The sequence below is a fragment of the Gossypium hirsutum genome, chromosome A03, assembly GCF_007990345.1.
Source record: "Gossypium hirsutum isolate 1008001.06 chromosome A03, Gossypium_hirsutum_v2.1, whole genome shotgun sequence".
In the NCBI taxonomy this organism is placed as follows: domain Eukaryota; kingdom Viridiplantae; phylum Streptophyta; class Magnoliopsida; order Malvales; family Malvaceae; genus Gossypium; species Gossypium hirsutum.
In genome coordinates this window covers 12938767-13010855 of record NC_053426.1, presented here as the reverse complement: position 1 = coordinate 13010855, position 72089 = coordinate 12938767, and the positions used below count along the sequence as shown (strand labels likewise).

The window sequence follows — 72089 nt, the reverse complement described above, 5'->3', positions numbered from 1 at the left end:
CATAAAGAAAGAGTGTAGGCCAGTTCAACAGAAGCTCTGAAAGATGAAGCTCAACGTTTTGCTGAAAATAAAAGAGGAGGTCAAGAAGCAATTTGATGTTGGTTTCTTATAAGTGGTTAAATACTTAGAATGGGTAGCCAATATCGTCCCCGTCCCTAAAAAAGATAAAAAAGTACGCATATGCGTAGATTACAGGGATTTGAACAAAACCAGCCCAAAAGACAAGTTCCCATTGCCTCATATCAACATCTTAGTGGACAACACGACAGGCTACTCATTGTTCTCCTTCATGGATGGTTTCTCGGGAACAACTAGATAAAAATGCATCTTGAAGACATGGAGAAGATAATATTCGTAACCATGTGGGGAATATTTTGCTATAAGGTGATGCCATTTAGATTGAAAAATGCATGAACAACTTATCAAAGAGCCATGATAACCTTGTTTCATGACATGATGCATAAAGAAATTAAAGTTTATGTCGACGACATGATTGCAAAATCCAGAACAGAAAAAGAGCATGTACAAGTCTTAAAGAAATTTTTCTTAAGGTTGAGAAAATTCCAACTAAATCTCAATCCAGCAAAATGTACCTTCGGGGCTAGGTCGGGAAAATTACTAGGATTCGTGGTCAGTGAAAAGGGGATCGAGATTGACCTGGATAAAGTCAAGGCTATACAGGAGCTACCTCCGCCACGTACCCAAAAAAAAGTTCGAGGTTTCTTAAGTAAGTTAAATTATATCACTCATTTCATTTCACAACTAACGGAGAAATGTGACCCCATATTCCGTCTCCTTAAGAAGCACAATCTAGGTGTATGGGATGAGGAGTGCCAGAAAACTTTTGACAATGTCAAACATTACTTATCCATTGCCCTAGTGCTGATGCCACCTAGCCCAGATAAGCCGCTGAAATTATACTTGGCAGTATTTAGGAATTTCATGGGATGCGTGCTTGGTCAACATGATGAGTCAGGAAAGAAAAGAAAGAGTAATATACTATCTTAGTAAGAAATTCCTAAATGTGAGACAAGATATTTGCCAATTTAGAAGTTGTGTTGCGCCTTAATTTGGACAACCCGAAGACTGAGACAATATATGTTGTACTACACAACTTGGCTCATCTCAAAATTGAACCTCTAAAGTACATGATGGAAGGATGGCCCGATGGAAAATTCTACTTTCCGAATTTGATATAGTCTATGTGAACCAGAAGGCTATAAAAATGAGTATAATAGCAGATTTCTTAGCCAATAGAGCTTTAGAAGATTACGAGCCTTTGAACTTTGATTTCCTGAATGAAGATCTAATGTATGTTGCAACCACTGAACAAGACTCTCAAGAATGTCATCTTTGGAAGTTAAATTTTTATGGAGCTTCAAACGCTGTAGGTAACGGAATCAGGGTGGTCATGGTATTCCCAAACAGAGATCATTATCCCTTTACTAGTAAATTGGATTTTAATTGTACAAGTAATATGGAAGAATACGAGGCATGCATCATGGGTATCCGTGCAGTCATAGAACACAAGATCAAAGTACTAGAAGTATATGAGGATTCTATATTAGTGATCTATCAACTCAAAGGTGAATGGGAGACGAGAGACCCCAAATTGATCAATTATCGAAGACTGGTACTTGAGTTAATTGAAGAGCTTGATGACATCACCTTCTGCTACCTCCCGCGAGATGAAAGCCAGATTGTCGATACCTTGGCTACTTTAGCTTTCATGATCAGTGTGAATAAACAAGAGGATGTAAAGCCTATCCAGATGAGTATTTATGAGGCTCTGGCCTATTGTTACAATATCGAGGAGGAAGAAAAATGATGATCACCCTTGGTACCACGATATACTGCGATATGTGAAGAATTGTGAATACTCTGACCAAGCAACTGAGAATGGTAAAAGGACGTTGAGAAGACTGGCCAATGACTATGTCTTATATGGGGAGATCCTATACAAAAGAAGAAAGAATCAGGTGCTACTATGATGTATAGACGTTGTTGAGGCTAAAAAATCTTGGAAGAAGTCCATGAAGGTATTTGTAGAACACATGCTAATGGTTTTACAATGGCCAGGCAAATCATGAGATTCGGATATTATTGGTCCACCATGGAAGGGATTGTATCAGTTATGCCAAGAGATGTCATAAGTGCCAAATTTATAAAGATAAAATTCATGTGCCTCCCTCACTTCTTCATGTCATAACTTCTCCATGGCCTTTCTCTATGTGGGGCATGGATGTCATTGGACCGATATCGCTAAAAGCTTCCAATGGGCATCGATTCATCTTCGTGGTCATCGATTACTTCACCAAGTGGGTAGAAGGCACTTCATATACCAATCTCACAAAGTTGGAAGTCAGCAAATTCTTGAAGAAAGAGATCATATGTTGGTATGGAATGCTAGAAAGGATTATATCTGACAATGCATTGAACTTGAACAACAGTACGATAGCGGAGGTCTATAGTTAATTTAAGATCAAACACCACAACTCGTCACCATATCGCCCAAAAATGAATGGTATGGTGAAAGCAGCTAATAAGAATATTAAGAAGATTATGGGGAAAATGAATGAGACTTATAAAGATTGACATAAGAAGTTACCATTTGCCTTTTATGCCTATCGAACGTCTGTCAGAACCTCTACCGGGGCAACACCTTTCTTTTTGGTTTATGGAATGGAAGCGATTTTGCCTATTGAAGTCAAAATTCCTTCCCTCTGAGTTTTTTCAGAACTAAAGTTAGATGAAGTAGAATAGATCCAATATCGATATGATCAGTTGAACTTGATTGAAAAAAACAGGCTAAGGGCTATTCGTCATGGTCAGATGTACCAAAAACAAATGATGCAAGCTTATGATAAAAATGTTTGCCCTAGAGAACTCCATGAAGGGGACCTGGTATTGAAAAAGATCCTTCCCATACAAAAGGACTTTAGAGGAAAGTAGATGCCAAATTAGGAGGGACCTTATGTGGTAAAGAAGACCTTTTCTGGAGGAGCTCTGATTTTGACTGAGATGGATGGCCAAAACTTACCTAATCCTTTAAATTCAAATTTAGTTAAGAAATACTTCACCTCAATAAAAAAAAGAGAGAGGCTAAGGCGAAAACCCGCAAAGGGTGTTTTGAGACCAAAGTGGTTTTGAGTTGAAAACCTGGAAAAAGGCAGCTCAAATTTTGATTGAAGATTGAACATGTGATGGTAGGGTTTTCTTAAAAGGAAGAACGTTACGTCTTGGGGCATCAACGAAGTACTTGGATCTCTTAAACACATATCAGACTCAAGATGGTCCTCAAGAAGTTTGTGCAAAGAAGCTCATACTGTGATATTTGGGGCACCTAATTTCATCTTACTCATTTTGTATTTTAGCAACGTTTGCTCATTTCAAGCCTTAAATCTAATAAATTTCAATCTTGTCCGTTGTTACAATCTTTTTAAAGCATTTTTCATTGAAATAACGATTAATGGACTAATAATGTTCAAGCAAAAGGATTTCTTGCATATTGCTTTGAAAGGTTTTCTAAATAGTACAAGGATCTGAAATAGGACCACTAGTCAAAACTAACCAAATTTAAGAGCTGAAAATATTTGGTAAAGAATAATCTAAATTGTGATTATTTTTTCGGGTTTTCTGTCAAAGATACCAGCTAAACATGAAGACAGGGTAATTCGTCAGTGACAGAACCTTAATGAACAACGAGCAATGTCAACCTAAACATTAAAAGAGGATTATTCTAAAAAAAATGACATTCGACATTCATGCAAATATCATTCATATATAACTAGTTAGGAGCATTTGATTCATTCTGATTATAACGTCCTAATTACTCGGCATAAAAATAGACCAATGAAATGGATTCTACAGGCATGTTCCCCAAAGAACGATGTAACAAATCAGTGAAACCACAAATCCTATACCTCTGAAGTTATTGTGGGACGAATTTAAGTCATCGTGGCAGATCTTATCTCCCTGAAGTTGCAGTGGAATAGATTAAAGTCACAAACCTTATCTCCTTAAAGTTGTAGTGGAGTAGATTGAAGTTACAAATCTTATCTTCCTAAGGGTGCAATGGATCAGATTAAAGTAACCTTATCTCCTTGAAGTTGTAGTGGAGCAGGTTGAAGCTACAAATCTTATCTCCCTGAAGTTACAGTGGAGCAGATTGAAGCGACAAATCTTATATCTCTGAAGTTTTAGTGGGTCAGATTAAATCTACCATTATCTCTCTGAAGTTGCATGTAATGCCCCAATTTTTGAGAATTCTGTGAATGTTGGCATAGGTTTAATTATGTTAGTGGGCCTCTAGAAGGCCCAAGCTTAAGATAGAACCCGACAATTTTAGTTAATTTTTTTGTTCCATAAGAAAAAGGGGGTGAAATTATGAAATAGGACCTATGTGAAAATGTTTGAAAATGCTATAGGCTAAATTGAAGTGGCCAAATAAATAGGAGTGCAAAATAGGAGGATTTCCATGACAAACCTCCCATTTTACATGAAGTGGCCAGCCATCATGTTGTTGTAGACAAAATGTGCACTTGATATCCATAATTTATGGTACAAATTGATACAAATTGATAATGGGTTAGGTAAATGTTCCATGATAATGGGTTAGGTAAATGTTTCATGATAATGGGTTAGGTAAATATTCCATGATAATGGGTTAGGTAAATGTTCCATGATAGGAATTTCATGTCTTTTGTATTAAAGAATTAAATCGATGAAATATGAAATTTTATTAAAAAAAAGGGGTGAAAAGAACAAAGTTTTGTCCATCTTTGTTCATCATAGCCTAAAGTTAGAGAAGAGAAAGGAGAGGAGAAAGCTCTTGAACGTTCGGTCACTTGGGGAAGAAAATTGAAGGTAAGTTCATGGTAGTTTGCTTCTATCTTGATGTTCATGAGTTCTTCTTGATTCTACCTTAACTCTTGAAGCATATTTTGGTTTTTGGTTGTGTTGTGAGCATTTGGTCATGAATTAAAATGAAGGAAATGGTTGTTGTTTCATGTTCTTTTGATGAAAAATGGAAGATATGTGAAGTTGAGCCAAACAAATGAGCATGCATGTGCTTAGATGCTAAGGGGAAAAATCGGCTAATATGTTGTGCTTTAAAATGATGAAATGGAGATTATACTTGAGTAAAATCATAGATATGTGATGATTGATTGGTGATATACATGTTTAAAAAAAACATGCATGCAAGTTATGTGTGAAAGAGTGATTTGGTAATAAATCTGCTTGGGACAGCAGCAGTAACGTGACTTTGGAAAATCACCATAAATTGTGGGAGATGAGTTAGAAGCTGCATAAATTATGTAATTAAAGCTTAATGAGTCTAGTTTCAAATGGAATAAACGAGAACATATTTTGAATTCTATACAATGAGAAATTTGATTCGTAATGAAGAGTGGTCAGATTAGTCAAACAGTGAAACATGCAAAACTTTGAGAAAAATCTGGTATTGATTGGCCAAACCAAAAATTCTGAAAATTTTATGGATATAAGATATATGAGTCTATTTTTAGGGAAAATTAATGGCACTTGATTTGGAGTTTCGTAGCTCTAGTTATAAATGATTTAGTGACTGTTGTTCAGGAAGACAGCTTGCAGTGAGATTATGATTATGTGGTAAACATTGACAAAAATTTGTTAATGAGTTGCTTATTGATTTCTTATAAGCTTACTATGATCTGTAGGTATGGTTGGCCGAATATTGTAAGGGGTTAATACGTAGTTCGTATTTGAATAGTTAGATTAATGTGTTAGTAATCCAATTGTAGGCAGTTCGTGTGTGGATCTTGTCAGCATATCATCGCAAACAGGTGTGTAACTAACACCCTCTTTCTTAGTCTGGATCGGCAAAAGTCGAAAAGCCGAAATACCAAAAACCGGTATTTTGTAGATTTGTGAGTGTGCGAATGCTCGTGAGGTAAATCGATTAATTTTTTTTGGTAAGCTGCAAAATTTGGACTGCAAAGTGCATGATTTCTGTGCCCTCGATATTTTTGGGCTTAATGGGCCAAAATTGGAATGATGGGCCAACGGGCCCAATTCGGTAAGAACCCTCGGTACGTGATTCTGCTAGTACGTGAAAAGTAGGAATATGCATGAAAAACCCTAAAATAGATAAATTACTGAAATAGCTTTAAAAGTGAAAAATTTACAGTTTTACCCCTAGTAGATAAATTACCGAAATACCTCTAGGGTTAAATTGATCTAAATGCATGTTTGACTGTTGTTATTTACTGCATGCCATGTTGTTTTTATCTGATGCATGAGATTGGGATATTGACGGAGGAAGTACTGAAAGTGGCTTGTCCACGTACTGGAGGCTTTGCCTCAATTTACTGTTAACTGAGCAGCAAAGCTGCAACTGTGGAGTGTTGGGCTGGGTGGGTTGAGCTATTCCCCACATGGAGTGTAGGGCTGGTACGGGTGGAGTGTAGTGGTTGGTGGATTGAGTAGTCTCCCCAAATGGGCTTGCATATGTTATTGATGTTGCATGTATTTTGAAATGGGCCTATGGGCCATACTGTTATCTGAATAAGGGGCTAAGGCCCAGTTTATTGTAATCTGAAAAGGGCTCTGGTCCAGTACCACTGTTACCTGAATAGGCTTAGGCCCAATAGGCTTGAGCTGACTTGGGCTTTGAATGGGTTTTCCTTACACACTGAGTTTCCCCAAACTCACCCCTTTTATTTTCATCCACGCAGGAAATCCCCAACCATAGTGGGCTTGGAGCTGTGAGGGAATTCGGAGTGGCCCCCGTTCTGAAAGTTTGATTTTCTTCTGGTGAACTGGACATCTTTTTATTTACGTTTGAAGTTTTGGGTTTTTAAATGTAATAAGGTCGCTTAATTATTTTTTATGGTTTTAATATGTATTACTAAGATAGGTATTACTTATTTTAACTGTTGAAATTGGATAGCTTTAGGGCGCGTTTTCCAAAACAACAATTAATTTCAAAATAACACGACAACAAGCAAAGCTTCCGCAATGAAAGTATTTTCCAAAATTAATCACTTTCCTAAAAATGACTTAATCAAATCGGTTTCCTAGAAATATACATGACGTTAAGGTGTGGCAATGGCGGTGTGCATGTCTAGGATTGGATCCGAAGGGAGCTTGGTACTTAAGTAGTCCGATAGACTCACCTCCTCTTTTCCGGTTTCCTACCTGGTGCACAGCTTCCATTCACTTTAACCTATAATGAAATTATCTTTTAAAACACTAAGTAGGTTTTTCTGGATCAACAATATAAAATGTTTTGAACGCTTCGATGTGGCATGTCGGATCCGGCCATAACGTCTGGGCCGGGTTTGGGGTGCTACATTGCAGTGGAATAGGCTAAAGCTACAAGTTACAAATCTTATCTCTCTGAAGATACAGTGGAGCAGATTAAAGAGAACATTATCTCCCTGAAGTTGCAGTGGAGCGGATTAAAGCTACAAATCTCATCTCCCTGAAGCTGCAGTGGAGTAGATTAAAGATAACAAATTTTATTTCCCTGAAGTTACAGTGGAACAAATTAAAGCTACAAGCTATAAATCTTATCTTCCTGAAGTTGCAGTGAAGCAGATTGAAACGATAAGTCTTATACCTTTGAAGTTGCAGTAGGTTAGATTAAATCTACCATAGCAAGTCTTATCTCCCTAAAGTTACAGTGGAACAGATTAAAGCTACAAGTTACAAATCTTATCTCCCTGATGTTGCAGTGGAGCAGATTGCAGATAGTGAATCTTATCTCCATGATGTTGCAGTGGAGTAGATTGAAGATAGCGAATCTTACTCCCCTAAAGTTGCAGTGGAACAGATTAAAGCTACAAGTTATAAATCTTATCTCCCTGATGCTGCAGTGGAGCAAATTGAAGATAGCGAATCTTATTTTCCTGAAGTTGCAGTAGAATATATTAAAGCTACAAGTTATAAATCTTATCTCCCTAAAGTTGCAGTGGAGCAGATTGAAGATAGCAAATCTTATTTCTCTGAAGTTGCAGTGGAACAGATTGAAGTTACAAGTTACAAACCTTATCTTCCTAAAGTTGCAGCGGAGTAGATTGAAACTACAATTCCTATACCTCTAAAGTTGCAACGGGATAGGATGAGGCTACTTGGAAAAGAGAAACACTAAAAAAGTTGAGATTCAGCAAGACCAGGCAAAGTTGACCCTTTTTAAGGTAATTGCTTTATTCCCATTACATGTCAACGAGCAAAGAGGGGCAGCTGTAATAGACCATTTTTGTCTGGGCCCAAACCAAATCAAATAAAATAAAAATTACAAGTCCATTTACAAAAAAAAAACATGTTAGCCCGAATTTAAAAAAACCCTAAGCCCAAATTACAAGCCCACAACCTAAACTCATTTTCAGTAAAATAAAAAACCCTAGTCCTTCTTCGGGCCGTAGCCTCACCACGTCGGCAAGCGTACCGTTTAACACCCTTCTACCACCACTGTTGACCTCACCTTCTGCGACCGCCGCCTGCAAAGAAGAACAAGCTCGCAAGGCAGTATAAACAACAAAGAAAAAAATAAAAGAATAGCAACATACAATGTTGTAATTTGGCTATAAAAGCCACAACAACTACTTTGTATTTTTTTGGAAAAACACACACAGAGAAATATAAAAAAGCGTCAAATTTCAAACAAAAGGGAGTATTTTATTTTATTTATTTTATTTTCGAAGTAAAAAAAATGGGAAAAGGGTTAAAAAAAACATACTTGACTCTTCATCTTCTGCCACCGTAAGTGGCCAAGGTCATCACCACCGATGAAAGATGACTTATTTCTAACAATTTTTTTAAAACCTTAAAACCGAAAGGTCTTATCTTCTTCTTCTTTTTTTTTTGAATTTTTGGCTTTAGTTTCGGTAGTTTAAACTTCAAATCGGAGTTCTACACGAAGAGGTGAGAAAAATGGGGTATTTTGGTTTTTTCTGGCCACCGGAGACGGCAGTCACCGTCGCTGACTACCAGTGGCTGGGACAGTTCCCTTGGCTGGATTCTAGGAACCCTTTTCAGAGAAAAAAGAAAGCAAAGAAAGTTTTTTTTTAACAATTTAAAATGAGTTTTTTTGAAACTTTTTTAACTTAAATCGTTTTGGGCTTAGCTTCTGATGCCCAAAACGGCGTCATTTCAGGGCCAAACCGATCTGACCCGAACCACCCTACCTTAGGATTTGCGTGTTTTCGCGATGAAGGTCTAATTACTATTCTGGTCCTTCCACTTTTTACAATTTTTTCAATATAGTCCTATTTCTTCTTTTTTTTTGTCTTTTTAAATTTACCCTGTTTAATTTTAATTTTTTTTATTTTGGTCCCTTCAAACAGTGTGCATAAGGAAGTCTGGGATATTTCCCCTTTCAGTCCCTATTCTTTCTTAGCGCGTTGCACCTTAGTCCTTTGTTCAGGAATGTTTTTCTATTCAGTCCCTAACCTTTTTTAGTGCGTTACATTCTAGCTTTTGTTAGTTTATTTACTTATTTTTATAATTTATACCCTTAATTTCATTTTAATTTCAATTGACTCCTTTATTTATTTAATTTCAACTTTTCATTTTTATTATTTTATTATTTTATTTATTATTTGTTTGCCTTTATTTTATTTTCATAATGTTTGCACTTCCATCTTAATATACATTATTATTATTTATGTTAATATTATGATGATTACTAGTATAATTATTGTTATTATTATTAAATTTTTATTATTTATTTATTTATTCCATCATCATTATAGTCCATTATCATCATTTACTAGCATAATATTTTTGTTTTATTGATTTATCCACTTGTTATGTCATCTTTTTTATCCGTTATTTTATATTATGCTAATGCTTGTGCTAAGTGTTACATTTGAACATATTTGTCTATTTTTACACCATACCCGAATAAACTAAATACTAATTTAAGTGTTAAGTTAACTTTTGCGCGATGCATAAAAAGAAAATTTTAAATTAAGATAATGTTTCATATTTAGAGATTCAAAAGGTCGTGCCCTAACATATGGGGTTCGACTTTCTCTTTGAACCAAGATAACCGAACATTCCTCTTAAATTTAAACATATGAGAATTAAATAATAAAATAAAAAGCGAGTTTATTTTCGAGAATTTGAGACATCGTGTCCTAACTTACGGGACATGACTTTTTTTTGTTATCTCGAAATAAGAAGGCTTCTTACATAAGTTTTGATTTAACTAAATGATTTAAATAAAAAAGAACATGTAAAGTGAGGTCATGTTTTAAACTCTTTTCAAATTTTCAATTTCTTGACACTAAAGACATCAAGTAATTAATTAGGTATTAACTTTGGGCGTAACGAATATGCTAATCCTTCTTCGTGCGTAACCGACTCCCGAACTTATTTTTCTAGATTTTGTAGACCGAAAAATATTGTTTTAGCAAATTAAATCTCTTATTAAAATGATCAAATTTCGAGGTAACCCGATTACACCTCTTGAAATTGATTGGTGGTGACTTCCATTTTTGTTTTTCTTGTTGATTTCAAAAAAAAATTCACAGTAATAATTCAAAAGTCTAAGGGTGAGTTTGGATGGACGGTACGTTTACCTGCTTAGTGTAAAAATAGTGGTGGCGGCCGGTGATATTAAATACTATAATAATACTGTAGCGTAAGATAAAAAGTAGGCTAAACGCACCGCACCGCCGCCCCAAACCGACCCACCCACCCTAAGACTAGGAGTCAGGAACTCAAAATGAAAAGGAGCCCAGTGGGCAGCACCCACGTGTTTTATTCGAATAAACATGCCTGCCAGACAATGGGTATGGCATCTTCTCATTTCAAGCTTTACATCACGTCAGAACGTGATTCGAAGCCAAGCTACGCTCCTATCTGCAACTTGGATTCTCTCTTAAACTAACGCTAACCTGCCAATGCATTGATCAACATGTTTAAGTTCATCAAATATTGAGTGTGTTTTGTGTTTGTGATTCAGGTCATCCCCAGTTTCTACATCATGTTTAAGATTCCAAAGCATCAGGTTGCTGGTCATCAAGCCATTGATGGAAATCTCGGCCCGCTCGTAGACGATTCAGGACGTTTCTACAAGCCTCTCCAGGACGATGAACGCGGCACCACGGAGCTGGCCTTCTATCAATCATTCTCTTCCAAGCTTCCACATCACATCCGCGGGTTCTTTCCTGTTTTTTACGGCACCCAACTTGTGGAGGCCTCTGATGGGTCTGGTTTACATCCCCATCTTGTCTTACAAGATATAACCTCCAATCACCTTAATCCATCCATCTTGGACGTTAAAATCGGTTCCAGAACCTGGTACCCTGAAGCATCCGAAGATTACATCCAAAAGGTTCTCGAGGGAGACAGATTAACGACTACTGTCACCTTAGGGTTTAGAATATCTGGATTGCAGATATATGAAAGCAAGGAATCGGGATATTGGAAACCAGCAAGGAAGGAAGTCAAGAGTTTTAGTGCCGATGATGTTAGATTAGTTCTGAGGAAGTTTGTTTCATTAAATCTGGAACCGGAACCGGATTGTTGTTTTGCTTCTACCATATATGGTGGTTGTTCAGGGATTTTGGAACAATTATTGGAGCTGAAAGCATGGTTCGAGGATCAAACGGTTTATCATTTTCATTCATGTTCACTTCTCCTCTTGTTTGATAAAGAATCGGTTTTGAATGGAAGGACAGTACCGTTTAAAGTTAAACTCATCGATTTCGCTCATACTGTGGAAGCTAAAGGTGTTATCGATCATAATTTCCTGGGTGGACTATGCTCCTTTATCAAGTTCGTCTCTGAGGTTCTCACAGATTTCAAAGTACCCACAATCGAAGCTCGTTTTAATTAAAGAACCTGAGAAGAAATGGATATGTAGTAACAGAAAGTGATGAATTATCTGTTTCTTGACTTAAAGCTATGAGAGAATGTTGTCAAATAAGTGAATACCTTTGATGTGTTTTCATATATGAATCGGGTTGTGTTTATATCATAGTAAGTGTAAGTAAACATATTTTCTCCGTAGAGAAGGCCGAAGGGTTATATGTAAAAATAGACCTAAAAATGGCTAGGTTACTAAGGATGGAAGTCGCCAATGGATAGTATGTCATCTATATATCCATATTATCTTTAAATAATCATCTTCGTCCAATATTTTGCTAAATATTTCAACTTTGAAAATTAAATAAGTAAATTGTAAATTGTAAATAATATGGATTCCAATAATAAATTTGGATATCTTATTCCATTATTAAATATAAATAAGATATAATAATAAATTTAGCTTTTAATATTTATATATTTTATCACTTAGCTCATTATTCGTTTTTTAATCCCTTTAGTCATAAACTTTTAAAATTTAGCCAAACTATTTTTGTATGGATGGAAAACTTGACTAAACTATTACAATTTTAAGAGCATTGATGTGGCAACTCACATGACATTCTATGTTTACTTTGCGACTAACACTGATATATTTTCTAAAAGATTTAATCAATTTTTTTAAAATTTATTAAATTTTTTATGAATTATGCGTGAATAGCCACATGAGTGCTCATGCCAATGCCATTAACTTTTTACAGTTCAATCAATTTTCTCCCCAAAAGAAAGTAATTTGATTAAATTTTGAAGGTTGAAGGTCAAAATGATTAAAAAAAGAAAAGAATAGAATAGAATAGAAAAGAATAAGAACCAAAGTGACAAAATAGATAAATTTTAGACACTAAATTTATCATTATACGAATTCTGATAACGAAATTTCTCTTTCCAAAATCAAAACAGGATACTATTGCAAATAATAAATTATGAAAGACCCAAAAGATCATATCCTTAAAAAGAAAGTAAATTACACTAGTAGTCACCTAACTATTAGTAAATTTCTTTTTGGCATAATTGTAAAAAAACCCTCAACGTTTGGGGGCTTTTGGTTTTGTGCCCTTAACATTTTTATTTTTTGATTGACACCCTCAACATTACGATTTATTCAGAAATCAGCCTACTTTTAACGATCAATGTTAGTTGATCGTTAATCAAACTGTAGGTCAACATAGTAGCCCATATGGCATGCCACATAAGCGCACAACGTCATATATGTCAACTTTTTTTTTTCATTTTGTTTCCATTTTCTTTCTTCTTCCCTCTTTCTCTCTTCCCATGCAAATCACACCATTGAAGGATTCTTCTAAAACCCAAAGCTTTAAATTTGCTCTTTATCACCACCACTACAATGGAAAATTTCAAAAAAATAAAAAATTTCTACTTATATTAATTAAACATAAAATAATGCTATAATATTTAAACTTATTCATCTTCATCATCAACTTGTTTATACAACTCTACAATACATATAACTATTTCAAACCCTAAATTGACATGCAAAAATCTAAGATTCCATGTAAATGAATCTAATGATTTCAATGGGAAAAAAACCCAGAAATATGAAATTAAATTTAATCCAAAGCATTAGGACCAGTACAAGCTTTCAAAATAGGGCTCCAAATCATTTGCACCATGAATTTCCTTCATTTGTTGCCGTTCATGTTATACGTTTTCCCTTTATGGTCTCTCATGACTTGACCAATGTACCCTCCGCTGTTGCCGGTACCGTACAACCCTTCACAAAGGTCTCCTATCTCCGTCGGTGGGGTGGGGTCCTCTCTGGTGTACCATGCGTTCACCAGTGGGTTTGTGGAGAGCTTGGCTAACTCGTGGGCGATTTATGAAGTCTTTGATGAGGAGTTTTTGGGAAACAGACCAACGACTGTGCCAAATGAGGTAGATATTGATCGGCAACGAAGAAAGGACGGGACCCATGTGGTAACGGAGGTCAACAATGTTTGATGAGCCTTCGAACTTTTTGGAAGAGGAAAGGATTCTGGGTGGAAGCTTGGGGTTAAAGAACTCAGCTTGATAAGTGTTTAAAGTTTGGTCTTTTGCAAATTTAAAGAGAAAATTTTGTTGATCTTGTTGGTTTATTTTGAGTTCTGATTAGTTTTTGAAATTGGGTTTTTAAAAATGAGGGAACCCACAAAAGAATCAAAGATGAAGTCAAAACCTGATAAAAAATCCATCGCTGGAATCAAAAGTTAGAAGGGAAGAGGGAAAGAAAGAAGAAGAAAGAAAATGGAAACAAAATAAAAAAAAAGTTAAATAGATGACATCATATATGACATCGTGTGCTTATGTGGCATGCCACATGGGCTACTATGTTGACCTACAGTTTGATTAACGATCAACGTGAGTTGACCGTTAAAAGTGGACTGATTTCTGAAAAATTGTAATGTTGAGCGTGCCAATCAAAAAATAAAATGGTTAAGGGCACAAAACCAAAAGCCCCCAAATGTTGAGGGTTTTTTTACAATTATGCCTTTCTTTTTTTATCACTCAACTATGAAAAGTTATAAAATGGTCAGCCAACTATTCAATTTTTTTTTGGTCACCAGCCGCAAAATTACTAATGGAAAGATAGCTTAGCAGGTTTTAAAATTGGTATATAACAACTTTAACCCTCAACATTTATATATTGTTCAATTTAGTCTTGTTTCTAAAATATATGACCCTCAATATTTACAAGTTGTGTATTTTGGATCTTTTTGTAGATTTTTTTTTCTTTCATTACAGCAAAAAATGTATATAGCAGTGCAAGTAGCGGCGTTTTTAAATGAAACGTCACCAGTTTTTTCAATTAGCGTCACTTGTCTTCAAAAACGTCGTAAAATGATTTGTGGCATCTTTGTCTAAAGCATTTTTGTATGTCTATTTATTTAGTAGCATTTTTGCCTACAAACACTGTTAAATATTTGTGGCAGTAGTTTTACCGATGATTTTGGTGGCACTTTCGTTTTCACTGTTATTTTTTTTATGAATGCCACTATAAGCTAAAAAAAAACACTACAATAATCTTATTTTGACGTAGTGTTTGTAACATTTAGGGTTAATCTTAAAAGAATAAGAAAAGATAAAATTTATTATCTTTGATTTTTGAGTATTTTCATTTTTGGTATATTTTCAATTAAATTTAGCTAATAATTTTTATTTTATTTTATTTTTTGCTTTTTAGGTGAAATGGTCACAAAGAAAAGCAAAACTACAAAAAAAGTACCAAGTTACACAATGTGCATATTTTGAGGGTTAAGTTTTTTAGAATCAAAACTGCAACGACCCAAATTTTAATAGTGTTAGAATCTGGAACATCATTTCTATAAACTGAGCCTGTAAACATAAAAAAGGAATATTTACAAAGTTATTATAAAAACATATTGAAGTTTGGTTAAGTAATTTAACTGATAAAGTGGTTAATTAAACTCAGGGACTAAATTGTAAAAGTTTAATCGCTATTGATTTTTAATTTAGAAAAGGCTTGGGGACCTATATAGCAATTATCTAAATGACCAAAAAGGATAATAAACCAGTTTTTGGCATGAGTGGTTTGCTATCAAATGTAGTAGTTAATTTGATTCATTTTTTCACTTAAAAAGCTTGTTGTATAGGCAATTTAGTATTTTACATGACGTTTTCGATATTTAGTACTTAGAATTAAATATTAGTAAAATAAGTGTTTTTAACACATTTTGTAAGTGTGGTGACCTATTAGGCTAACATGGACCTTAGGTAGTTCTAATATATTCAATTAAGTGTGTAGGGTGAAAGATTAAAGGTCCAATTGATGTGGAAGCAAGGGATGAATGACACACAAACTTCCCAAGACGTCAAAGCACGAAATGAATGACACAAGGAAATTTTCACTTGTCGTGTCACTCTATAAACATTGTATGTCACGACACAAGTCAACTAATAGCCTAAGGATGCCGAGACTATTTTCGTCCGCACAATCAACCTTATACGAAGACCTAAAACGTGCTAAAGACCTAATTTGGGCTGCCAACACTTCTGTAATAGCCCATTTTTAGTGAAATCAAAAAAGTGGTTTCGGAACCACAAATATGACGAGTAAATATTTATTTTATTATAATTCTAGTGTCTACGGAATCCTAGTAAGGTCGTATACAATTTTTATTAAGAAAATTTGACGTTTGCATGCTTAATTTCGTGAAAAGGACTAAATCATAAAAAGGTGCAAAAGTATAGTTCTATTATTTAAAGGTATCTATTAGCTATGGAATTAAATTTTTAAAGGATTTATATGGTAATTAGACCATTATTATAAATAGTGGGCAAAGATGGACACTGAGTAAATGAATTTTTATGTTATAACGAAGGTTAAACTAGTAATTTAATAAATAAAAGAAAATTAAAACAAAGTAAAACTTCTAATTTGGTTTCTTCCACCGAAATATTGGAGAAAAACACCATTTTTGGTGCTTTGAAGGTTCGGCCAAGCATTCTCTTTGCATGTGAGTGATTTTTATCACGTTTTTAATGATTTCTATGTTTTTCAAGTGTTGTAGCTTAATCTAGCTAGCCTAGGGATTAATTTGAAAAATGTTAAAGGTTTAAGGCTTTTCCATGAATTTTCTTGCATGATTTTGAATTTTAATGAAATATTATGAGTCCTTGTTGTTAAATAAACAACTTTTGTAAAGTGATTTTTGATGAACTTATCATTTAGAGACTTAGTTGTAAAAGTAGTAAAATACCATGATAAATTTGTGAAATGTTGAGTTGTATGGGGTTGTATAAGTCCCTGGGTAATTCGTCTAGCATGAAAAGTGGATGAATTTGTATAAATGTCAATTTACGAGCTTAAGAACTAAATTGTAAAGAAGTTAAAATATTAAGGGTAAAAGTGTAAATTTGTAAAAGTATGGATTTTGGACTAAATTGAATAGTATGATTATTAAATGAATTGAATTTGCTTATTTAGATCAAGATAAACCTCGTACAGATCTAGATCGAGGAAAAGCTAAAGCATCAGATTAGTGATCTTGTTCTTGTGTCTTTGTAATCGAGGTAAGTTTGTATGTTTAAATAACGTTTTAATGTTATTTTGATATATATGCTATTGTATTATTTATCAAGTCATGAAACGATGGAAATCCAACAACATTTCGATAATTATTGAGCCCCATTTGATCTTTAAGAATGTATATTATACAAATGACATGTCATTAGGGCTACCATGTTTCAAGTGCTGGTCTTGAATGTCATACTGACGGCTGAGTTCCTGCATTTGTTGCTGATACTCGTCAGCTTGTGTGAGCGGCGTTGTGTAGCTTACATTCCGACTGTCAGCTTGTGTGAGTAGACCCATTTTATGGCTTGACCATGTGTTTAGAACACTTTATGTGAGCTTTCCTGTGTATCCGATATTATTCTAAGTGGTTCAACGAGCATGAAAAGGGAAAGAACGGTAAGTGTTCTAATGGTTATGTTATGAACCTATGGAAAGGTATGAAATGATCTATGAATGTATATCTATGTTTATAGAAAGTATGAATCCAATGGCATTATGTTCATGTGAATTTATCTTACCATGTGATAATTCAAGTGAATTATATGTTAAAGCACAACATTTGTTGTTGATGATGCTCAGGCTTGTCCCAAGCTATTGGTTGGATTGTATCATGTTTAGTTTTAAAGTTATGCATTGAAATGGTAAGTTATATTCATGTTATACGAACTTACTAAGCATTATATGCTTACGTAGTTTTCTATCCTATGTTTTATAAATTATCGGAAGCTCGATCGGTTTGGAAGCTCGTTGGAGAACTAGCACACTATCCAGCGATTATATCGATAGATTTTGATGTTTTGGTCAAGGTTATAATGGCATGTATAGGTGGACTTATATTTAATGACTAGTTTATGTTTATGGCATGTAAATGTTGCTTTGAATTTGTGGTTGTGACAGCCTTAATTATACCCTAGTCGGAATGTGGTTTCGGGACCACAAAACCAAGTCATAAAAATTTAATTTAAATTTAACTACGTTTATTCTATGTGTGGTGGTGTATGTGTGCAAATTTGATGTATTAATTTAGTCTAAGAAATGTAAATTTTCATAATAGGACTTAGTTGAGAAACTTAGAAAATTATGATAGGTAATTGAAAGGATTAAATAATTAAAAAGTGTGAAAGTTTGGATTTGCATGTTAAATTGCCCAAAATTCAAGTAATGGCCGGCCAAGTAATGATACTTCTTCCACTAAGTTGAATTTGTTATAATTTTCTATTAGCTAATGGTTAAAATAAATTAAATAAAAGAAATAAATTAATAGGAAAAGATGAATAAAATAAGAAAGGAGAGAGTGTGGTCATCTTCTTCCTCTTGCAAGTGCCGTAACTAGGGGAAAGAAGGAGGAAATTTTCTAGGACATTCGGCCTTCCTAAGGGGTTGATTAAGGTAAGGTTCTTGTTAATTCTATTAAATTTTATTGGAAATCTAGTTAGTAGTCAATGTCTTGTTATAACCCATATGTTGATATTCTACTTAAATAGGTGATTAAATGGGCACACGGTTAGATGGAGTAAATGCTAAGGGGATGGTGTTTTTGATGTTGTGAATGGAAATAGTAGAAAGGTGAAAGAAAATTTAGCTCAATATATCGATATATGTGGATTTATATGATGATATAAATTGATGTGAGCTATGCTAGTTTAGGAGAATTCGGTCAAAAGGTTCATGAGATGAAGCTATGTGTTTAAATGAAATAAAAATGATATTATAAATAATATTGTATATTCGGCCATCTAATTAAGTACATAGGTGATGTTGAATTTGATCTTGCACATTCGGTTATATAGGTATGCACATTTGTGATATTATCTTTGATTATATATAATCGATCAAATGAGTGAGGTTGGTTATAAATTGAGTTTGATTCATGATTATATATATTTACTTTGTGAACATATTTGAGAAAAGGTTATATTGGAAGGTGATAATGCATTAGATGAATAGGTGTGGAAGTTTTAATGTCTTGATCAATTATGGTTATAACGTGTTGTGAAAATCATTAAACTATACATGTGAGAAATTAGCAAGGGTAGTTGCTGTATATACAAATATATATATGTGTGTGTGTTATATGTATGTGTAATGGAAATATTGATTTGATTATTGATAGTAATGTGATATTATGTGGTTATTAGCCGAATAGCTCAAAAGCATAAAGTAGAAAGGAATCAAATTTTACCATGTGTTTCTCATGATATAAAAATCATTTTTTATTTGGATACAAATAACTAGCAAGGTGGTTAAACTAGTTAACTTATTTTGATTAAGCTCAAGAACTTAAAGGAGGGGAATCAAGCAAGGGCAAAGCGAAAAACATCGAGTAACCGATTGGAACTGTTTTTATCCAACAAGAGGTAAGTCTATAAGCAATTGAAGTTGGCTATTCTATACATAATTGGTATATACATGTCATAAAGGAATTACTCACGTTCATGTATTCTTGATTGAAAGATTTGTGGCTAGTTATATTTAGTTAATTGAATCAATCATTTATTTATAACGAAATGACTTTGGTTACTAGATATGCGGATTTAAGTGGCACTATGTGTGCGTATTTGTATGGCACTATGTGAGCGTATTTGTATGGCACTATGTGTGCGTATATGTAAGGCACTATGTCTGCGGAATTATTTGGCACTATGTGTGCGGAGTTGAATCGTAGATTCGCGTGTGGATTTCTAAAGCACTTTGTGTGCGGGTTAGCATGGTACTATGAGTGCAAATTTTCTTAATTGAGCCTTACATGTGAGAAATCGGTTATGTAATATTTTGATTTACTAGTGGTAGTTGACTAGTATTGAATTAATGGTTTAGGTAATATATGAACCTTTTTAATTCTATTTCAACACTATCTGAGTCAATTATTGCATTTTATTGCTTACGACTACTGAGTTGAAAATTCATTTGGTGTTTTTACTTGTCTCTTATTTAGATTTTCCTTCGACCCATTTTGCGTACTTGGAACCATCGTCGAAGTCATCACACCTACCTACAATGTTTTGGTACCCTTTTTAGTAAATATTAATTTAACATTATGGCATGTATAGGCAAATATGTATTTTTGTTCGAACCTTAATATGTAAAACTTCAGCCATGCGAATATGGCTTAACTACTAAGTTTGAATTTGGTTATGTGTAGTCATGGTTTAATTCGTTTTGGATATAATGCTATATGTTATTAATGAATGGTATATATGATTAGTGTTATACGTTTTGGACAATGTTTAAGTTCTTTCAAATTATCATATCATGTGTTTGAATGGAAGTTATATGTAGTATATACATATATATATAAGTGATTAACTGTAAATTGGTATTCTATATATGATTATAGTATATAATTTGAGCTAGTATTTTGGATTGTTTGGATCAAATCGTATGATAGGGTTATTATAAGTTTAATACATATTTTTTTTGTTTTAATTAAATTTGATGATGATTAATGATGTGTTTCGGCTATGTATGAATAAGGAAAGTATATGGTGTTACAGTAAATGTATCAATCATGAAATGGTATATTTTATCACATGCATAAGTTTTTGTTAGTTGCTAATACCTATTTGATTGTGTCTAAGTTTTAAAAGATAAGTTTTGTCATGAGATTGAGTTACGAAGTATGAAATGTAATGAATATTATTTTGAGTTGTGTTATGTTAGGAAATGCCTCGTAACCCCATTCCGGCATCGGATACGGGTTAGGGGTGTTACAGTGGTTCTTTTGGCACTTTTAATACCTTGTAGTTGGGTGTTAATATGGTCAAGTTGATGCATGATTTTATGACCAAAGTGGTAAGTGATGGTATGTTTGTTATGCGATCAATTATGGTATGTTTTGATATGGAATTAACTTATTTGTGTACGGTTGATGTATGGCCAAATATGCATAAGTTTAGATGTGTTTAATGATTTCTAATTTAGGTGACTTGTTGGCATATTGGTTGTATAGATTAATGGTTTATTGAATTGGTCATATTACGCATGTTTCTGTATGTTTTGCCCTGCTACACGGTTGTGTGACCCCTGTAAGTTTTAAAGGTTGCAAGTTAGGAAGTTACACATCCTAGCACATGGACGTGTGGCTTGGCCATGTGACCCAAGCCAGAGAGTTACACAGGCACGAACACGGGCTGAGACACAGTCGTGTGTCCCTATTTCAATTGTTACACGGCCTGAGACATGGGCGTGTGTCTCAGCCGTGTAAGTCACACGGTCGTGTGACCCCTGTAGTTTAAAATTTCTAACTTTTTCCTCAACGTTCCAAATGTTTCCGATTTAGCCCCGAATCATTTCTAAAGTATTTCTAAGGCCTTGAGGGCTCGATTAAGGGGTGAAGTGCATGAATATTAATTGATTATGCTATGTTTAATGAAATGATTGGAAATGTATGTTTTACATTATGATTTTACGGTAATACTTCGTAACCCTATTCCGACGATGGATACGGGTTAGGGGTGTCACAACTTCTATAAATAAGATATTAGGGGTTTGATGTAAATAAGTCATCCTAAACGCACTCAAAAACCCTAGTAGTTTAGGAGTATGATAAGATTAGTTTTCTTTCGGCTTTTCATAATTATTTGTTTTTCCTCTTAGAATCAATTTCAATTCAAGAGTTTATTTATATTATTGAAGTATTTCAATTTATCTTTACTTTGCATTCAATATATTTCTTTATTCCAATCAATAAATTTTCTACTCCGTTCTCCATTCAATATCAAATCCATGATTATTCTAATCTCGTTCCTCTTCCACTTCAATCGTGTTCTTCACATGATTTATTCAATTGAGATTGAGATAATGAATAACATAAGTGGCTAAATCCCTAATGGGAGATTAACGAGTGGATGGGAATGTGATTAACGAACGATTTAGGGTTTTCCTAATAGGGTTAGTTGGAATAAATTATGTGTTTTTAAACCCTAGGCTTAACAACCCTTAGGAAGTTATCATAGGCTAGATGAGGTCGGGAGATAAAGTCGAATCGAGTAAATCATAATTTATCTTGGCTGAGAAAGTGAGGTTAGAAGATAAGCGAGTATCAACCAATCGATTAATTAGTTAGACACAGCTGGAGTATTAAAATTAATATAAAAACCATGTATAGACGACCGCCTATCAATAGACGCTCTCGGAACCTCTGTACACGGATCTTGAACTCCATATTCTTCCCTTAATAGCGTGAAATCTTCAGGTGACTCCACATCAGCTAACTCAGCAAACAACTGAATCAGTTCAGTATTAAAACTCCTAGTCTGACAATAAAGCACTACCATTGTCTCCACGTCTTCATCATCTACAAGTTCCATCGTGGTAAATTTGACGGGATTTGACAAAACTGGGAACTTGTAGAATAGTTTCGAAATCCTTCCTCCACAACATCTAACAATTTTTGCAGTGATCCTTTCTTTCATATCATTAACAGATACATTTCTATTAAATCTCATTGCTATTTGTTGACAAGATTAAAAAATACAACCAACTGTGTTCTTAAAATTACTCCATCAAAAGACACACGTACATAGTATTGATGGTCCATCTTCAATACTAAATCTGTAAAAGAAATTAAATTTCCCAATAATTATTTGAAAAACAAGATTCTACTGTAAAAAATATAATAAAATAAAATTAATATTGTACTAACCTTACAAATTCTTCTTTGTTTTCTTTTCTTCTGCAATTCTTTTTCCTTTCTTTTATTAGTTAACTGCTAAACTATTCAAGAAAGCTTTTTTTAAATAGGGTGTAACACCCTTAACCAGTATCCGTCACCGGATTAGGGTTAAAGGCATTACCGAACATATTAGAACATTCACATATACTTAAGCATCACATAATCAAAACATATAATAGTAATTCACAATGGTCCCTTGTATAAGTCTACGAGACCTTAAACATGCTTTAGGAAGAGGTCGGGACTAAACCGAAAACATACAAAATTTTTTAAAGCTTAAACATTTTTCAAAGTTGCAAAGGTCACGCGCCTGTGTGAACAGGCTGTGTGCCTCACACAACATTAGACACGCCCATGTGTCCAAGCCATGGCAAAACAGGGTATTCATACTGACTTGTTCACACGGCCACATGACACGACCGTATTCCAGGCCGTATAAAAATTAGGGAGCCTATTGACTTGGACCACACAGCCAGTCACACGCCCGTGTGTCTAGCCCGTGCTCAAAACTGACTTGGCCACATGGCCTAGCACACTCCTGTGTGTGCGACTATGTAGCCTGCTCAAGCTCATTTCGCAATGACCCTCGAGTAACACGGCTGAGACACACGCCCGAGTCCCTGCCCGTGTGGGCAAAAGTAGGCCATTTACAAGGCCATAATGCAACCCTTAAGGGTCTTCCCTACAATTAACAAATAGGCATCAATTGCATTTCAAGTTTTCAATAAATTCACAACCAAAACATACAACAAACATACCATATCATTATCCTCCAATTTCATCCTTTTTATCCATTACAAAACATACCAAAATCACAACATTTCCACAACTAAATCATATTACCAACTTACCAAATTGACATTTCTCACTAGGCCATTCATGCATATCAAACATACCATTTCTTAACACAACTTATAAATTCACATCCAAACCAAATGACAACTTAAATCTAGCCATTTCACATGGCATGATATATACATCACAAACATATTCAAATACTTCTAGCCTATACACGCCATACTTCAATATTTACACTTTCAAAATGTACCAAAATAGAGTTTGATAATGTGGTGATGATCCTTGACGATCCCCGAGCTTCGGTAGCTTTGATATCTATAAAACAATTAAAAACACACATAAAGTAACCTTTCAAAAGCTTAGTAAGCCATATACAAATAAACTCATCACATAACATATTTTTAAACCATTTCATTCATGTAGTTCATAACAAAACATAACCACATAACTCAATTATTCATAAATCACTTACACATAATACATTTCATACTAATATAATTCATACATATTTCAAATGTCCACATATAAACATATACTTACCTTTAATTCTTAATCATAATGTACATTTCAAACGTACCTGAATTTGGATACACATTCTCATATTCATTCATTTCTTGGAATGTCCGTTGAACCGTTCGGAATCAATAAGGATACTCAGATAGCTTAAAAATCTCGTACAATGCCAACGTCCCAGACGTGGTTTTACATGTAATCAAATATCGATGCCACTATCCCAAACAGGGTCTCACACGAAATCAAATATGATACCGATGTCTCAGACATAGTCTTATGCGTAAATCATAAGTCGATGTCAACGTCCCAGACGTGGTCTTACACGAAAACACATATCGAATCCTATGTTATGACATATGTATCCTAACTATTCTTATGGTTCGTACGGGACTTTTCAGACATCGTCACATTATCGAAACTTTCTCGGATTTCACATATTCAGTCTCAAATCCATTCATCACAATTCAAATATCATGTAAGCAATTAATAATTCAATTCAAACACATTTATTTGTATATCGACTTACCTCGTATGGAAATGAACGGAAACGAGCTACTATTCAATGACATTCGTTTTCCCCCGATCTAATTCTGTTTTCTTTGGTTCCTGATCTAAACACATTCAAGTTTAACTATTTTATTCAACAAATCATTCAATTCAATCCATATTCACATTCACATTTTCACATTTTGACAATTTAGTCCCTACTTCATAAAATCACAAAATACACAAAATTTCCATACACACTTGCTTAGCCGAATATATATGGTGTTCATATAAGTCCACACATTTCATTTATTTCATATTTTAGTCCCTCAAAATCTTATTTTTTATAATTTAGCCCAAATTACTCAAATTCATCAAAAATTCAAAGACAAAATATATTAACCCAACACATATCTTTTATTTTCATCATTTAAGAACACAAAACTCACAATTTCATCAATAGCTCAACTCAAAAACATCAACAAAATCAAAAATTGAGACATGGGCTTGATAGAACTCTAAGCAACGATCAATAAAACGTAGAAATTATCAAAAACCAATCAAAAACACATACCTTAATTCAATCTTAAAGTGTCGAAACCCTAAGACTTTTTTCTTTCTTTTTCTTTGATGAATTCTGCTGGGTGATGTTAAAATGATAAACAAAATTCATTTTGTTTTATTATAATAACCATAATTATAATAATTACTAATTTAACCTTTATGATTAAACATATAATTCATATTCATTAAGGCTATTAATGCCCACTCAATAATTCAATGGTTTATTACCACATAAGGACCTCTCAATTAAAAAGCCATAGCAAATAGGTACTTTTAACATATGGAACCTCACTTTTGCATTTTATGTTATTAGGTCCTTTTATCAAATTGAGCACACAAACGATTAAATTTTCATACGAAACTTTCACACATACTTAACCACATACTATAAACACAGAAAATAGTATTTAAATATTTTTTTACTCAGATTTGTGGTCTCGAAACCACTATTTCGACTAGGGTCTAAACCAGGCTGTTACAACTCTCTTTCCCTTAGGGATTTTCGTCCCCGAAAATCTTACCGTTGAACAGATTCAGATATTGCTGTCTCATAGCATCTTTGGGCTCCCACGTAGACTCTTGAACACCGTGTCGATGCTACATTACTTTTATTAACGAAATTCTCTTATTTCTCAAATCTTTAACCTCACGAACCAAAATATGGATCAGTTCTTCATCGTAGGTCATATCAAACTGAATTTCAATTTAGGACGGAGAAATCACCTATGAGGGATTAGATCTGTATCGTCGAAGCATTGATACGTGAAACACATTATGAATCTTTTCTAATTCTGGTGGTAATAATAATCTATATGCAACCGGTCCGATACGCTCGATAATCTCATACGGCCTGATAAACCTCGGATTCAATTTGCCTTTTCTGCCAAATCTGAGTACTTTCTTCCACGGAGATACTTTCAAAAACACTTTGTCACCGTTCTCAAATTCAATATTTTTTTGTTTCAAATCCGCATAAGATTTCTGTCGATCGGAAGCTGCTTTCAAACTTTCACGAATCACTTTCACCTTCTGTTCAGTCTCTTTTATCAACTCAACCCCGTGTATCTTATTCTCACTAAGTTCAACCCAATACAAAGGTGTACAGCATTTTCTACCATATAAAGCTTCGTACGGTGCCATTTTAATGCTCGATTGAAAACTGTTATTATAGGCGAATTCAATCAATGGAAAATACTGTTCCCATATACCTTCAAACTCAAGAATGCAACATATCAACATATCCTCGAGAATCTGAATAATCCATTCAGATTGACCATCCGTTTGCAGGTGAGAAGCAGTACTGAAATAGAATTTCATACCTAAAGCCTCTTGTAGTTTCTTTCAGAATCGCGAAGTGAATCTCGGATCTCTATCTGACACAATAGAAAATGGAACACTGTGCAATCTCACAATATCAAAAATGTATAACTCAGCTAATTTATCAAACGAGTAATCAGATCATACTGGAATAAAATGAGCTAATTTCGTCAATCGGTCAACCACAACCCAAATAGCATCTTTCTTTCGTGGAGATAGAGGTAAACCTGAAACAAAATATATCGTTATTTTATCCCATTTCCTCTCAGGAATCATAATCGGTTGTAACAAACCGGATGACACCTGATGTTCAGCTTTAACTTGTTGACAGATCAAACATTTCGAACAAAGTCAGAGATATCTCTTTTCATTCCAGACCACTAGTAATGATGTTTCAAATCATTATACATTTTTGTACTACCCGGATGTACAGATAACTGACTATTATGAGCTACGTTCAAAATCATTTGAATCAATTCTGGATTTCTCGGAACAAAAATTCGGCCTCTGAATCTCAAACAATCATCAGCATCAATTATAAATTCAGAATTAGAATTCAATTCACACTAAGCTCGTTTTTCTATTATTTTATTATCAACTTTCTGAGCATTAATAATTTGTTGTAAAAACAACGGTCTCGCTTTGATTCAGCTAAAACTGAGCCATCATCAGATATACACAACTGGACATTCATAGCACGTAATGCAAATAATGATTTCTGACTCAAAGCATCAGCAACAACATTTTCTTTTCCCGAATAATAATCAATAACAAGCTCGTAGTCTTTCAGTAACTTTAGCCATCTTCTCTGTCGCAGATTCAAATCTTTCTGAGTCATCAGATATTTCAAACTTTTATGATTAGGCAATATGTGACATTTCTCACCAAACAGATAATGTCGCCAAATTTTCAAAGCGAACATAATAGCTACTAATTCAAGGTAATATGTCAAATAGTTCTTTTCATGCGGCTTTAACTGTCTCGAAGCATAGGCTATGACTTTGCCTTTCTGCATCAAAGCACAGCCCATACCATTCAATGAAGCATCACTGTAAATCACAAATTCTTTACCCGATTTTGGTTGTACTAACACCGGAGCTTCAGTCAATAGGGCTTTCAACTGATCAAAGCTTTTCTGACACTTTTCTAACCATTCAAATTTCACATCTTTCTGAAATAGTTTCACCAATTGAGTTGCAATCATAGAAAAGCCTTTTACAAATCTTCGGTAATAACCAGCAAGTCCAAGAAAATTGTGAACTTTAAAAACATTTCTCGGAGGCTTCTAATCCGGAATAGCTGAAATTTTGCTCGGATTGACTCGAATACCTGATGCTAACACAATATATGTCCCAAAAAACTAACTTCTCGTAACCAGAATTCACATTTGCTAAACTTCGCATACAATTGCTTATCTCGCAAAGTCTGTAACACTATTCTCAAATGCTCGGCATGTTCATTTTCATCACGCGAATAAATTAAAATGTCATCAATGAATACAACGACAAATCGATCTAAATATGGTCTGAAAATTCTATTCATCAAATCCATAAAAATAGCAGGTGCATTCGTTAATCCAAAAGGCATAACTAAAAACTTATAGTGGCCGTACCTAGTTCGGAAAGTATTTTTCAGAATGTCTGAATCTTTTACTCCCAACTGATAGTAACTTGATCTCAGATCTATCTTTGAAAAATGGTTGCTCCTTTCAACTGATCAAACAAATCATCAATTCTGGGCTAAGGATATTTGTTCTTGATAGTCACTTTGTTCAACTGACGATAATCAATGCACATTATCATCGTGCCGTCTTTCTTTTTCACAAACAGAACAGGAACACCCGAAGGTGAGAAACTCGGTCTTGCAAATCCTCTATTGGTCAACTCTTGCAACTGAGACTTTAATTATTTTAACTTGGTTGGAGCCATTCTATACGGAGCTATCAAAATTGGAGTAGTTCTCGGTACTAACTCAATGCCAAACTCAACTTCTCGAATTGGAGGTAATCCCAAAAGTTCTTCAGGAAACACATCAGGGAATTTATAGACAACAGACACTGATTTAACTTTCTTTTCTGTTACTTTCAAATCAATCACATAGGCAAAGTAAGCTTCACAACCTTTTCTCACAATACTCGAGCTTTCATTGACGAAATCACAGCTGGTAACCCATTCAAATTACTAGATTCAATTCGGACTATTTCATCATTCTTACATCTCAAATCAATAGTTTTACATTTGCAATTCACAATAGCATCGTGCAAAGTTAACCAATCTATACCCAGAATTATATCAAACTCATCAAAAGGTAATAACATCAGATCGGCCAGAAAACAAATGTCTCGAAACATTAACGGACAATTCTTGCAGACTTTGTCAACCAAAACACTTTTACCTAGGGGGTTCGATACTCTAATCACGAATTCAGTAGACTCTACAGGGAAATTCTTACTGGATACTAAATTCATGTATATATACGAATGCGTCGATCCTAGATCTATCAATGCAATCACAGAAGTATCATAAAGAGTAAAAGTACTAGTTATAACATCGGAAGACGAAGCTTCTTCACGGGCTCGAATGACATAGGCTCTGGCAGGTGTTGTAGCCTCAGATCAAACAGCAGTATCTTTAGTCCCTCTTTGACTACCACTCATATTTCCTGTATTTTTAGGTGGTCTACCTCGAATTGAAGTGTTACTCGGTCTCGAATTTTGTGATATCTCTTGTTCAACAGACTTGGGACAGTCACAAATAAAATGATCCAAAGATCCACATTTGAAACAAGCTCGATCGCACAATCTACAATTGTCAGGATGTCTTTTACCACAGTGTTTACACTCAGGTCGATTGGATCGAACATTTCCAACACTAGCAACAGAAGTAGCTGGAGCTTTGAAGCTCGAATGTGATCTTGCATGATCTCTACTCGAATATCCTACATTAGCCTTTGAACGACTATAATCGTCTTGGAATTTATTTGACATAGACTGAAATGATTTACTTGCAGATCTCTTTCTCACATCTCTAGCTTCTGAGTCGGCTTTTCTTTTCTCTTTCCCGAGTTCTTCAACTTTACATGCTCGCTTAACAAGCACAACAAACTCTTTTATTCCATAATCCCGACTAATAATTTGATGTCTTCATTCAAGCCATCCTAGAATATATTGCACATAATTGCTTCAGTCTAAACACATTCTCTTGCATACTAAATCAATCTCACAAATTCTCACTCGTATTCTGTAACAGACATACAACCTTGTTTAAGCTCAAAAAACTCTTTTCTGATCAATGAATCTATGAGTGATGCATTTCTTTCAAAATTCGGCTTGAAAGAAATCTCAGGTTACTCGTTCTCTCTGAACCACAGATATCAGTGTCTTCTACCAATGATAAGTCGTATCTCTCAGAAGTGAAATAGCATATTTAAGGTATTCGTCGGAAGTCAATGACAATTCATCAAACACTCATATCGTATTCTCTAGCCAGAATTTAGCCCTCTCAGCATCATCACTAGTAGTAGCACGAAACTTTTCGGCCCCATATTTTCTAATTTTGTCAACCGGAGGATTATTCAATTGAATTGAATTAGCTTATGGCGCAATTGGGACTTGCGGAGAATTAGACAGGGGTGAAGGTTGTGGCATAACCAGATTAGTTAGGATATATTAGGTAAACTAATCGTTCATCATTTGGTAAAAGGCTTCCTTAGCCTCTCCCTCGTGACTACTTGTAGCAGATCTAGAGTCTGGGAACAGGTGCATTACTCTCAATATCGTCAGCTACAGCTCATTTGGGATCCATTGACTATATAAAAACACATTTTCATTGTCAGGATTCATCACACTATCGCAGTTCGTAAATATGGCATGTATAGTTAGATTCACATATGCTACGTTAGTCCTAGAATCGACTAAACCGTAGCTTTGATACTAACCAAATGTAACACCCCTAACCCGTATCTGTCGCCGGATTAGGGTTAAAGGCGTTACCGAACATATTAGAATATTCACATATACTTAAGTATCACATAATCAAAACATATAATAATCATTCACAATTGTCCCTTGTATAGGTCTACGAGACCTTAAACATGCTTTAGGAAGAGGTCGGGACTAAACCGAATACATACAAAAATTTTCGAAGCTTAAACATTTTTCAAAGTTACAAAGGTCACACGCCCGTGTGAACAGGCCGTGTACCTCATACGGCATTAGACACGCCCGTGTGTCTAGACCGTGGCAAAACAAAGCATACATACTGACTTGTCCACACAGCCACATAACATGTCCTTATGCCAGGCCGTGTAAAAATTAGGAAGGCTACTAACTTAGATCACACGGCCAGTCACACGCCTGTGTGTCTATCCCATGTTCGAAACTAAGTTGGCCACACGGCCTAGCACACGCCTGTGTGTGCGACTGTGTGGTTTGCTCAGGCTCATTTTGAAATGGCCCTTAAGCAACACGGCTGAGACATGCGCCCGTGTCCTTGCCCGTGTGGGCAAAAGTAGGCCATTTACAAGGCAATAATGCCACCCCTTAAGGGTCCTCCTTACAATTAACAAATAGGCATCAATTGCATTTCAAGTTTTCAATAAATTTACAACCAAAACATACAACAAACATACCATATCATTATCCTCCAATTTCATCCTTTTTATCCATTCCAAAACATACTAAAATCACAACATTTCCACAACTAAATCACATTACCAACTTACCAAATTGACCGTTTCTCACTAGGTCATTCATACATATCAAACATACCATTTCTTAACGCAACTTATAAATTTACATCCAAACCAAATGACAACTTAAATCTAGCCATATCACATGGCATGATATATACATCACAAACATATTCAAATACTTCTAGCCTATACATGTCACACTTCAATATTTACACTTTCAAAATATATCAAAATAGAGTTTGATAGTATGGTGATGATCTTTGACGATCCTCGAGCTTCGGTAGCTTCGATATCTATAAAACAGTTAAAAACACACACAAAGTAAGCTTTCAAAAGCTTAGTAAGCCATATACAAATAAACTCATCACATAATATATTTCTAAACCATTTCATTCATGTAGTTCATAACAAAACATAACCACATATCCATAATTCTCATATAACTCAATTGTTCATAAATCACTTACACATAATACATTTCATACTCATATAATTCATACATATTTCAAATGTCCACATATAAACATATACTTACCTTTCATTCTTAATCATAATGTACATTTCAAACGTACCTGAATTTGGATACACATTCTCATATTCATTCATTTCTTGGAATATCCGTTGAACCGTTCGGAATCAATAAGGATACTCGGATAGCTCGGAAAGCTCGTACAATGCCAACATCCCAAAACGTGGTCTTACATGTAATCAAATATCGATGCCACTGTCCCAAACATGGTCTTACATGAAATCAAATAAGATGCCGATGTCTCAGACATGGTCTTACACGTAAATCATAATTCGATGCCAACGTCCTATACGTGGTCTTACATAAAAACACATGCCAAATCCTATGTCATGACATATGTATCCTAACTATTCCTATAGTTCGTACGGGGCTTTTTGGACGTCGTCACATTATAGAAACTTTCTCGGATTTCACATATTCAGCTCTCAAATCCATTCATCACAATTCAAATATCATGTAAGCAATTAATAATTTAATTCGAACACATTTATTTGTATATTGGCTTACCTCGTACGAAAATGAACTGAAACGAGCAACTATTCAACGACTTTCGTTTCCCCCGATCTAATTCCCTTTTTTTTTGTTCTTGATGTAAACACATTCAAATTTAACTCTTTTATTCAACAAATCATTCGATTCAATCCATATGCACATATTTATGGAATTTTACAAATTAGCCCTCACATTTTCATATTTTGACAATTTAGTCCCTACTTCATAAAATCACAAAATATACAAAATTTCCATACACACTTGCTTAGCCGAATATACATGGTGTTCATGTAAGTCCACACATTTCATTTATTTCACATTTTAGTCCCTCAAAATCCTATTTTTTACAATTTAGCCCAAATTTTTCAAATTCATCAAAAATTCAAAGACAAAATATATTAACCCAACACATATCTTTTATTTTCGTCATTTAAGAACACATAGCTCACAATTTCATCAATGGCTCAACTCAAAATCATCAACAAAATCAGAAATTGAGACATGGGCTTGATAGAACTCTAAGCAACGATCACAAAAACGTAGAAATTATCAAAAACCAATCAAAAACACATACCTTAATTCAATCTTAAAGTGCTGAAACCCTAGGACTCTTTTCTTTCTTTTTCTTTGATGAATTCGGCTAGGTGATGTTAAAATGATAAACAAAATTCATTTTGTTTTATTATAATAACCATAATTATAATAATTACTAACTTAACCTTTATTAAACATATAATTCATATTCATTAAAGCCATCAATGTTCAATCAATAATTTAATGGTTTATTACCACATAAGGACCTCTCAATTAAACAGCCATAGCAAATAGGTACTTTTAACGTATGGAACCTCACTTTTGCATTTTACGCTATTAGGTCCTTTTATCAAATTGAGCACACAAACGATTAAATTTTCATACAAAACTTTCACACATACTTAACCACATACAGTAAACATAGAAAATAATATTTAAATATTTTTCTGACTCGAATTTGTGGTCCCGAAACTACTATTTCGACTAGGGTCTAAACCGGGCTGTTACATAGGGACCGATGTCGCTTGACAGCGTCCCTCCACCTGGGCATTGCCTGACAGCATCCCTCTACCTGGGCGGTGCCTAACAAGTCTCCTCCACCCCTCCAACCCAATTCAAACTTGTATTTTACCTGTATTATGATAGGTAATATTGGTACCGCCATATAGGTTGGCACCACCAACAAAAAATGATTTTTTTTAAACCTTATTATGGTCTCATAATGGCCTGATGATTGTACGAAAAAGAAAGTGGTGGTGCCAACTCGTAAAGCACCACCCATGTAACTATTACGAACATACTACTTTAGTAAATAATCTCATATACATATCATTTCAGATAAAAAAAAAATTTGCATTATTAAGGTAAAAAAGCCCAGTAGCAAAAGAAAAGCTAAGAGGGTACCGTATGTTATGCTTGTGCAAGCGCTTAAACTTATAGGATTAGAGCCTATAGAAGACACCGTGCCTTGTCCTAACTTATTTGGGTCAAATTGTCTTTTTATATTTAAACTCATTAGGGTCGGCCTAGTCCTTTGTTGAGCAATAGTGTATTTGAGCTAAGCCCATTCTTTTTGGTCCACCAGAAATCCCAATCAATAAGCCAGTATGGTGGTCCAACTTTTTATTGATATTTTTGATAGATAATAGAAACATGTTATAGGTGGTCAAGAAAAGTGGGCCAAAGAACTTTATACAACCAAGACAGAAGTGGGATCAAAGGTGTGCACAAGTTTCCCAAAGTGAGGTTTAGCTTAGACTGTCATTTTATTATTTAACTTCATCTCCTTATTAAAAATTCTCCTTATGGAAATCAAACTTGGTGGAGGTCTTGTGAGAGAAATCTGAAGCTAGCTGGCGTAGCACCTTGGTCAGCGCCGGTGCCCCACAATAAAACACACCTGCCAATACCATTTTCCCAACTATTTAATATTAAAACCATCCGTATTGTGTTTAAAAATGGTTAGTTCAGCGTAGTAGTACGTACCAACTCGAGCGTTGTTGTGATTAACAGCAATGTGTTTGTAGACACTGCGCCAATTTGGCTTGGCGAAATGCGATTTTACACGTGTACCAGAGACGACATCGACACCGTTTTTAGCATGGTTGAGAGACTGGAGCATGGTGATGAGCGCAGAGCGAGCATCACCTTCTTCGTAAACACTGGTGCAATAGTTATGGAGCTCAATGACATGATCATGGTCCATTTCAGCTACTTCATTCATGATGCCCTTGAACCAATCAAAAGAGCCTTGTTCCCTTGTTACCCAATAAAAGTAAGCCCTCTTTGTCTTGAAGTTTTCTCTTCTTTTTGGATTTGGTGGAGATGGAGAACTCGTTTTGTTATTTATGGTAGCCCCATTTTCCAGGGCACTGCTCAGTTCTTCATATTCATCCTCCGCCATGGATCTGATGTTGTGTACAATGTCTTTGACAATGCTGATCATGGGGGTTGCTCCAATCCCCAAACCCACTAACAAAACCACTTCATATTTCTTGTAGTCCTGTGCTGGTGCTCCATATGGCCCATCGATTAGCACTCTTGGGAATCTGTACATTTCAGTCATCAATCAAACATATTCAGCAATCTATTGCTTTTGAAAAGCATCCTTTGTGACATGGCAAAGCAGAATAATTTTTTAGGGGCAGAACGAAATTTTAAATTTTTTATATAGTTTATATATTTATAATTTTTAAAAGATTAAATCAAATTTTTATAATTTTAGGAAGATTAAAGTGTAATTTTACCTTTATTAATTTAAAATTTTAAAAAATTAAAAGGTTTAAATGACAATTTTTCATTTTAGGGGGGGCGAGCCCATGCCAGCCCCCCTAGAATCGCCTCTGCTTTGTCATACATTAATTGAGGCATAATCTTTTATATAGGTTGCTCATAAAGTTTAATCGATCATATAAAAACTAAACATTTACAAAATTATTTAAATGAATGTCAAACTTTTTAAAATGATCAAATAAGGGTCAAACTTTGTTTAAAGTGCTCTACTAAAAACCTTTCAAATGTAGCATATTTATAATTTTACTTAATATATGATTCAACTGACACCTATTTTATTCTAAACAAGTTGACATTTACTTAATTTTTATTACAATTATTAAGTTAGAGTACTTGAAAATCTTTTATTTAAATATTTTTCTAAAAAATTAACCTTTATATAATCATTTTAAAAATTTTAATTTTTATGTAATCCCTAAAATGTTAAACCCCAATAATTTGAGCTACAGTGGTTATGAAAAAAAAGTAATGTACAGCTAAAGATGAAAATGACTATATATATTTCTGTTGTTAGGGACATCCACTTTCCATCAAAGGAGGTTTGTGACTGCCACTAGCTAACAAGGTGAAATATCCAAATTTTCTTCATTGGCATGTAGCATGAGTCAAAGGTTTTGAAAGTAGTGTTTTGGTTGCTAACTTTCAACAACTTGATGCTATTGTTTTTGTGATATGGAGGTGATTTGTAAGCTAAGTGAGATAGGCAGGCAGGGATAAAATATGGCCCCGTATTTCAAGGAGAACCGACAAACAACGAATATGACATTGCTAAACCACTAAATGGGCACCATCAACATCTTCGCAAATGCGAAAAGTGGACAATTGTTATATTTTTCATATTAATTTTTAAATAAATAAATTTTTGAAGATTTTATGTATGAAAATAAATATATATAAATAAATCAAAAATATAAAAATAAAATAGACCTAAAAAGCTTTTAAAAAATCATTCTCTTTTGTACTTTTATTTTCAAATTTTATATATTTTTTAGAAATCTTAATTTTTACAATTTATTAATTAAATTTTCTTTTTCAAGAGATGCACGGGTTAACAAAATTCTTAAATTTTAAATATATATATTATATTTTTAAATTTTGTACTTTGATTATTGGACTTATTTATTAGAATTTCAAACTTAAAAGGCTATAAATAAAATAAAGTAAAAGTTGTAATATAATTTTAATTTTGTAATTTATTCATAATATATGATAAGTTTTATAATTAAAAAAATATAACTACATAATAGTAGCATATGATTAATAACATGAGAAGAAATTATTAATGTAGAGTACTAAATGGTTAAAATATTAACTAAGAAAATTAAAGTGAAGATGCTATAATAGTATATAATTAATAGCATAAAATAAATTATTAATTATATACCATAATTATTATGACACCAAAGTGCAATTATACTTTAAGCTTTGTAATATTACAACATTTAGTAGGTTAATTCATAATTGCATAATTTTAGATTAAAATTTTTAAGAATAATGTCACATTTGGTATTTATACTTTCATAAAATATTTAATATTATGTTTGTCCTTTGAAAATGTCTAATGTGGTACTTGAACTACCAATATGCGTTTTATTATGGTACTTGTACTTGCATAAAATGTCCAATGTGGTATCTAGTGTTAACACCGTTAATGAATTACTAAACCAATCAATTGAATTACTAAACCAACCAATTAAAAATCAACATATAGAACTTTTTCTACATCATCAAATCCGCATGGATAATATAATATGATGTGAAAAACTAAATCAAACAAAAAAAATAAAAATAAATAAATAATTAAACATATGATTTTTTGTTTTATTTAGTTTTTCATTTCTTTTGTTTAATTTAATTTAATTTATTTATTTTTTTCATATCATATTATATTATCTATGTAGATTTGCTGATTTGAAAAAAAAAATCTACATATCGAATTTTTATTGGATGGTTTAATAATTCATTACGATGTTAACATAAGATACCTTAATAAAATAAAATAAAATAAAATACTATTTTTTTTAAAATTAAAGTGTCAAATAAGTCAATATTATATATATATCTATATATATTTTTATATATTATGCTATCAGGAAAGATAAGGGTGCATGGTGTAAAATATGGAGCATTATGCAAAAGTGGACCAGCTGGGTTTGTGATGGGGACGTGAACAATTATGTGCCTAGGTTGCATCAATTTGGCATATCCTTTTTAGACTATCAGAAATGAGATTGTCACTCATTCTCAATTCAGCCATGCTCCTTCACTCCTCTTATCAATGTTTCAACTGTTCCTCAGAACTGGGTATACTATAATTCGCTTGCTCTCCTTTAATTATACCACCACTAAAACAAGCAAATTTGTGTGCTAACTTTTCAGCTACCTCTTATTCACTGCATGTTAAATTCTTAGACCCCTACTTTAATGTTTCATCAATACCATTAGTTAAGTTAAGAGATTCCAAAGACTTTTTCTTTTCTTTTAGGAATAAAGTTATTAATTGGTAAAATTATCATGAGGCTTTAATATTAGAAGTCAGATTATATCTTATCATCTTTATTTAAAATAAACAGATTAATATCTATACGTTAGATTAAAGAACAAAATAGTTCTTTCTAATAAAAAAATCATCAATTTTTACGGTTAAAAACTGATGTTGCTGGCAGAATAATTATACAATCACACACGGCATACCATGTGTACCTCATTCTAAAGCCCATGGATCAATTTTTAACAGTAGAAATAGATAACTTTTTTTATAGAACAATTTTTTTATGGAAATATCAATTTACTTTTTGATCTAATATATAAAAACTAATTGATTTATTTTTTGAGTGGAATAGGCAAAATGCAATCCGGCTAGTATCAATCTCAACTTACTCTGGGTTGTTGTTTTCTTGCAAGCAATCGGCTCTAAGGAGGCCACTTTTGCCATTGGTAGGCTGTTTACACACCTGGAACAGCATTTTCCATGATTAAATTTTATGGGCTTTTCATCGAAAGAAAGAAAAAAAGTCATATGGGTTAGGTAGGAACTTGGGTATTAACAAAACTAAACTAATCTAAATGTCGAAAAATAGAGGTAAGGTAAGAGAAGTTACTTTTGAAAATACAGTCCTGAGTTGTCCCGTCCAGTCACCAAGTGTCCTAATATGAACACTCACATAATCATCTCCCGGTGCAGAAGTAATGGAAAATGGGTGCCTGTCTCCATGTGAGAAAAAATGGTCAGGTTTGAGTCAATACAATTACGGCCTAAGAAAGCTCTTACCATTCAAATGGCGACACAACATCGCAATTAACAAAAATGTATTGTCCACTCTTGTATCTAAATCCACGGGGCCTTGACATGTGAAGTGCTAGTACATTTCCAGGATAAACAGCAACCTATTAAGTTTTCAACCATACAACTATAATGGTCATACTAGGATTCAAACTTGAAACTAGTTTTATAATCAATTAAACTAAATTTGCTTACCTTCTGTATGGTAACAGCCTCGATGCTTGATCTAAGCAATCTTGTCAATCTTTCACATATATATAGGAAAACTAGAATTGTCAAGTACATCCAAGTCTGTCATTTCCAAAAAGGGAAAGAAAAGTGAATTTTTTGTTTAATATATATTGTATATCTGGAACTTAAAGTGATTATATTCATTGCTTACTGTTTTCTTGTACCATTTCTTGGTTAAGAAGAGCTTGATTCCATGCACAATGAGGAGAGTATAAACAATGACAAATATATGGTGAGAATACCATAAGGCATTGAAGCCAGTGAGCTTGTTTAGAGGCTTTGGAAGCTTCATCCTACCCCGCCTGAACATAGGCGTGGCGAGCGTGAAAGCAAAGGCCATTAAAGCCACCATTATAATCCCAGTTACCCCTTCAATATGCTTCACAAAATGCCAGTAGCTCTTGGCTTGTTCTCCAAAATATTTTTCAATTGGTTCATACTCATCAGGTGTGGCATGAAGCAGTCTGGGAAAATCACATGCCAAATGGGAAATCCCATGTATGCCAACCCCAATTGAAATTCCAACTGCAATTACCTGTAATGAAGCAATCAAATGAACCCCATTCATTCAGTTCTTAATACCAGAAAACATGTTCCTTGTTACCTTATGGAAGTTGAGGTTGTCATCAAAAGGAACAACAGCTCCTAACTTGGTCTTGTTCCTTAACCAGGTTATGGTGTTACGACTGGTAGCAATATCAAAGCCATGTTCAATTTAAGTGTCTCAGCGGCACCTTTGGCAAAGCAAACACAATGCCCCATTACTTCAAACACATCTTCCCTCTGTCGATACTCGATATATTTGTATGAAAACAGACCACACATGGCCCCAGTCCAGAGGGCCATCACCCACACTCTCTGCCAGTTATCTAGCAAGAAATAAATGGTGTCTCGGTAGAATCTCCTCACTGGGTTGTAGTCATATGTAGGCTTAAGCTTCTGACTTAGCATTTGGCTAAGGTTCCGGCTTTCTCCTCTTACAGATTCGTCTGGTCCTTGCAACAGAAGCATTTCCAGATTGTGTATCTGCTTAAAATGAAAGAATTATGGTCACTGAAATGAAGCCAAAATGTAATGGTACTCGGACTAGCTTGAATTTACCATGATGAATCCTAGGTTGTCAGGGTCTAATTCTTCCATAATCAAGGCTACATATTCCTCAGCTTGTTTCTGGATGTTTGTGTTGTGCGGAAGCGTGTAAAAGAGTAAAATTATTGTACTAAAAAATCACACTAAGTTCAATTCCCAGGAAAGAGAGGTGGATCACAAGGATCGCTTAAGTACCAGGTCTTTCCTAGCCAGAATATCCCTCAATCGTAATTTAATAGCACAATAAATCACTACAATCACACACACAATTCATACAGAATAATACAATAAAGAACACAAGAATTTAACGAGGTTCAGCAAATTTTGCCTACGTCCTCGGGCACTACCAAATATATTTCACTCCAAAATACAAGTGAGAATTTACAAAGAGAGAGAGAGAAAACAATGCCTTAAGTAGAGAATGGCAAGTTTGAGATACAGAATGAGAGATGGTTATGCCTATTTATAGTTGAGGTTCAGGGATCAACTTGCAAAGTCACTTTACAATTAGGGACCATATATTGCAAATATCTCAGATTTTATTATGCCAATATCTCGATACCCATATCTTTGACTTTCCAATATTTGATACCCATATCTTTGACTTTCCAATATTTGATACCCATATCTTTGACTTTCTATTATTTGATACCCATATCTTTGATTTTCCATAAATATGGATAATTCCCAATAATCTCCACCTTGAAGATTTGATTCGAGTAATCTTATCTTCACACAATTCTCTCTGCCTTTGTCAACAACACTTGATAGTGCCTTCTTCAACTGTTAAACATGCAGAATATTGATCAAGTTCAAACAATGTTCGAACTTGATTGTTGTTGCCACCTTGGTCATCATATCTGCGGGATTATCTACAGTCTTAATCTTCTGAAGGTGAATTTTCCCCTCATCAATAATTTCCCACACAAAGTGGAAACGTACATCGATATGCTTTGTACGTGCATGATAGACTTGATTCTTTGCTAAATGAATAGCACTTTGACTATCACAATACACATTAATATGCTCCTGGACCAATCCCAAGGTTTTAACCATACCTTGTAACCAAATAGCTTCCTTTACAGCCTCTGTTACAGCCATGTATTCAGCTTCTGTGGTTGACAACGCAACTGTAGACTGCAGTGTAGACTTCCAACTTATTGGTCCTCCAGCAAGAGTAAACACATAACCAGTGGTTGATCTTCGTTTGTCCAAATCACCGGCATAATCAGAATCAACGTACCCAACAACACCTTTACCAAGTGTAGTATCCTGCTTGAACAGTAATCCAATATCCATGGTCTTATGAATATACCGTAGAATCTATTTCACAGCTTGCCAATGTCCTTTTCCAGGATTATGCATATACCTGCTCACTATACTAACTGCCTGTGAAATGTCGGGTCTTGTACACACCATTGCATACATCAAGCTACCTACTGCATTAGAATACGGAACTTGTAACATGTATTCTTGTTCCGTATTTGTCGAAGGAGATAGTTGTACAGAAAGCTTGAAATGAGAAGCCAACGGGGTACTTACAGCTTTAGTCTGCTCGTTCATGCCAAACTTCTGTAGTATCTTCTTTAAATATTGCTTCTGAGATAAACTAACTCTGCCATGAGCTCTATCCCTACATATTTCCATGCCAAGGATCTTCTTAGCTTCACCTAGATCTTTCATCTCAAACTCAAGGTTGAGTTGAGTCTTCAATCTCTCAATTTCAACTTTACTCTTAGATGCTATCAACATATCATCAACATATAAGAGCAAGTATACGAAAAATCCTTCTTGTAGCTTCTGAAAATACACGCAATGATCAAATTTACTTCTTGTATACCTTTGCCCTTTCATGAACTGATCAAATCGCTTGTACCACTGCCTTGGAGATTGTTTCAATCCATAAAGCGACTTTGTCAGTTTGCAAACCCAATTTTCTTTATCAGCAACCTTGAATCCATCTGGCTAAGTCATATAGATTTCCTCTTCCAAATCACCGTGTAAAAATGCAGTCTTCACATCGAGCTGAACTAGTTCAAGATCATATTGCGCAACCAAGGCTAGCAAAATCCGAATAGACGAATGCTTCACAACTAGAGAAAATACTTCATTGTAGTCTATTCCTTCTTTCTGAGCGTAACCCTTTGCTACCAATCTAGCCTTGTATCGAACTTCATTTTTATCAGGAAATCCTTCCTTCTTTGCATATACCCATTTGCATCCAATTGCCTTCTTTCCTTTAGGTAGTGTCACCAACTCCCAAGTCCTATTTTTATGAAGAGACTGCATTTCTTCATTCATAGCTTGCTTCCACTTTACACTATCAGAGTTACTTCTTGCTTCTGTGTAAGTAGAAGGAACATCAGCATCTGCAATTGGAAGTGCATAGGCCACCATATCATCAAAGCGAGCAGGCATACGAATCTCTCTTCTTGGCCTTCTATATGCAATTGAATCATGTTGTTGTAGAAGTTCTTGGGTTGAAACTTCTTCATCATTTGTTCCTTCAATATTAGCTGGATCATCATTAACCTTTTCAAGCTCCACCTACTGCAAAGTGCCACTGGTTGTGTTATCTTTTTGTGAATCATTGTTCTTCATCATGGTTGATTCATCAAAAGTCACATCTCTACTGAAAATTATTTTCCTTGTATCAGGACACCAGAGACGGTATCCTTTTACTCCACCAGTTATACCCATGAATAATGCTTTCTTTGCTCTTGGGTCTAACTTAGATTCTTTTACATGATAATATGCAGTGGAACCAAAAATATGTAAAGAATCATAATCAATAGCAGGTTTACCAGCCCACCTCTCCATAGGAGTTTTTCCATTTATTGCAGCTGATGGCAACCGATTAATTAGATGGCACGCATATGTAACTGCCTCAGCCCAAAATTCTTTGCCCAATCCAGCATTGGACAACATACATCGAACTTTCTCCAGTATAGTCCGATTCATACGTTCTGCCACCCCATTCTGTTGTGGTGTATCTCGAACAGTGAAGTGTCGTACAATACCTTCATCGTGACATACTTGTAGAAATGGATCATTCTTGTACTCAATACCATTGTCTGATCGAAGTCGTTTGACTTTTCGACCAGCCTGGGTCTCCACCATCTTCTTCCATTTCAGAAATACATCCAAAACTTCATTTTTCCTTTTCATTAGATACACCCATACTTTTCTTGAATAATCATCAACAAAAGTAACAAAATAGTGCATACCTCCCAAAGAAGCCACTTTAGTAGGTCCCCACACATCACTGTGAACGTAGTCCAGAATTTCTTTTGTATTGTGAATTGCTGAACCAAATTTTATCCTCGTCTGCTTGCCCAGAACACAATGTTCACAGAATTCCAATTTGCAAGAATTTGCACCTTTCAACAAGCCTTGCTTCGCCAAACTCTGCAAAGCTTTTTCACCAGCATGTCCCAATCGCATATGCCATAACCTGGTAGCCTCTGAATCTGCATCTTTCGTAAAAGTTGTTGATGTTGATCCAATAACTGTACTTCCATTTAAATAGTACAGATTATTCCTTCTTGTGCCTTTCATCACCGTCAATACCCCAGCTACTACCTTTAGTAATCCATCTCTCAAAGTGATTGTGAGCCCTTTAGATTCTAGGACCCCTAATGAGATAAGATTTTTCTTCAAGCTAGGTATGTAGCGAACATCTGTCAAGACTTGAATTGAGCCGTCGTGATTCTTCAATTGGATTGTACCTACTCCCATTGTCTTACAAGCGCTATCATTGCCCATAAAAACAACTCCACCTTCTAGTTCTTTAAGACTAGAAAACCAGTCCTTATTAGGACACATATAGTAAGTACATCCCGAATCCAAAATCCACTCATCTGTATGACATGCCATTGCCATGCCAACCAAGCTAAAGTCTGACTCCTCATCATGCTCCGCTACACATGCATCAGAAATAGCTTTACCCTTTTGTAACTTAGGACAATTCTTTTTCCAATGCCCTTTCTCACGACAAAAAGCACATTCATCTTTGGCAGGTCTCCCTTTGGACTTACTCCTTCTACAATATTTGTTGCTGCGGGAACGACTTCTTACTGTTAAGACTTCTGTAGTTGTATCTCTGTGATCTTTTTTATCTTTCTTTCGAGTCTCAGATCTATACAACGCACTACAGACTGCATCAAATGTGATTGTATCCTTCCCATGAAGCAATGTGGTGGTAAGATGATCATATTCATCAGGAAGAGAATTCAACAACAGTAATGCCTTGTCTTCATCTTCAAATTTCTCATCCAAATTTAGCAAGTCTGCTAAAATTTTATTGAATGAGTTCACATGGTCATTCATCGACATACCGGGTGCATACGTGAATCGATAAAGTTTTTTTTTCATATAAAGCCTATTTTCAAGACTTTTTGTTAGAAACTTTTCTTCCAGTGTATCCCACAACTTCTTCGCTGATGTCTCCCTCATGACAGAGTACTTCTGCTCTTTGGCCAAACATAGGCGAATTGTTCCACATGCCTGTCTATTGATTTTGGCCCACTCCTTGTCATCCATCTTGTCAGGTTTTTCTTCAAGGGCTATATCCAGCTCTTGCTGACATAAGACATCCAGGATCTCACATTGCCACATACCAAAATTATTGGTACCATCAAATTTCTCTACTTCAAATTTCGCATTGGTCACAGTAGTCTTTGACGATGACTTTTCCATTTTTTTCTCCTCAATCCCAACTACAGTACGTGAACAGTGCCGTGAACGATCGTATTCCCCAAGTACGAATCTAGCTCTGATACCAATTGTTGTGCGGAAGCGTGTAAAAGAGTAAAATTATTGTACTAAAAAATCACACTAAGTTCAATTCCCAGGAAAGAGAGGTGGATCACAAGGATCGCTTAAGTACCAGGTCTTTCCTAGCCAGAATATCCCTCAATCGTAATTTAATAGCACAATAAATCACTACAATCACACACACAATTCATGCAAAATAATACAATAAAGAACACAAGAATTTAACGAGGTTCAGCAAATTTTGCCTACGTCCTCGGGCACTACCAAATATATTTCACTCCAAAATACAAGTGAGAATTTACAAAGAGAGAGAGAGAAAACAATGCCTTAAGTAGAGAATGGCAAGTTTGAGATACAGAATGAGAGATGGTTATGCCTATTTATAGTTGAGGTTTAGGGATCAACTTGCAAAGTCACTTTACAATTAGGGACCATATATTGCAAATATCTCAGATTTTATTATGCCAATATCTCGATACTCATATCTTTGACTTTCCAATATTTGATACCCATATCTTTGACTTTCCAATATTTGATACCCATATCTTTGACTTTCTATTATTTGATACCCATATCTTTGATTTTCCATAAATATGGATAATTCCCAATAGTTTGAGAGTTTGTTTGCAGAGGCACTAAGACTGATAATCTGTAAAAGTAAGTCAAGAGTGAGATATAAATTAAATGGTCAGCTTTCTTAAATTTGCTGCAATTAAGGTCCCATACCTCTTTAACTTCCTCCTCAGTAATTCTTCCATCTGCATCTTTATCCACCCTGCAACTCAAAGTGCATGATTTATTGATACAACTAATCTAAGAAAGGTTAACAAAAAGAAACAGCAAAATTTACATGTCAAAGAAAGTTTGAAGCCTGGCATCGAAGCTTTGATTCGAGATCTGATCCCAAAACTCTTTGAGGTGAGCCTTATCAATGGAATCAAATTGAAGGTTTCGTTTTTGAGCAAGAGCATCAAACAACTGCCCAGCAAATTCCTTTGACTCCATTCCTGCATTTGCATTTGAAGCACGTCTGCAACTATTTAGTCCAAAACTCATAGTTTAGATTTGGATGTTGATTATTATTTCGAAACCTACCTATGCATTCGCCAAATCGTGAACGAGGCAAAACTCCATTGTTAGAAGCAGAAATTTCATCAAACAGCTTCTCCACAGCAACCCATCCATGTTCACCATCAGTCTTGCTTATAAACTTAAGCCCCTTTAGAGCATGAGCTACTGCAGACTTTGTCCTATCAAAGCGAGGTGGCTTCTTGGATAACGATGTTAAGCGCTTCAATTCTTGTCCCACTTGCTTAATCTTTGCTGAAGCATTCCTCACCATTGATGAACCCACGCTAGATTTCTTCTCAAGACCTTTAGCCAGCAAAGTTAGCTCAGGGTCGTCTTGCAAATCATCTCCATTTGCTGCCTTTAGACTGTGAACCGCGATGGAATCATCGCCAACGTCCAGGGTAATCTCAACATAGTCATCGCCTTTGGAAGAACTTGAGCCAGGAAGGTTAAACCGGGAACCTTTCCGCCCTGCCCTTTTGTTCAAAGAGCTACTCAATGGACCGATATGGGGCACTTTATCAGTTCCTAAAGCCTCTTTGTCAGAATGATGATGGTGATAAATTCCATCATCTGAACTCATTTTCTGCATGTAACTTGATTTCAATTCTCCCAGTTAGCTGGGTAAACAGAATGAAAACTAGAAGAAAACATAGACAATTATCACAACTCTTTTAATTGGCTACTTCTCTCTGCATGTGAAGGGAGCAACCAAAGTTTGTCTATATATACAGAGCTCAAGGTAAAACCTTCAACAAGGTCGACAAATGAAGGTTTTAGTTTGACCAGGCACTCATAGTGCTCCGTAATGGCGGTTCAATGTGTCTTTGAGTTATTATCAGTCGACAATGATCTTACATATGCTTCAAACACTAGCTCAAGACCAATAATTAAAAAAAGAATTCCTTTTTTGGGTGGGGTGGTGGTTTCAGATTATTATTTGCATCCATTATTGTCGTTGACTATTTGGGGGGTTAATGTGTGGGTTGGGATTTTGCTTTTTTGGATTTAAGTTTTTTCTTTGAATTATTTTTTATTTGGATATTTTTAATAATCTTTTCCATTTTTTTTATTTTAATAGGAATATTGTATATAATTATAAGGAATACTCATGTTTATAAAATATTTATACAAATTCCATAAATATAATTAATATTATTATATGGTATGAATATGAATTTTGTATTCAATATTTTTTTGTTTATTTATATGTAAAATTAGCAATATATGCTATTTTCAGAAAATAATTAGGATTTTGAGCCATTTTTCTGATATTTAGGGAAACAAGTTAATTTTAGAAGGAAAAATCGAAAATGTAACACTCCTAACTCGTGTCCGTCGCAGGAACAAGGTTATGGAGCATTACTGGAGTTTACAGTTCAATTACAGTTAATTCATAAAATTTACTATTCATTTTTGAAAATCAATCACAATCAATCATAATGTGCCTTATATGGGTCATCGAGGCCCAAAATACATATTAGAATCAAGTTGGGACTAAACTAGGATCACAGAAAAATTTTCGCGAAATTTCAAATTTTTTCTTAGGTGCAGGGGACACACGCCCGTGTGGCCAAGCCGTGTGAGCCAATGACATGCCCGTGTCCCAGGCTGTGTGGATATTTGATGTGAGGCACACAGCCGTGTTTTAGCCCGTGTCCTTACTTGTGTAACTTTCTGACTTGAGTCACACGGCCAGCCACACGCCCATGTGCTAGACCGTGTAGACAATTTAATTTTTGAAAATTAGGTGCAGGGGTTACACGGCCAGGACACACGCCCGTGTCTCTGCCCGTATGCTCAATTTTGAGCATTCTGTTTCTTAAATTTTAAGATGCAAGTGACATACAACCAAACCACATGCCCGTACGCATGGTCGTGTGTCACACACAGTTGAGACACACGCCCGTGTCTCTGCCGGTGTGCTTAATTCTAAGCATTATGTTTCTCAAATTTTAAAATGCAAGGGACACACAGCCAAACCACACGCCCGTGCGCATAGCCGTGTGTCACACACGGTTGAGACACGCACCAGTATGTCTACTCGTGTGGACAAAATAAGGCAATTTTCTAAGCCTTACTTCTCACTCTTTTTTCCTTACACCTACATGAATACTTCAATATATTTTCAAACCAATTTGGTACATATAAAGTAAGCCAAAAACAAGTATTATATATGTTATATTAACACATATGATCAAATGTTTAAATTTCCACAATTACATTTATGTTTAGTTACAAGTTATTCAAATATACAAACTCAAATCCATTCATCATTTGCTTTATATATATCTTTTATCATTTTGCCATTCCAACACACATCAAACATGATATGGGCTTATATAATTACATCAAAAATATACTTTCCACTAGTCATTCCAATGGCTAGTTACAACCAAACATTTCATCATTTTATCTAACTTAGCTTATACGTGCCATTATACTAAAATAAGTTTACTATTAGTACCAAAACAGGATGAAGGATAGTGTGATGATGCTCCAGGAGATTTCCAACCTAACGAGCTTCCGAGCACTATAAAACAAAGGAAAAATTAAACAAAGTAAGCATTAAATGCTTAGTAAGTTCGTATAACAAAAATTTAATTTACCAATCATGCTCATATAAATAAATGAATTTAACATTAATTTAATCCATTTCATACTCAATTGAACTCAATTCACTTCTTAGGTAAAATTGCCATTTTGCCCCTATACTTTTCATAAATGACAATTTTGTCCCTAGGCTCGGAAAATAAAATCATGCAATTTAATCCTTATTCCAAGCCTAACCGATTTTTACATGTCTTTATAATAGCCCATGAACTTCACAAAAATTAGAATTTTTCCATGGGTTTTACAATTTTTCAATTTAGTCCCTAAATCATAATTCCATCCAAATTCTCTTTGTAAAAGTTGTTTATCTATCAACAACTTTTCATTTTCTACCATAAATTTCAAAATTTCAACATATTCATCCATAGAAAAATTTTCATACTTTGATAACTCTGCAAATTAATCCCCAAAATAGATAAATTAAGCTATTACGAACTAAAAAAATATAAAAATTACTGAAAACGGGACAAAAATACTTACCCAATTAAGCCATGAAAGTTTGCTTGAATGTTTTTCTCTTTTCTAGGGTTTCCATGTATTTTGGGGAAGAAGATGATAATAATAAGATGATATTTTCTATTTAATTTTATTATCATCTTTTAATTTTTTCACTTTCCAGTTTAGTCCTTTTCTTTTTCTAATTTTCCATGGATGATTCATCAAAAATATCTACTAACTCCATTTAATGGCCTAATTTCCATATAAGGACTTCAAGTTTTGAATTCCATAGCTATTTGATACTTATAGCTACTAGAACTCAACTTTCATTTTATGCAATTTGGTCCTTTCCACAATTAATCATGAAATCGGTAAAATTTTCTTAATGAAATTTTCATGCATCATTTCTATCATATTGCAATTCATGCAATAATATTAAAATAAATTCTCTTTCTGACTCGGATTTATGGTCCCGAAACCACTGTTTCGATTTCATTGAAAATGGGCTGTTAAAGAAAATGCATCTTGCAAGAAGCGATTTTTGCTGACATGTTTGAAAATGCGTTTTCTTTAATAACTTGATATATAAACTCCTTTGATCAGATGGTTAAATGTTAGTAGTTTTATCTGAGTCTTGAGTTTGATTTTTCTCCTACTAACATTTGTATTTTTTTTATTTCATATTGTTTTAAACTCTCTTTTTTATTTTTAATTAATAAATACATTATTTTCAAGTTTCTTAATTCATCTTTTTAATTAATAACTCTTTTTATTTTATATAAATAATAGGTATTATATAATAAAAATATTATTTCTTATATATCATCATGTTAAAAATATTTTTAACTAATAACTCCTTTAATTATATATATAATAAAAATAATTTTAATTTTATAATATTAGAATTTATCATACTCACAATGTAGATGAAAAAACAATGATATTTGAAATATTTTACATATAAAAATAATAATGATATTTGAAATAATTATTTGATTTTATAATATTAGAAATCACCATATCCACAAGAAAATAAATATTTAATATATAAAGAAAAATTATATCAAACAAATTAGTTTAAAATAAAATATATTTTAAAAAATGATAAATAATAAATAAAAGAGTTATTAATTAAAATATTTTTAACATAATGGTATATATAATATATCTTATTATATAATTACATATTTATTATTTTATTTATATAAATAAAAGAGTTATTAACTAAAAAGGTGAATTAAAGAAAAGTTGAAAATAATATATTTATTAATTAAAAACATTAATTAAAAATTTTAAAACATGGAATAGAAAAAGATTCGAGCCCGTGACTCAATATATTTAACTATCTAACTAAAAAAAACTAATTATGTCAAATTAGTAAAGAAAAAGCATTTTTTAAAACGCTTTCTCTTTTCAAAATTGGCTAATTTCCCTAAATTTAAAAAGAAATGACTTAAATCCCTAATTAATTTTTAAAAATGGCTTTCTTTTTTTTTCTAATTTACCCCTATTATATGATATGTATATGAATTTAGTATGAAATATTTTTTATTTATTTATCTGCAATATTTATGATTATATGATATGCATATAATTTTTTGGGTAAGCTACACAAGTAGTCACTTAACTATAAAAATTTTTATTTTAGGTACTTAAAATAAAAAAAATTACAATTTAGGCACCCACATTACATAGTTTAGTCATTTTGATCACTCTCATTAAACCACAAACGGCAAGCTAATATGGCAGTTAAAAAATCGTATAATAATAAATTTAGCTCTCAAATTTTACATATGATAGCGATTTAGTTATAATTTTAAAAAATTAATCATCAAAATTTACAAATTGTTCAAAAGAAATGTATAAAAATAGATAAATATTTTTAAAAATATAATAAAAAATTAAATTATATATTAATATTAAATAAAATTTCATTAGAAATAGAGATAGGATTACATTAACAACTAGTCGAAGATGTGATGCTTAGAATATATTAATACCGGAAAGAGAGAAGTGAGTAATCCATAAATGGCAAATGTAGATTTTTAACTCAGATGAATCTGTAAAATTTGGTGTTAAGGAATTTGGGTCTCATAAAATGTAGTTATACCTTAAATAAACGTACAGTAAACTAAGAAATGGAAGTAATCAATATAAACATCCAAATCATTGCATTTGGAAACACAGATATGGTTATCATCCGGTGAATCCTATGAGCTAATATTTTGAACACCAACCTCAACTTAAATAACAGTACTATTGCTGTAAAAACAAGAATGCTGTTTAATTTTATGTAAGATTTATATTCAAATAAATGTGATAGAATTTATGATTTTCTTTAGCACCCTTTTACTTATAATTTATGCAAATTTCAAGTCTGTGGATTTCTAATTGAGTCATTCCCATGCAAACTTCCATTTGTTCTCCATTGGGTGTAAGCAATCTTTCATAAGAGTACTATAAGTCGATTTAACAGTAAAATCACTATTAGTAGGCCGTTTCAAAATCAAAGCATCATGCCCCACTAAAGGATTCGGTGTTGGGATGCCTGCAATATAAGAAATGATATCATTATTCAAATAACAGCACATGCAATTCCAATTCCAGCTACCATCAGCAGTCGTCACCTCCCTAAGAGTAAAAGAATCATCAATAAGAGAAATGTTATGAAAAAAATTAATTAAATGACCAAGCTCCGTGATTTAAGTATCGGTCCAGAATTTGATGAGAATACCATCACCCATTGACCAAGCAAGGCTTTGACATAAAAGTGGTCAAACCTTAACAAGGGATCTCCAAACAACAAAACACTTTCCTCTCTAAATATCCACTTAGCAATCTTCTGTAAGCTTCTATTTAGCTCAATTTAAGTAAAAATGACTCATTTTGTTCGTTGAGACGTCGAAGACCTAGTCTCCCATTATAGAGAAGTTTGACAACATTCAACCCAATTAACCAATGCTAACTTATGACTAGCTGCAAAACTCTTCATATAAACCCTCGGGCAAATTTCTCAACTTTAAGATACCTATAATTTTATTAAAAAATTAATTAATTTAGCTACTAAATAAAAATGATTCCATAAATTATATTTCGATTTAAATAACAATAACTTTTTTAGATTCTTTAAATTATTATTGTACAAGCCCAATTTAACCTGGGCCCAATAAAACCCCAAACTTAATAGTGAAACTCAAAAATTAAACCACAAACCAACCTCTTAATCCAAGCCCTAAAAATATCCCAATCACAATTCAAACCCAACTAAGCCCAAATTTCCTAACCCTAGCCCAAACCACAATAAAATAAAATAAAAACAAGAAATGAAAAACCATAGGTGCGCCACACCTAGGTCTGCTGCCCACTTCAACCCCTAGCGCCGCCACCGTCACATCATCAACGCAAGTGGCGCACATGCCCACCTGCTCCAATGCTACCTGCAAGATGAAAGAGAGCACACAACAGCAGCACAAAAAGAAAAAGCAGACAGTAATGAACAGTAACATGTATTCGGCTATAAAAGCCACATAATATCGATGTAATGAAAAAATCATTTTTTTCTGGAATAAAAACAATAGATATTTTCAAACACATACAAACAAAGATTGAGTATCAAAAAGGGAGGATAACCGAAAAACAGAAATCAAACCAGAAACGCAAGAGGTGATTTTAGTTTTTTTTTTTCTCATTCTTATTTGAATCTATTTTCCTATTATAAATATATATACATATATTTAAAATATATCAAAAATAAAAAAAATAAAAAAATAAAAAAATTACCTTTTTTAAGAGGACGGCGACGGTCCGGTGACCAGACCCATGGTCGGAATAGGAGCTGAGAGAGAGGGGAAGAGAGCATTTTCAGATTTTTTTTAGAATGAGTGCTAAATGATTTTTTTTGTAAAAAATTAACTTATATAGGCCCCAAAATGACGACGTTTTGGGATTGGCCTCAAATGCCCAAAATGAAGTCGTTTTACCAATGACCCGACCCACCCGACTTAGGATCTGCGTGTTTTTAAGTGGAAGGGTTATTTGCGCTTTTGGCCCTTTCGTTTTTTTATGGTTTTGCAATTAAGTTTATTTTATTTTTTAATTTTGCCCTATAATCCATTTTGACTTTCAATTTGGTCCCTTTTGATGTTGTGCGTTTTGGAGGAGAAAGGAAAATTGCCCTTTTAGTCCCTTCTTATTATTCACGTATTCAATGTGGTCCTTTTCCTTTTCTATTTATTTCGGATTTGTCCCGAATTTCTATTTTAAGTTCAAATTAGTCCCTTTTTAGTTATTTCAGCTATTTTATTATTAAATTAATTAATTTTATTATTATTTAATTAATTAATTTTATTATTATTATTATTACTATTATTATTATTATTAGTAGTAGTAGTAGTAGTAGTAGTAGTATTCTTATCATTCTTATTATCATTGTCTTTACTATTATTATTATTGTATTGTTATTATTATTTTCTATTTTATTATTATTGTATTATTTTTATTATCATCATTATTATATTATTAAATCAATTAATTAAATATTATTATTACTATTATTATATTTCTCTTCTGGGGTTTATTTACTTATTATTATTATTATTTTTAAATACACTTATATTATTCTTATTATTATTTTTTCATTTATATCCTTTTATATATAATTTTAAAATTTTAGATTTTTTATTATATTATTATTAATATCATCATTATTATTAATATTATTTTAAATTTTTTTACACCATATTTATTTATTTATTTAATATTAATTTTTTTAGTTTCCAACTTTAGCCTTTTTACTTATTATTTTTCTTTTTGACTTGTTCATTTTATTTTATTTTCGTCCTTATTATTATCATTTGTATTAACGCATTTATTATTCTGTTACGCATATTAGCACCGCAATTCATATTTCACATTTTACCACAAAATCGCATTACATTTCACCCGATACATTGAAAACTTTGCTTTTAAAATAAGCAATTTTTCGTATTTAAATTCAAAAAGTCGTTCCTTAACTTACGGGGTTTCGATTTTCTCGATAAATTTGAACAAACAAATGTTTTAAACTTTTTTAAATATTCTCGAGAATTAGAAAAATCGTGTTCTAACTTATGGAATATGATTTCTTTCAAAACCGAGAAAATCAAATATCTTTTAAAATAAACAAATTTTTTTGTGTTTATTCTCGTTTCGGGAATTTAAGACATTGTGTCCTAACTTACGGAACATAGTTCTTTTCTCGATTAACGTAAAATACGTCTTTTCTAAAATTTTTCAATTAAACAATATTTTAACGAATGATCGTTTTTTTAAAATCTCTTCAAAGTTCTCAAATTTTTGACACCAAGACATTAATTAATCAACTAGGTACCAATTTTGGGCGTTACGAGGGTGCAAATCCTTCCTTATACGTAACTGACTCTCGAACCCCTTTTTCTGGATTTTATATGCCAAAATCGTTGTTTTAATAAACAAAACTGTTTATTAAAAATAACCACTTTTCGAGGTGATTCGATCACACCTCATCAAAAAGGATTGGTGGCGACTCTCGTTTTTTTATTTTCATTTTAAAATCAAAGTCGACCCCATTTTTCAAAAAACATGGTTTCAACAGCTTGGCGACTCCACTGGGGAATAAGAGAGTCAAGCCACGAGTTGATTACGTTTTTTCTTCTTTTCGAAAATTGAAAACTTGGTTTAAATGTACGATCCTCTCGTTGCATTCCATCCGTCTTTGTTACGATCTTCATCATTGTGGTTTATAATTGCTGCGTTGGTTTAAGTTTTGGTATCTTTCTGCACATTGCATCGCATGATCAATCGATCTTACCCTTTTAAGTAAGAGTGAGAAACTATTCCCTCGTGAGGTCTTCACCTCCGTGTAGGATAGTGGATCGCTTTCGGGATACATCTGTACCTATGTCTTCGTGAGATTTTCATCTCCGTGTAGCCATAGGGAAATGTATTCCTCTGAACTGAACTCGGTTTATATGAGCATATAATGGGTGAGGATCGAGGAATCTGCTAGTTCGGGTACTTTACTTTAGAACCGAACCCTATATAGCAAGCCTTAAGAGCCCACCCTATGTAGAACCACTCCAAACCCCTAGTAGTCATCCAAATAGGTGCTCTATTTGTCATTTATGTTTTTTGTACTGACTTGTTTCTTTTGTTTTGGTTTTGATTGCATTGTATTTTCATCACAAAAAAAAGGTATTGGTTCACATTCGGTTGCTAAATAGATAACTTATCATGGAAAAAGGGTTTCTTGATAAAGTGGAAGATAATGCGGCTGTCTGGATATGGGCCAAACCAACGCAGTGAGAAAAATGTGATAGTCTTACAGAGGGGTACATGTCGAAGTTGTGGGATTTCACTCGTATTAGCGTAACCAAAAATAATATTCAAGAGATAAAAGAAATATGGGATCAGTGGGATGAGATCAAGCAACTATTCTACTATAATTACGGTGATTTGCCCTATCTACTCGATATCAAAGTGGACAAGCTCTTATTCCGAGTCCTCGCCCAGTTTTGGAACCTTGCTTATAGTTGCTTTACTTTTGGAAACGTAGATTTGGTGCCTACTGTGGAAGAATACACGACCTTGCTCTGCTGCCCGAAGATTCAAACTGACAAGGCATATTCTAGAGCTGCCAATGTCCTTTGGTAGAAAATCAAAATGAGAATGAGGGATTAAAGACTCAGGTGTCAGAGTTAGAAAGATCCTTGTATCAGTATCATAGTTGTAACTCTGTAATCGAGTTGAAGGCTAGCCTGAGCAAAATTGAAGAGCTAAAAGGGAAGATAGAAGAACTTGAAACCGCGCTGCAAAACTGTGAACTTCAGGTTGAACTCCTAATGAGCAGTGGAAAGAGCAGCTTCATCAATCACAAGATCAGGTCAGGGATAAGGATTACGTCATGGGTGCAGCCTTGGCTCAAGTGCGAGAGGTGGCTGATCATTTACAAACCCTAGCAGTCTAGGCCGATGTACTGAGTTTAAAATACGAGTCAGAATCAGATCGAGGCCGAGAGCTAGCTTGGTTTCTTAGGCAGAACAAGGCCTTAAATATCAGGGCAATGCCATATATGTAATCCGTTTTATGTAAAGAAATTTTTTTCTAAAAAAGTTACTCTAATGAAACTGAATCAGAATCAACGCCTCTTTTTGCATCCATGCATCTGTATTACATTATATTGCATTACATTGCATCACATGCATCACATTAATCAAAAGAGTTGGAATTCTTTGAATAGGTCAAAGGCCTGGAAGTAATGTTTGGAAATTTGAGCATCAATGCTATATCTAAAGAAAGAATTGGAAAAGAGAATCGATCAATCTTTCGCCATTATGAACCTGGAAGTGTTCTGAACAATTAGACTGCAGAAGAGATTCTTGTAGTTTTTAGATCTAATTCAGAGTAATTGTAATACCCCAAAAATTTTTACAGTAAAATATTATCCGTGATATAGTAAAATAAGGAAATAAAGTGACAAAAAGGAAAATTTTGAGTTATGTCAATATTGGGAAGTATATTATGACATATTGATTCAAGAAAGAATTAAATTGTAAAAGTGAGAAAAGTTTTGTGGCCCAAGAGTAAATACTCAAAATTTGAAGGATTAAAGTGTAAATATGAAAAGTTGAAGGACTAATAGTGCAAATATTTTAAGAGTGGAATGATCTAGAAACCAAGGAAAATTGATGAATTAGGACCAAATTGAATAGGTGAAGAATTATGAGGGACTAAATTATAATTTACTAGATTAAGTGATGACTTAAGAATGGAATTTTAAAAGATCACAAAGGGCAAAATGGTCAATTGGAAGAGAGAGAAATCTAGAGACAATGATGATGTTAGAGATATTTTAGATAAATTAAATAAATAAATATTAGTTTATTAATACTTTAAATTAATTTTTAAATGATATTTTATTATTTTATTATTATTTTATTTAATATATATATGTAAGGAAAGAAAGGGGGGATGATCACCTTTTTCAGCCAATTAACGTGAGAAGAAGAAGAAGAAAGAAAGTTTTCCTTTTCTTACAATTTAGTCCTTCCACCAAAAATTCATTATTTTCACCTAAAAATTGAAAGAATTTTCATAGCCATCAAGAGAGAAAGATAGCAAGGAGATGATGGGGAGCAAGAATATCAAGTTGGATTCAAGAAATAGAAACTGGAGGAGAGAAAAAAATCAAGTTAAAGATTGAAGTCAATAAGAAAAGGTAAGTACATCAAGATTTCAATATGTTTTTAAGTTTGTTATTATTAACAAAGCATGGAAATAATGTTATAGTAGAGGTTTCTTACATAAGGTCCTATGTTCTTGATATGTTAGTGAAGAGAAAATAAGAGAAAGTGATGAGAAATGGTGTAGAAAAAGAAAATAAGGGTATTATAACATGGTAATTAATATCTTGCACTAAAATAGTTCTGGACAGCAGCAGTAGTCTAACTTTGAAAAATCACAAAAAATTTTATAAATCGAATTATAGGATGAATAAAATATGAGATTAAATATTATTGAGTCTAGTTTCTTATAGAAGAAATTATGTAAGCGATGGAATTTTAAATCATGAGATATAATAAATTTTGTGAGACAATGTCAGAATGATTTTGGGTTCCCCTATTCTGACTTTTAAAAACATAAAAAAATTGGATAAAAATAATTATGAGCTTAAATTTATATTTTTAGAATCCTTAATGAGTCTATTTTCAATATAAATAAACAGAAACATCATTTTAATTCTGTAAGAGGAGATAATTAATTTTTAGTGAAGAAGGGTCGGAACTGTCAGACAGCAGAACAGGGGTAACTTTAAAGAATAAACTGTACTTATTGCCTAAACCAAAAATTATGAAAATTTCATGGTAAGAAGATATATGAGTATAGTTTCATGAAAAATTATCAAATCTTAATTTGGAGTTCTATATCTCCAGATATAAATAATTTAGTGACTATGACACAGATGGACAGCTTGAATATTCATAAAAGTAAATAATAAAAATGATAGATAATGTTACTTACAAGTGTGTTATATACACTAAGAATGTGGAATGGAGAGGAGAAGGAGGAAAAATATGTTTGAATATTCATCTAGCATGGCTAATTAGCATGTTTTAGGCTCAGGGACTAAATTGAATAAAAGTAAAACTTTATGGGCAATTTTGTAAAAATGTCAGAAATGACCAAATTGCATGAAATGGAATAATTTTATTATTTAAATTACAAAATTGAATGAAATTATTAATTTAGTTCAAGATAGGAGGAAAACATGTTTTAGGGATTAAATTAAAAAGTGTTGAAATTCTGGAAAAATTCTGATATTTTATAGAATTCATGGATTGTTATCAATATGTACGAGAATAATAGCTGGAAATAAGAATTAAATTGCAAGAATTTTATTTTCCTGACCCTAATTAAGGATGAAATCGTCATTAATTAAAAGTTTAGGGGCTAAATGGTAATTTTCCTTGAGCATTAATTAAATGCATTAGAATATGAAATGAATGAAAATGATGATCAAATTTATTTATAAAGATCCGGACGACTCAAATATGAGACTTGATCGTAGAAAAGAAAAGATACCGGATTAATGAAATTATAAACACAAACAAGTAATGAGGTAAGTTTGTGTAACTTGAATTGCATTTTAAATACTTGAAATATGTGGTTATATGATGAAAATATGATTTGAATGTTCAATTCATGATAATTGATGAAATATTGCTAATACTCGATATAAATTGAAAATAAATCCCGGTTGAATGAAAGGAAAATTCGATGGATCTCTGAAAAGGAATTGACGGTAAAAAGGATCTAGCCTGGACGGATGATCCTATTTTGATATAGCCCTCCCGAAGAATACGTGTAAATGGATTTAGCCCGGACGGGTAATCCGAATTAGGGTCTAAATTTAGCTTGGACTGGTAATTCAGATCCAAGCTCATTAGAGTAATTGTCGTTGCAGGGGATTTAGCCTGGACTGGTAACCCCAACAATACTCTATGAGTTTATATTACAGGGGATTTAGCCTGGACTGGTAATCCCACTGTAAGGATGAGGTTCGCGGGAGTGTGCTCTCTGATATGAAATGTGTAAGACCATGGTTGAAAGATACCATGGCAACCTAATATGAAATGTGTAAGACCATGGTTGAAAGATACCATGGCAACCTGATATGAAATGTGTAAGACCATGGTTGAAAGATACCATGGCAACATGACGGGAAATGAATAAGACCATAGTTGAAAGATACCATGGCAACGTGATATGAAATGAATAAGACCATGGTTGAAAGATACCATGGCAACATGACGGGAAATGAATAAGACCATGGTTGAAAGATACCATGGCAACGTGATATGTAATGAATAAGACCATGGTTGAAAGATACCATTGCAACATGACAGAAAATGAGTAAGACCATAGTTGAAAGACACTATGGCATCATTTCAAAGATAAATAAGACCATGGATGGGAGACGCGATGACATCTATTGAACAATTGATATTCAGGTAATATGCATCAGATGACGAATGGTTATATAAAATGGTTGTGTGAAATGTTTACAAGAACTGGTCATATGGAAATATATGTACAAAATAGTTGTATGAAATAATTATAAAGATAGATAAACGAAATAAGAATAAGTACATGGAATATAATTTATGTTAAGTTTGATATAAACTTTACCGGAATAAATATACATAAAATATATGGAAATGATGGAGCATGAAATATTGATATAATGAAATGATTGATATATATACTTATGAAGAAACGGTAAGAGAATGATATGTTTCATGACATGTACATAAATGATTATCTTTGATATGTTGATACAAGGAAATTATGTAAGTAAAGGCAACTATTAAACTCAAGTGTAACATGTCGAGAAAATAAGTATATCAATGTTGAATTTATATGAAATATGTGCAAGTATACTAACAATGATGTGGTTTGACGCTTAGACAAGTGTCAAGCTGTTGATTGAATGGTAACATGTTTAATTATAAGAAGCATTGAAATGGTAAGTACTTAAATGAAAATAAAATTTAAGATTTTGCGAATTTTTTTTATGATCCCGATTTAATTCCAGTTGGTTTTTTTTATGTATGTTTGGGGCTTCGAGGGCCCAATAAAGAGACGTTATGATTATTTTCAAAATATGAATAATAAATGACTCAGAATTATATGAAAATGTTTAGTAAACTCCGGTAATGCCTCGTACCTATTCCGGCAATGGATACGGGTAGGGGGTGTTACAGTAATGTTCAAAATATGCTTATTGCTCTAAGCCTAGGAGCAATGAGAATCCTTTTGTGAAACAGGCTTATGTCCAACATATTTATTTCAACAAAATGCATCTTTTGTGTCTCATTCTGAGCAAATATTCTTCTATTCTTTTATTTCATTCATATCCATACTACACAAATAGTTACTTTTATATTCATTTGTTCTTTGGATATTCCTTCGTGCCTACAACAGGTCTCCAGATATCAACGATATGAGTGACGTTGCTACTGGCCCAGAATCTCCTTTTGAGTGAGACATGTGTCTAGAGGGATCTCAGGACTTTGAAGATGGCAGAGACTGTAATTTATCTCTGGATTTGTTAAGGATAGTAGAACAAGAAGAGAAACGGATTTTACCTCACAAAGAGTTAGTAGATATTGTAAACTTGGAAGACAGACAAGAAAAGAAAGAAGTAAAAATTGGAGCTTGCATCGCCAAAGAAACAAAGCAAGACCTCATTGAGTTACTTCAAGAATTCAAAGATGTCTTCGCATGGTCGTATCAAGATATGTTCGGGCTAAGCACTGATATCGTGGTGCACCACCTCTTCATAAAATAAGAGTGCAGGCCAGTTCAACAGAAGCTCCGAAGGATAAGGCCCAATGTTTTGCTAAAAATAAAAGAAGATGTCAAAAAGTAATTTGATGTTGGTTTCTTACAAGTAGTCAAATAATCAGAATGGGTAGCCAATATCGTCTCTGTCCCTAAAAAAGATGGGAAAGTACGAATGTGTGTAGACTATAAGGATCTAAACAAGGCCAGTCGAAGGACAATTTCCCATTGCCTTACATTGACACATTAGTAGACAACACGACAGGTTACTCACTATTCTCTTTCATGGATGGCTTTTTGCGGTACAATCAAATAAAGATGCATCCTGAAGATATGGATAAGACCACATTTTTAACCATTTGGGGAACATTTTGCTATAAGTTGATGCCATTTGGACTGAAAAATACGGGAGCAATGTATCAAAGAGCCTTGTAACCTTGTTTCATGACATGATGCACAAGGAGGTCGAGGTTTACGTCGATGATATGATTGCCAAATCCCACACTGAAAAGGAACATGTACAAGTCTTAAGAAAGTTATTTTTGAGATTGAGAAAATTCCAACTAAAACTCAATCCCACAAAGTGCACTTTCGGGGCCAAGTCAGGAAAACTGCTAGGTTTCGTAGTCAATGAAAAGGGGTTTGAGATTGACTCGGATAAAGGCAAAGCTATACAGAAGCTACCTCCGCCGCGTACTCAAAAAGAAGTACGAGGTTTCTTAGGGAGGTTAAATTATATCGCCCGATTCATTTCACAACTACCTGAGAAATGTGACCCCATATTCCGTCTCTTTAAGAAACACAATCCAGGTATATGGGATGACGAATGCCAGAAAACTTTTGAAAAGGTAAACCAATACCTATCCAATTCCCCAGTGCTGACGCCACCTAGTCCAAATAAGCCATTGATACTGTATTTGGTAGTATTTGATAATTCTATGGGATGTGTGTTTGGCCAACACGATAAGTTAGGGAAGAAAGAAAGGGTGATATACTACCTCAGTAAGAAATTCACTGAGTGTGAAATGAGATACTCGCCAATTGAAAAAGTTGTGTTGCGCCTTAATATGGACAACTCAGAGACTGAGACAGTATATGCTATACCATACAACTTGGATGATGTCTAAACTGGACTTTCTAAAGTACTTGATAGAGCCTACTGCCTTGAATGGAAGGATGGCCAGGTGGCAAATTCTACTTTTCGAATTTGATATAGTCTATGTGAACCAGAAAGTAGTAAAAGAAAGCGCAATAGTAGATTTTCTAGCCAGTAGAGCTCTAGAAGATTATGAGCCTTTGAACTTTGACTTCTCAAATTAGGATCTAATGTATGTGGCAAACACTGAAGAAAATGCTCTAGAAGATCGTCCTTGGAAACTAAACTTCGATGGAGCATGGTAATAGAATTGGGGCAATCTTGGTATCCCTAAACGAAGATCATTATCCATTTACTTGCAAATTAGATTTCTATTGCAAAAATAATATGGCAAAATATGAAGCATGCATCATGAGAATTCATACAGGCATAGAACACAAGATCAAAGTGTTGGAGTTGTTTGGAGATTCTGCACTAATTTAAAGGAAAATGGGAGACAAGAGACCCCAAGTTGATTGAGTATAGAAGACTGGTCTTAGAGTTGGTTGAGGAATTCGATAATGTCACTTTCTGTTACCTTCCGCGAGATGAAAATCAGATGGATGATGCCTTGGCTACTTTGGCTTCCATGGTAAAAGTAAACAAATAGGAGGATGTAAAGCTTATTTAGATGAGTATTTACGAGGCTCCAGCTCATTGCCACAACATTGAAGAAGAAGAAGAAGGAGATGATCACCTCTGGTATCACGATATACTGCGATGCGTGAAGAATCATGAATACACTCACCAAGCGACTGAAAATGATAAAAGGACTTTGAGAAGACTGGCCAGTGACTATGTCTTAGATGGGGAGATCCTATATAAAATAAGAAAGGATCAGGTGCTACTAAGATGTGTAGACACTGCCAAGGCTAAAAAAATCTTAAAAGAAGTCTATGAAGGTGTTTGTGGAACACATGTAATACCCCGAAAATTTTTACAGTAAAATATTATCCGTGATATAGTAAAATAAGGAAATAAAGTGACAAAAATGGAATTTTTGAGTGATGTCAATATTGAGAAGTATATTATGATATATTAATCAAGAAAGGACTAAATTGCAAAGATGAGAAAAGTCTTGTTGCACAAGAGTAAATACTCAAAATTTAAGGGGTTGAAGTGTAATTATAAAAAAGTTGAAGGACTAATGGTGCAAATATTTTAAGGGTGGAATGATCTAGAAACCAAGAAAAATTGATGAATTAGGACCAAATTGAATAGGTAAAAAAATTATGAGGGACTAAATTGTAATTTTACCAAATTAAGTGATGGCTCAATGATGGAATTCTAAAAGATCATGAAGGGAAAAATGGTCAATTAGTAAGAGAGAGAATTCTAGAATGTAATGATTATGTTGATGATATTTTAAATTAATTAATTAGATAAATATTATTTTATTAATATTTTATGAGATGTTTATTATTATTATATTATTATTTATTTAGTATAAAAGGAAGGAAAGATAAAGAATTATCAACACATTTCCTTTCCCATGCAAACTAACGTAAGATAAGAATAAGAAAAGAAGTTTGCTTTCTTTACAATTTAGTCCTTCCACCAAAAATTCATTATTTTCACCTAAAAATTGAAAGAATTTCCATAGCCATCAAGAGAGAAAGATAGCAAGGAGATGATGGGGAGTAAGAATATCAAGTTGGATTCAAGAAATCGAAGCTAGAGGAGAGAGAAAAATCAAGTTAAAGATTGAAGTCAATAAGAAAAGGTAAGTACATCAAGATTTCAATATGTTTTTAAGTTTGTTATTATTGATAAAGCATGGAAATAATGTTATAGTAGAGTTTTCTTACATAAGGTCCTATGTTCTTGATATGTTAGTGAAGAAAAAAATAAGAGAAAGTGATGAGAAATGGTGTAGAAAAAGAAAATAAGGATGTTATAACATGGTAATTAATATCTTGTACTAAAACAGTTTTGGACAGCAGCAGTAGTCTAACTTTGAAAAATCATCAAAAATTGTAGAAATCTAATTATAGGATGAATAAAATATAAAATTAAAGCTTATTAAGTCTAGTTTCTTATAGAGAAATTATGTAAGCAATGGAATTTTAAATCATGAGATATGATGAATTTTGTGAGACAAGGTCAGAATGATTTCAGGTTCCCCTGTTCTGAATTTGTAAAATCATAAAAAAAATTGGATAAAAATAATTAGGGGCTTAAATTTATATTTTTAGAATCCTGAATGAGTCTATTTTCAATAGAAACAAATATGAACATCATTCGAATTCTGTACAAGGAGATAATTAATTTTTAGTGAAGAAGGGTCACAACTGTCAGACAACAGAATAGGGGTAACTTTAAAGAATAAACTGTACTTATTGACTAAACAAAAAATTATGAAAATTTTATGGTAAGAATATATATGAGTCTAGTTTCAGGGAAAATTAGCGGATCTTAATTTGGAGTCCTATAGCTCCAGATATAAATAATTCAATGACTATGACACAGATGGACAGCTTGAATATTCATAAAAGTAAATAATAAAGATTATAGATAATGTTACTTACAAGTGTGCTACATACATCAAGGATGTGGAATGGAGAGGAGGAGGAAGAAAACATATATGAATATTCATTAAGCATGGCTAATTTGCATATTTTAGGCTTAGGGACTAAATTGAATAAAAGTAAAACTTTATGGGTAATTTTGTAAAAATGTCAGAAATGACCAAATTGAATGAAATGGAATATTTTATTATTTAAATTAAAAAATTGAATGAAATTATTAATTTAGTTCAAGATCGGGGGAAAACATGTTTTAGGGATTAAATTGAAAAGTGTTGAAATTATGAAAAATTCTGATATTTTATAGAATTCATGGACTGTTATCAATATATATGAGAATAATAGCTGGAAATAAGGATTAAATTGCAAGAATTTTATTTTCCTGACCCTAAGGACGAAATCGTCATTAATTAAAAGTTTAGGGGCAAAATAGTAATTTTGCCTAAAGCATTAATTAAATGCATTAGAAGATGAAATGAATGAAAATGATGATCAAATTTATTTATAAAGATCCGGATGACTCAAATATGAGACTTGATCGTGGAAAAGAAAAGATATCGGATTAATGAAATTATAAACACAAACAAGCAATGAGGTAAGTTTGTGTAACTTGAATTGTATTTTAAATACTTGAAATATGTGGTTATGTGATGAAAATATGATTTGAATGTTCAATTCATGATATTTGATGAAATATTATAATACTCGATATAAATTGAAAATAAATCCCAATTGAATGAAAGGAAAATTCGATAGATCTCTGAAAAGGAATTGACGGTAAAAAGGATCTAGCCTGGACGGGTGATCCTATTCTGATATAGCCCTCCCGAAGAATACGTGTAAAATGGATTTAGCCCGGACGGGTAATCCGAATTAGGGTCTGAATTTAGCCTGGACTGGTAATTCAGATCCAAGCTCATTAGAGTAATTGTCGTTGCAGGGGATTTAGCCTGGACTGGTAATCCCGACAATACTCTATGAGTTTATATTACAGGGGATTTAGCCTGGACTGGTAATCCCACTGTAAGGATGAGGTTCGCGGGAGTGTGCTCTCTGATATGAAATGTGTAAGACCATGGTTGAAAGATACCATGATAGCCTGATATGAAATGTGTAAGACCATTGTTGAAAGATACCATGGCAACCTTATATGAAATGTGTAAGACCATGGTTGAAAGATACCATGGCAACGTGATATGAAATGAACAAGATCATGGTTGAAAGATACCATGGCAACATGACAGAAAATGAGTAAGACCATAGTTGAAAGACACTATGGCATCATGTTAAAGATAAATAAGACCGTGGATGGGAGACGCTTTAACATCTGTTGAACAATTGATATTCAGGTAATATGTATCAGATGACGAATAGTTATATGAAATAATTATGAAGATAGATAAACGAAATAAGTATAAGTACATGGAATATAATTTATGTTAAGTTTGATATAAGCTATTACCGGAATAAATATACATAAAATATATGGAAATGATGGAGAATGAAATATTGATATAATGAAATGAATGATATATGCTTATGAAGAAACGGTAAGAGCATGATATGTTTCATGACATGTACATATATGATTATCTTTGATATGTTGATACAAGGAAATTATGTAAGTTGAGACTATTATTAAACTCAAGTGCGATATGTTGAGAAAATAGATATATCAATGTTGAATTTATATGAGATATGTGCAAGCATACTAACAATGTTGCTGTTTGATGCTTATACAAGTGTCAAACTGTTGATTGAATGGTAATATATTATTTATATGATGCATTGAATCGGTAAGTATTTAAATTTTTTTTTAGTGATCTGTAAATAGTAGTAATGCTCTGAAACCCTGTTCTGGCAGCCGATACGGGTTAGGGGTGTTACAACACATGCTAATGGTTTTACAATGGCTAGGCAAATCATGAGATTCGGGTATTATTGGTCCACCATGGAAGGAAATTGCATCAATTATGCCAAGAAGTACCATAAGTGCCAAATTTATGGGGACAAGATTCATGTGCCTCCTTCACCTCTTTATGCTATGACTTCTCCATGACCTTTCTCTATGTGGGGCATGGATATCATTGGGCCAACTCGCCAAAAGCCTCTAACGGGCATCGATTCATCTTCGTGGTCATTGATTATTTTACCAAGTGAGAATAGGTTGCTTCATATGCCAATGTCACCAAGTCGGCAGTCAGCAAGTTCTTAAAGAAAGAGATCATATGCCAGTATGGAATGCCAGAAAGGATCATATCGGAAAATGCATTGAACTTGAACAACAGCACGATAGCAGAGGTCTCCAGTCAGTTCAAAATTAAACACTACAACTCATCATCATATTCCCCAAAAATGAATGGTGTAGTTGAGGCGGCTAATAAGAATATCAAGAAGATTGTGGGAAAGCTGATTGAGACTTATAAAGATTGGCATAAGAAGTTACCATTTGCTCTTTATACTTATCGAACATTAGTCAGGACTTCTACCGGGGCAACTCCTTTCTCATTGGTCTATGGAATGGAGGCAGTTTTACCCATCGAAGTTGAGATTCCTTCCCTTTGAGTCTTGTCAGAGCTAAAGTTGGATGAAGCAGAATGGATCGATATGATCAGCTAAATTTAATCGTAGGAAAAAAGCTGAAAGCTATCCGTCATGGTCAAATGTACCAGAAACGAATAATGCGAGCTTACAACAAAAAGGTTCGCCCCAGATAATTCCATGAGAGGGACTTGGTATTGAAGAAGATCATTCCCCTATAAAAGGATTTTAGAGGAAAATGGATGCCAAACTAGGAAGGACCTTTTGTTGTAAAAAAAAGTCTTTTCTGGAGGAGAGTTGATATTAACTGAAATGGATGTCAAACTTTGCCTAATTCAGTGAATTCAAACTCAGTCAAGAAATACTTCACTTGAAAAAAAATGAAAAAGAGAAAAGAGAAAGAAAAGAGAAAGGAGAGGCCAAAGCGAAAACCCGCAAAGGGCGCCTTGAGACCAAAGGTATTTTGAATTGAAAACCGATGAAAGGGCAATTCAAATTTTGATTGAAGGTGTTGTATACGGTAGTCTTGCGATGCCTAAATTAACAAGAAGGAGGTATGCTACATCTTGGGGCATTGACAAAGTACTCTTGATCTCCTAAACACATATTAAGCTCAAAATGGTCCTCAAGAAGTTTGTACAGAAAAGCTTAGGCTGCGATATCAGGGGCACCTATTTCTCTTTTACCCATTTTGTATTCCAGCAATATTTACTTTGTAACAGCCTAATTTTCAGTGGTGTCGGAACAGTGATTCAAGATCACTAAATCCGACAAATGAGTAGGAAATATTATTAATTTAGTAAGTATAAGTTAAATGTGAAGTTAGGAAAAATTTTGAAATAGTGAAATGTATAAAAAATATATATATTAAAATAATTAGAATTGAAAACGAGGTATCGAGACCTCGAGAATTTTAAATCGAGCCATAAATATTTTTATAAATATTTATGGAGTGTTAATAAGTTAGTATTAAAGTTTCGTCAAGAAATTTTAAAGTACTGATAGCTAATTGAACAAAAAGGACTAAATTGTATCAAATGCAAAATTGTGGGAAATGATTAAATAGCTTAAATGATAAAAGAAAGAGGGTTTAAAAGGGAAATAGACCTTGGGTCTATTTGGGCTGGACGGCAAGAGCATGAAATCACCAAGAAAATAAGGGAAAAATTGGAAAATTACAAAATTTACTTAATAAAGCTAGGACTAAAGTGGAATTATCTAGATTTCTCTTTATTTTTCTGCATTCTCATCAGCAAAAACACCATGGAAGAGTTCCATTAAGCTGGTTTTTCATATTTTTACTGCAAGTAAGTTCAATTCTTGATTATTTGAAATTTTTGTGTTTTTGTGACTTTTACAACTAGGTCCATTTCTTGAATTCATTAGTTCTTGATTCTATGAAAGAAATTGAAAGTTTCTATGAATATGTGCTGGAAGTATATGATTATTTGATATAGAATTAGAGCTTTAAATTGTTTATATGCTGATTTTATTGAAAGAATTGAATAGAAAGTGAATGTTTGGGACCTAAATTGTAAAAGAGTTTGAAGTTAGAGTTTTATGTGGAAATTCTGAATTTCAATAGTTATGAAATAACTTATAATGTCTAGGAAAAGTATTAATTGAGAAAATTAGTTTAATTGAGGGGTTAATTAAGTAAGGAACTGTGAAATTTGGGGCAAAATGAAAATCAACATTTTGCACTAAAACAGTTTTGGACAGCAGCAATAGTCTAACTTTGAAAAATCTCCAAAAATTGTAGAAATCTAATTAGAGGATGAATAAAATATGAAATTAAATCTTATTGAGTCTAGTTTCTTATAGAAAAAACGATGTAAGCAATGGAATTGTAAATCATGAGATATAATAAGTTTTGTGAGACAATGTCAGAATGATTTCGGGTTCCCCTGTTCTGACTTTGGAAAATCATAAAACATTTGAGAAAAATAATTAATGGATTAAATTTATATGTTTAAAATACTTAAAGAGTCTATTTTCAATAGAAATAAGTGGAAACATCATCTGAATCTCGTACGATGAGATAATTAATTCTTAGTGAAGAAGGGTCGGAACTGTCAGACAGCAGAACAGGGGCAACTTTAAAGAATAAACTGTACTTATTGGATAAACCAAAAATTCTGAAAATTTTATGTTCATAAGATAAGTAAGTCTATTTTTAGGGAAAATTAGCAGATCTTAATTTCAAGTTCTGTATCTTAAGATATAAATAATTTAGTGACTATGACGCAAATGGACGGTTTTGAATATACATAAGTAAATAGTGAAATTATTGATAATGTTACTTGTTGCATGTTATATAAATTAAGGATGTGGAATGGAGAGGAGGAGGAGGAAAATATGTATGAATTTTCAGCTAGCATGGTTAATTTGTATGTTTTAGGCTCATGGACTAAATTGAATAAAAGTAAAATTTTATGGGCAATTTTGTAAAAAAAATGTTAGAAATGACCAATTTGCATGAAATGGATTATTTTATTATTTAAATTAAAAAATTGAATGAAATTATTAATTTAGCTCAAGATCAGGAAAAAACATGTTCTAAGGATTAAATTGAAAAGTGTTGAAATTATGGAAAATCCTGACATTTTATAGAATTCATAGGTTGTTATCAATTTGTATGAGAATAACGGCTGGAAATAAGGATTAAATTGCAATAATTTTATTTTATTTTAACCTAAGGATGAAATTGTCATTAATTAAAAGTTTAGGGGTAAAATGATAATTTTGTTTAGAGCATTAGTTGAATGTATTATAACATGAAATAAATGAAAACGACGATCAAATTTCTTTATAAAGATCCGGATGACTTGAATACGAGACTTGAATGTGGAAAAGAAAAGGTATCGGATTAATGAAATATCTGATAAATGAATCGGTAACTCCAGTAATGCTTCGTAACTCTATTCCGGTGACAGATTCGGGTTAGGGGCGTTACATACTTTCTTTGATTAATCCATTCTTTTCATATTTTGTTCCTAATAAATTTCAATTTTATCCATCATTATGATCTTTTTCAAGTATTTTGCATTGAAATAATAATTAATGGACTAATAATACTTTTATAAATGGAGTTTTGCATATTACTCTGAAAGCTTCTAAATAGTACAAGGACCTGAAATAGGACTATTATTTAAAACTCATCAAACCTAAGGGTTGGAAACATTTGAGAAAAATAGTCTAAATTATGGCTATTTCTTTGGGTTTTCTGTCAAAGAAATCAGCTGAACAAGTAGACAGGATAATGCGTCCGTGATAGAACCTTGATGAACGACGAGCAATGACAACCCAAACATTAAAAAGGGATCATTCTCATGACATTCTGCATTTATGCAAGTATCATTCATACATATCTAATTAGGAGTATTTGATCCATTTTGATCATGACATCCTAATCATTTGGCATAAATAGGCCTATGAAATCAATTCTACAGGTCATGTTCCCCAGAGGATGGTGTAACAGGATCGGTAAAGTCACAATTCCTATACCCCTAAAGTTGCAGTGGGATGGATTGAAGTTATTATGGTGAATCTTATCTCCCTGAAGTTGCAATGGAGTAGATTAAAGCCGTAGGTCTTATCTCCTTGAAGTTGCAGTGGAGTAGATAGAAAATCACAAACCTTATCTCTCTGAAGTTACAGTTGTAACACCCCCATGCCCGAAACCGTCGCCGGAGTCGAGCTTGAGGAGTTACCGAACATAATTTATCAAATTAAGAACTTCAAATCTTTTGTTTCTACATTCACAGCTTTCTAGCTACTCTCGTCACAGTTACAAGAAAAATCATATCTCGAGTTACGAAACTCGAAATCAAGATCCGTAAATTTTCCCTAAATCTAGACTCATATATATATTTACTAATATTTTTCTAGAATTTTTGGTGGGGCCAATTAGTACAGTTTATTAGTTAAAGTCTCCCCTATTTCAGGGTTCAACTACTCTGACCTCTGTGTATTACGAATCAGATATCTCCCTGTACAGAGCTTCAATGACTATGCCGTTTGTCTCTAATAAAACTAGACTCAATAAGGAATCTGTAAATATAAAGCATGACTTCTAATTATCTTTGTAAAATTTATGGTGAATTTCCAAAGTCAGAATAGGGGATCCAGAAATCGCTCTGTCCCTGTTTCACAAAAATTTAAACATCTCATAAAATATAGCTCATATACCTGTTTCACTTCTTCCATATGAAAATAGACTCATAATTATTCAATTCCATATATTATTCATCATCTAATTGTATCTCTAATATTTTTAGTGATTTTTCAAACTCACGTCACTGCTGCTGACTGAATCTATTTTATGGTAAATTTTACCTATTTCATGGTTTCCATGGATTAGCTAGCAATTTAGCATACATAACACCAAATATGATCATGATGAGCCATTCCAATGGCTAATCATTACCAAGCATTTCCATACCACTCAATAATCATATCATAAGACTATATACACAAAATGATTATAATACTATACATGCCATACTCAAAATATACAAGCTATTATGCCAAGATGGTATACGGATAGTGTGAGCGTGCCTCCGACCGTTTCCGATTTCCGAGCTAGCTTGTCAACACTACAAGGAATGAAAAGGAGGGAGTAAGCATAAATGCTTAGTAAGTTCACATGCAAATAGCAAGTAACATAACTATATAAGCAAACATAAAACATCATTTGCATAATCATCACCGAGACATTCATATCACATTTTCATTTATCATCTTACCATATTGTTGTTATATCGATTTTTCAACCCGAGGGTTAAGTACATACCTGTTCAAAGTACCCATTTCACAACACTTAACAATACGTCCCTTTCATCTTGAGTATTCCTCCATTTCAGTAGAACTTTACCCGTTGAACACATCGGAATATAATTCGGATACATGGAAAGTTTGCACATAAATGCCACATATGTAGCCAAGCTACCATGTAACCCGCCCATAAGTGAACTCGGACTCAACTCAACGAGCTCGGGCGTTCGCATCCATAAGTGAACTCGGACTCAACTCAACGAGCTCGGATGCCTAGTTACATCTCTCGAACTCGGACTCAACTCAACGAGTTCGGACATTTGCATCCATAAGTGAACTCGGACTCAACTCAACGAGTTCGGATGCTCAACCATCCTAGTGACATGTCACTTGTATCCTAATCTATTCCTAAGGTTCAAACAGGCTTTTTTTCCCTCGATCTCACATTTGTTGTCTTCCATGGAATATCGGAACCGATACTTCGGTGATAGTTCATACTCATCAAGTAATTCACATAATTACATATTATTCAACAATAACCACAAAGCATAATATTTCATGATAATAATCAGCATCATATCATACAAACAACATTAAATTGCTTAAAATGACAATTATGTTACTACATTTACACATGAACTTACCTCGTATGCGAAAATGGCTACTTTTATCATTTCGTCCACAACTTGGTATTTTCCCCATTTTAGCCCGAATTTCAGTTTTCCTTGCTCTATCATTTAAAATATAGTCTAATTAGGACTCACATTATTCAAATTGACCCAATATCATATTTTGGAAAAATTATAGTTTTGCCCCTAAACTTTCGCATATTTACACTTTTGCCCCAAAGCTCGTAAATTAAACTTCAGCCTATTTTCTTATGTTTTATGACATGCTGATCATTTTTCCCTTCTATGGCAACATCAAATTCTCACACTAACATGTACTTATGACTATTAGGTATTTTTAC

General features: G+C 33.6%; 1 protein-coding gene, 1 long non-coding RNA gene and 1 pseudogene across 2 annotated transcripts; 2 read left to right on the top strand and 1 right to left on the bottom strand.

Moving 5' to 3' along the window:
• The first annotated feature begins 10822 nt into the window (after positions 1 to 10822).
• On the top strand, positions 10823 to 12119 carry LOC107886183 (inositol polyphosphate multikinase beta). Its single transcript, XM_016810039.2, has one exon. The coding sequence runs from the start codon at positions 10976 to 10978 to the stop codon at positions 11828 to 11830; it is 855 nt and encodes a 284-aa protein (XP_016665528.1). The 5' UTR covers positions 10823 to 10975; the 3' UTR covers positions 11831 to 12119.
• Positions 12120 to 33587: 21468 nt separating this feature from the next.
• Positions 33588 to 45830, bottom strand: LOC107887590 (respiratory burst oxidase homolog protein C-like; annotated as a pseudogene).
• On the top strand, positions 33795 to 35525 carry LOC121225017 (uncharacterized). Its single transcript, XR_005922670.1, has 2 exons — positions 33795 to 34264; positions 35297 to 35525. It is a non-coding gene; the product is annotated as an uncharacterized lncRNA (long non-coding RNA).
• Positions 45831 to 72089: the final 26259 nt, after the last annotated feature.

Coding starts and splice junctions, on each gene's coding strand:
- LOC107886183 (XM_016810039.2), top strand. CDS start 10,976: ATGTTTAAGATTCCAAAGCATCAGGTTGCTGGTCATCAAGCCATTGAT.